Source organism: Coffea arabica, chromosome 4c, assembly GCF_036785885.1.
Source record: "Coffea arabica cultivar ET-39 chromosome 4c, Coffea Arabica ET-39 HiFi, whole genome shotgun sequence".
NCBI lineage: Eukaryota > Viridiplantae > Streptophyta > Magnoliopsida > Gentianales > Rubiaceae > Coffea > Coffea arabica.
Window position 1 is genome coordinate 41773371 of NC_092316.1, and position 72089 is coordinate 41845459.

The 72089-nt window shown below is 39.1% G+C and overlaps 2 protein-coding genes, 1 long non-coding RNA gene and 1 pseudogene across 4 annotated transcripts; 3 read left to right on the forward strand and 1 right to left on the reverse strand.

Moving 5' to 3' along the window:
- The first annotated feature begins 23846 nt into the window (after nt 1-23846).
- On the forward strand, nt 23847-24629 carry LOC140004805 (uncharacterized). Its single transcript, XM_072044951.1, has one exon. It carries the CDS (start codon nt 23847-23849, stop codon nt 24627-24629), a length of 783 nt encoding a protein of 260 aa, XP_071901052.1.
- An 11406-nt stretch (nt 24630-36035) lies between these two features.
- Nucleotides 36036-38226, reverse strand: LOC140005349 (uncharacterized). The gene is made up of 2 exons (XR_011813176.1): nt 37730-38226; nt 36036-36438 (listed from the first exon to the last, which is right to left on the reverse strand). It is a non-coding gene; the product is annotated as an uncharacterized lncRNA (long non-coding RNA).
- A 310-nt stretch (nt 38227-38536) lies between these two features.
- Nucleotides 38537-46085, forward strand: LOC113739168 (C2 and GRAM domain-containing protein At5g50170-like; annotated as a pseudogene).
- Nucleotides 46086-55159: 9074 nt separating this feature from the next.
- Nucleotides 55160-60588, forward strand: LOC113739491 (F-box/kelch-repeat protein At3g06240-like). 2 transcript variants are annotated; one of them, XM_027266712.2, is made up of 2 exons: nt 55160-56500; nt 58695-59298. In XM_027266712.2, the coding sequence occupies exon 1, from the start codon at nt 55320-55322 to the stop codon at nt 56487-56489; it is 1170 nt and encodes a 389-aa protein (XP_027122513.1). In that variant the 5' UTR covers nt 55160-55319; the 3' UTR covers nt 56490-56500; nt 58695-59298. The 2 variants fall into 2 exon arrangements, with proteins under 2 accessions (XP_027122513.1, XP_027122512.1); XM_027266711.2 differs by lacking the exon at nt 58695-59298 and adding an exon at nt 60265-60588 and having other exon boundaries at nt 55161-56500.
- The last annotated feature ends 11501 nt before the right edge of the window (nt 60589-72089 follow it).

The window sequence follows — 72089 nt, forward strand, 5'->3', positions numbered from 1 at the left end:
TTTTTGAAACGAGTCATTTTAAAACTATAATGAAGTCATAATTCCATGTATTTAAGTCTAATAAGGTTAGAAAATATTATTCGGGGCAAATATTCAAATAAATAATTAAATGAGCCAAAAATAGGGGTTTAAAAAATTGAAAAATTTGCGGGTCCTCACATCCTTCCCCCCTTAAAAGAATTTCGTCCTCGAAATTCATACCTTGATTTATAAATAGCCTTAAATACTTTCTCCTCCCGTGTCCAATTTTCATCACTCTTAATCTTCCCATTCAAAACTCATACTTGTTAAACTTAACTATTCTCGGGTGCCATTCATGATCTTATTACAGGTCTAGAGACGTGGAACAATAGAGTACATATACGTATAAACCGTAAAATCAATTAAAAGTAAGGTAAATTTTCATATGCCATAAAAGATCATAATAATTACACTAAGTTATAATAAGTTCATCAAATCATTTCAAAAGAAAGGGGAAACAACAAGATCAAAATGTGTTAAGTCGCAATATACAACAAAAGGATGTCATCCCCTATACCAAAAAAAAGAAAAAAAAATTACAATCTCTAAAAGTACTAGTCTATGCTAGGGTAAAACCACAATCCCTATTTGTTGAGTAGAGTCAGATTCACCCCTACTCGTAGAATTTAGATCCCTCTTACAATCATCGGCATTAATTATTCCTTTCGGCACTCGATTGATTTTCAGTGGATTTAGCAGGTTGTTGAGAATTTCCTTCTCCCTTAGAAGGTTTAGGGCAATTTGAAAACTTATGCTCGGTACTACCGCACCTCAGACATTTTCCTTGTTTTCTCCAACACTCGGCCTCCGTGTGGTTAATCTTGCCACAGTTTGCACAAGTTACATGAGGAGTCACGGCTTGACTAGTTTGGGATTTTCCCTTTTGTTGACCTCGCCTACTCTGATTTCCTTTTGGCGGGGCTTTGCTTGATGGAGTTTCTCCGGGTTTGTCATGCATCCTCACTCCTCCAGCCCCTTTTCCCATATCAAGGGATTGGGTAGACTTCTCAGACGATTTAGGGGTATCGCTCGGGTTACCCCTCTTTCTAGCATGAAAAGCTTTAGATTGAGACTTAGCATTCTCTACCCTCTGTGCCTTATCTAAGGCATCCGTAAAAGTGGCAATTTGGGCAGCTGCTAGGGATTCTTGGATTTCTACATTTAACCCCTGAATAAACCTCCTTATCCGTTTCCGTTCGGTGACTACAAGCTCAGGGGCAAATTTGGAAAGTTTGGTGAACCGCTCCTCATACTCGGCCACACTTAATAATCCTTACTTCAACTTAATAAAGTCGTCCTCCCTCTTTTCTTGTATAATTGGCGGGAGGAACTTGACATTAAATTCCCTCTCAAAGTTTACCCAAGTCCAAGGGGTTTGTTCTCTTTCCCACTTTGCACTAACAACATTCCACCATGAGCGTGCTGCTCCCTCAAATTGGAAAACGGCAAAATTCACTTGTCTTTCCTCAGTATAATCTAAAGCAGCAAAAATATCAACCATCCTTTCAAACCAATTTTCCGCTACCTCGGGATCAGATCCTCCATGAAACTTAGGTGGAGCGAACTTCAAGAATCGCTCTAGGGCTCTATCCTCACCCCTCTCTTGGTTTCCAGGTTGGTTGATTGGTTCAGGTCCTTGGCGCTCAGCTAAGCGCTCGAGGATATCGGTCATGCGGTTAATGGCCGTAGCCACTTGGTCACCCTCTTCATTTCTAGGGTTTTGGTTTGGTCCAATCGCAGATCTCTCATCTCTCTCGGGAGTGCGGGGTTGCCGAAACCTACGCCCACGCCCCCGTCCACGCCCTCGCCAATCCATTTGGCAAGGTTCTAAACGCATCATAAAAGTGAAAAGTATAAGCGCATGAATTGAAAAACATGTACACATTGCAAGAGCACTTTAAATCACGGCATAGATATTTGCATAAGCCAGAAGTCATGTCACATGTCAATGTGCATACAACTAGCTAACATTATTATCAAATACAGATTATGGGCAACTAAGGGCCGCAAATACAAGAGTACATGCAGGCAAAATACAAAAGATCTCACGGCATGCGTTACCCCTACTATCATAGGCGGAATCAAAAGGAGAAAAATCATAAGCCTAGTTAGGGCAAAACTAAAAGAATCCACGATACCAAATCACATCATTTGAGTAATTGAAAATTCTAAATTTCTTTCAAAAGCCTAAGTTATTTTCTAAATTCTTAGTCTCCTCACTAGATTCAAGTTGAAAGTTCTTATACAAGTTAGGGTAATAAGTCAAACTAAACGGAATGCAAAAGATGTCTCATTTTTAAGTCCAAAGTGGAGCCCAAAATTGTTCAAATGGTTCAACTTTTCCTTCGGGAAGTTTGGCAAGCAAAATAATAGAGGAATCAAGATTCCTAACCCTTAAACTCACCAAATGGTTATTTAATTTTCCTAATCTGGATTCACCTCCAACCTAACTTGAAGAGTAAAGTCTTATAGTATTTTGTGAGCAAAATGGTGCTACAACTTCAAACACCAAGATCACTCTACACGTAATACACAATCAAATCCCACAGTCCGACATCCTAAACTTTTAAGCCTAAGACACTCTACAAAAATCTAAAGCCTAAGCTCTGATACCAACTGTGACGCCCCCACTTCTCCCAAGGGCGAACCCAAGGGTATCCGCAGGACGTCTGCCCAGCTCTCGCCAGGACTCGGTACAATTTCCCTTCAAACTTAAGAACAACCGATCAATACTAAAAGTCGAAGGTATAAAGGAAAGTCAATTCCTTAATAATCGTTCAAGTCTTATATCATAAGTTACCAAAACATCTCACATTACTAAAATATACAGCTTCCAAAAGTTGTCTAAACGAATACATTCAAAAATCTAATCAAAAGGCCATCAAATCGACCTCTCCACAATTCCTTCCATTTCAGCTCCTGTTAAAGAAAACAAATCTAACGGGGTGAGCGAATGCTCGTGAGGCCAAGAAAACATGCAACACGCGTAGTCCAAATAACAATAACACTTACGCAAGAATGACAGCTATAATATTCAGGTGATTCACAATTTATACTAAGATACCCTTGAGTAGGATACAGGAGCTCTTATGAGCTAATTTCTATTTGTTTTGTCAAAGTTCAATCCAATACTTCCTTGTGATGACATTCCATCACCCGATTAGGTAATCAAGTCCGTAGAATTTCACGTTTTCAAGTATGGTTCTGAGTCGACATGAGAGGTACCTCCCACCCGAATCGGTGTGGTACATGCTATCGCTCAGGGAATCGATTACATGTTCATGGTTCTGAATCGACATGAGAGGTACCTCCCACCCGAATCGGTGTGGTACATGCTACCGCTCAGTGGTCGATGAGACATCGCTCCAATCGACTTATACTTTATTTATAGTTTTGAGTCGACCTGAGAGGTACCTCCCACCCGCATCGATGTGGTACATGCTATCGCTCCGAGAACCAATTATAGCACTGAGACGGTATGAGAGGTACCTCCCACCCAGATTGGTGTGGTACATGCTATCCGCTCAGAGGTCATGAGTTAAACATATTCATGTACAATTACCAATTATTGTTTATGGTTCTGAGTCGACATGAGAGGTACCTCCCACCCGAATCGGTGTGGTACACACTATCGCTCAGGGAACCGAGTATAGCACTGGGCCGGGATGAGAGGTACCTCCCACTCGAATCGGTGTGGTACATGTTTCCCCTCAGAGCTTACGAGTTAAACATGTCTATGAACAGTTACCGATCATGTGTATCCATGTAACAAGTATTGCATAATTAAAGGAAAGAGAGAGCGAGGGTGTCCTCATGTATATACACATAAGTCGAGGAGGCTCACTCCACTCGACATCACAACACAAATAGGGTTGGCAATAACAACACTTCACTTAATTCCTATAACAATTCATTTCACACAATTCGAATATTAATTCACATAGCACATTTTAACTGTAGCATTCCCCAAAGGAGAACGAGCGCGATAAAATACACACTCGTCTCAACAAGTTTATGTATCATGTATAACACTTGTACAATTCACATTTCAATTACATAAGTATTTAACATGCACTTGACACTCACCAAGTAAACAAGAAGAAATGGCACTCGAAATTCAAGCGTCTACCGTGGGATCCTCTTGAAGTTCCTCTTGTGTGCCTGAGCAATTAATAATGATTTATCACTCAAAAACCCTCCAATTATTACAAAGATTGTACTTAATGCACAATCTAAGAAAATCCCAAAGAAAACGAATCCCAACCACTCGTAAATCGGGGTTCAAAGATGGAATTTTAAAGTACAAAAGCAATTGAGGTTTCATCTTGGAAATCAAGTTTAATACGTTCAAGTAACATCAAAGGAATAAGGAGAATTCAAAAATCTCTATTTCCTTAAGATTTGGAAATTTCAGTTTTGGTACGAGATCTTTGAAAAATCGTATCTCATTCTTTACAAGTCCAAAATTGGAAAATTTAGTACCGTTGAAAACCCCTTCCAAAGTACTAAAAGTTCTTAGAATACACTTCTCTAAGATTTCAAATGAAAAATATTCAAAAATGAGCTCAAAGTCGCTGTTTTGGTTCATAAGGCAGATTTAAGTTGGTTTTTGGCCAAATTTGAAAATTCGGCAAAATTCACTTGATTGGAACTAGCCTTTGAAATTTGCAACTCTAGTAGTGTTGTAATCCAAGTTTACAAAAAAATAAGCGGAATGAGAAATGGAGTTTTGAGTACCAAGATATGGTAGCTCAAAGTTACCCAAATTTCCTTGTTAAACAAGGGTTTTCCAAAATCAAGTCTTGAACTTGGGAAATTTATTTGAGCCATGAAACGGTCTCGGAATAACACTAAAATTAGCAGTATAATACCACCATATAAGGGTTGTCCCTCTACCAAATTTCATGGAAAAATACCTTCGGGAAGGTAGTCAACCAAACATCCAAAGTTTCGAAAAAATCCCAAGGCAGAACTGCCTTGAGCTTTTTGTTTTCCTTTCCAAACATTTGACCAGGGAAAATCCTTCAAACATGGTTCATTTGTGTAAGAAAAGCCTAAGGAACATTCATGGTACATTTGGTAAGTGTTTTAACTCCAAGAAATTCAATTGGCAAGTCCACACCAAGTCTAGCATCAATTTTGCCCAAAATTTAGGGTTTTCAAGAACAGGACAGGTTCCGTATTTTGATCACAAATCACTCAAATTAACTCAGAATTGGTCATGGTTTATGGCGTTGGAAAATAAATTCATAGAGATATAATTTCACAAAAGAAATCATTTTAAAATTCAGCACACAACTAGCTCGAATTCGAGCCTCAAGTTGCAGCCTCAGCATTTCGTTCCAGGAAAACAGAGAAACAGAACATCCGACTTTAAATGGTTGGTACGGGCTGCTCGGATGGAATCTGGGGTTGTATTTTATACTTTTGAAAATATGGGAATGTCTAGTTTCAAATGCCACTGACGGCACTCGATTTTGACATCGGAGTACAGAATTATGGACGAAACAAGCGAGCTGTCTGAGCATTATGGGAACAGTTTTCCAGATTTGAGTTCCAAACTTTGGGACTTTAGTTTGGTTGCAAAATAGACTCGGAATGACACCAAATTTGGTATGAATATACTAATATATAAGGGCCACTCCCTTACAAAATTTCATAGAAAAATATAAATGGGAAGTCGTTTAACAAAACAGTTGAAATCGCAAGAAGTTCTAAGGCTAAGCTGCCTTTGAGCTTTCGGTTTGCCGTTTTCCAAACATTTGGCCAATAAACGACTCAAACATGATTCATTCTGGTAGGTAATGTCTAAAATTTGTCCAAGGTACATTTGATAGGTGATTTACACCAAGAAATTTCGGATAACAAGTCCCAAACCATTGCTAGTTCAAATCTGTCCAAATGTAAGGTATTCCTTCACCAGACCAGATTTGAGTTTTGATCATAAATCACTCAATTCAACTCAGAATTGAGAATGGTTGGTGGCATTGGAAAATAGACTTATAAGGCTACATTTTCTCAGAAGAAACCATTTTCAAAATCCATCCATAACCAGCTCGTTCGTGAGGATTAAGTTGCAGCTCATGAGCTGCCTTCCAGGAAGCGACGAAACAGGACAGTGGATTTCAAATGAATGGTTTGGCTAGCTCAAGTGGAACCAGGACATGCATTTTATACCAACGGAAATCTAGGAATTTCTAGTTTCCAATGCCGCAAACGGCACTCGATTCCGATATCAGAACAACAATTGATGGCCGAAACAAGAAGACTGCCTGGGCAATGACGGGATTCAAATTCCAGATTTTCAAGCTTTCGAATTTCCGACATTTGGGTGATCAAATCATGTTATTTTTCAATGAAACTTTTAACACAACCAATATAACATGTAAACAACATAAAAAATCCATTAGAACCTCAAAAGTTTGCACAAAAGTGGTCGGACAAGGTAGGGGTAAAATAGTCACTTTTGGCCATTGCACCATCTTGGAGTTTCTAACAATAACCCAACATTATACCACTAATTTAAGCACTAAACCAACATAATTATCATTATCAACCACCAAATCAGTCCATCAATCAAAGTGGGAGTTCATAGAGCCCACACAACCAAATTTTCATCATAGACGAGCTACCCATAAGCATGCAAGGGTTTATAAATGCTATATTACTTCCATAAGCCAAGAATTGAGAGGTTGATCATTGATTACCTTAGTTGATGACTTAGGCAGAAATTTTCGGTCCTTCTTAGCCCAAGAAAACCATGAAAAGCAGCCCCCTTTTTGTAACTTAAGATGATCTGCAAGTTATTTTGTGTGTGTGGTAGAAATTTGAGGTGATTTAGTGCAAATTTGAGAGAAATGAGATGAAGAAATGGGTCTTCTTCTTCCTTGTGTTGTTCGGCCAGCTTGAGGAAAAGAAAAGAGTGTTATGGCTGATGAGGAAGCTTCCGTGAGAAGCTTAGTAATTGTAGGCTCCAATTGTACAAAGTCAACTCTCCAATAGTGCGCGTATGCGCGCGTTTCCTCTCGGGTTTATTTCACTTGTGCACTAAACCTCTAATGCACTTATATTCATATAAATATTATTCATTCTTAATTGTCCCAAAATAATGGTCTAAAGTTTTTCAATTAATCGTGCGCGTGAAAACGCGTATTTCCAATTTAGGCGCGATAGAGTGAAACCTTCGAGAATTTCTTATAACGATCGTACCACTAACTATCACTTGAGTACTTAAACCTAAAATTACCTATTTTAGAACCATTGTACATGTCTCCAATTTTCCGAGCTTATTGTACTCCCAATTGGCTAAAATTTTCAAACATGTTTTCACTATTTTCATTAATCGAGCTTCCAAAATTTAATTTTTGAAACGAGTCATTTTAGAACTATAATGAAGTCATAATTCCATGTATTTAAGTCTAATAAGGTTAGAAAATATTATTCAGGGCAAATATTCAAATAAATAATTAAATGAGCCAAAAATAGGGGTTTAAAAAATTGAAAAATTTGCGGGTCCTCACAAATAGGTCCAAAATTGGAAAACTTTAACCCTTGGAATCTTGGTTCAAAGTACTAAAAGTTCCTAAAAGACACTTTCCCATGATTCCAAATGGAAGACATTCAAATTTCAGCTCAAAGTGGCTGATTTAAGCATACAAGGCAGTTTCAGTCTTGTTTTTCGGCAAACTTTGGAAATTCGGTAAAATTCACAAAAAATGAACTAGCTTTTGAAATTTGTAACACAATACAAATCCATAACAAAGTCTCAAACAAGCCGAATGGAACTAAATTCGGAGTTTTGAGCATTGAGATATAATAGTCTAAAGTCGGCTGGAATTTGAGCACAAATCAGAAATTTTCCAGATTTGGAAAGAAAATTTTTGGGACATCATTTGGGTATCGAAATGGTCTTAGAATAACACCAAATTTGGTACAATTCAACTTCCATATGAGAACTACTCCTCTATCAAATGTCACGTAAAAACTCATACGAGAAGGTAGTTAATAAAACTACCAAAATTTAGGAAATTCTTAAAGCAAATCTGTCTTCTTGCTTTCTTTTCCTTTTTCAAACATTTTGCGCAATGAAATCAACTCCAATTCTATCCATTTTTTAAACCAAGGTTCTAGAAACACTTAATAAGCATTTGAAAAGCGATGAACATCAAGATTTTTGAAACAAAACGTCCCAAATCAAACCTAACCAGTCAGCTAGCAAGAAGAAAGGGTTTTCCAGATTTCCAGCTTTAGCACAGTTTATAAATTGAACCATATCTCAATCAATACAGCTTGAAATTGAGAATGGTTGGTGGAGTTGGAAACTAGATTCAAAACTCTACATTTCATTAGAACAAGTCGTTCTCAAAATCAGTTCACAAGTGAGAGAAAATAGAGCCACAAAATGTAGCTTCTACCTTCTCTCGTATAGACCATCAGAACACATTTAAACTGCCAGAACACATTTTTCAGTTTTCTTCAAATTTCGAAATTTCAAGTTTTGCTCAACCAATTCAAATGATTTTTGGTAGAAACTTTCCACACACCATATACAACATATATCAACAAATTTCACAGCAAAACAACCCACAAAAATTTGAAAGACGGGTATGAAAAGCACTGGACAGATTTGTCCAGTTCTAGTTCCTCTCATTTTTCAACTTTCTCTCCATTTCTAACCATAATTCATCTCATTCAACACATAAACAATATTAAACAAGCATTTAATCCTTAAGGCAGCTACCTAGAGGTCACCACAAGACCACTAGCCTAACATATAATGTAAGAAATTAAACACTTCAAGTCCGCTAGCCTAATCCATGCTTAGGGTTCAAATACTTGCAAATCCAACCATAAATCTTGTATTAAATGAAGACATTAGATGAGTTGATGGTTACCTCCTTAGCTCTTGAAGAAACTAGAAATTTCACCACCAAAACTCCAAGAATCACCACAAGATGAAGCCTTTCACCAAGCTCAAACTAATCCCCAAGTGGTTTGTGAGTTGGGTGCAATTTGAGAGGTGAAATGGAAGCAAGATGAACAAGATGGAGTGGAGCTTCTCTTCCTTTCTTTCCCTTGCTGTTTGGCCGAGCTTATGGAGAGGAGAGAGAGTGTGGTTGGTGTTATGAAGCTTCTCTTCGAAGCTTAAGGGATTTGTGGCCAAAGGTGTTCAAAAGTCAACTAGGAATAATGTCGCGCGCGGGTGTCGTACCACCGTTTTCTCTCTTGGTTTGTTTTACTTGTGCACTAAACCTCCAATGTAATTCCTTTAATACTATAATTATTCACTCTTAGTAGTTTAGAATAAATTTCTTAAATCTCCATTTAACCGTTGCGGCTCGAAATATACGAACTTCCGATTCGCGCGTGATAAAGTGAAAATTTGAACTCACTCATCTCTAATCTCTCAATTAACTTTTCTTAGTCTACTATTGATCATTCTTAATTCTCCAAGATTATTACACTTTCGAATCGAATTTGTCTCGAAAAACACATACTTTCTATTTCTCGCTAAACGAGTCTCAAAAAAATAAATTTGCTAATGGGATGTTTTAAAAATATAAGTGAGGCATTATTCTATGCAAATGGATTTAAAATGGTTGAAATAAATTATTAGGAGAAAACGGGTGAATAAATATTTAAATAAACCAGTAAAATAAGATAAAAATAAGAAAATTTTTGGGTTCTCACATCCTTCCCTCCTTAAAAAGAATTTCGTACTCAAAATTCACACCTAGAATAATGGGCTTGTTTGGAAGTGAAGTTTTTGACCTAGTTTTTTAGCTACTAGTTTTTTAACAAATTTTGTTACAGGAACCCCAAAAAATTTATCAAAATTTTTTACCTACACGCTTCAAAATAATACACAAAAAATTTTCCCTTCAACTTTTCTTCTTCTTTTTCTTTCCCTGCCCAACCGGCCACCACCTCCACCACCGCTTCCAGAGCCGGTAACTATTCCGGCCAACTTTTGCCGGCCTTCCTCTTTTCTTTTTCTCTCCCTCCCCTCCCCTTTTGACCGATATGTTGGTTTCTAAAATCTCTTTTTTCTTTTTTTTTTTTCTCCCTCCCCCCTCCCTTCTTTCCCTCTGCCTTTCCCCGCCACCTTCCCCCTTTGTCCGCCGCCATCTCCTCCCCTCATCACCAGCGTACGCCACCATCTCGCCGCACGTCTCTCTCCTCTTATGCGTTTCTCGGTCTCCGCTGCCCACGGCCGCGCGACTCCAGCGACACCACAGCCCTCCTCTCTCCCTCGCAACGCCGACGAAGCCACCACCACCTCGCGCGACTCCAGCCCAACCGCCGCCTGTCGCTCACGCCACGTCCCCTGGCTCCACCGTGAACCGCCGTTCCTCTTTGGCCGCGACCCAAAGCCCTCGCGCGTTCTCTCTCCTCTTCGTAACTCCTATCTTGCCGCTGTTCCTCTTAGCTCCCTTCACCACAGTACAGGGGTGGGGGAGGGAGGTTGCGGGCAGAGGGAGAGGGGGGGAGCTTTTGCAGGGGTGGCGGGGCTGAGGGAGAAGGCGGGGGGAGGGGGATGGCGGGGAGAGAAGGAGAAGGGGAAAGGGAGGAGAGGAGTGGCGGAGGTAACTGGGAAGAAGAAGAAGAAGAAAGAAAGAAAAGAAAAAGGAAAGAAAGAAAAAGAAAAAGAAAAAGAAAGAGAAAGAGAAAAGGAAAGAAAAAAAGGAATGGAAAAAAAATTTCACCTTACAAAAACTTCTACAAAATTTTTTCAAAAACTTCTACAATGCACTACAGTAAAGTTTTAGACAAACTCCCAAAAAACTCAGGTTCCAAACAGGCCCAATATGATATTCCTTAATAGTTATACTTATTAGATCAATCAATAATTTACACTTTCCAAGTCATATCTCACAATTTCTATTCTCCCAACTAGTAACTAAACTTTGATTTTTCCCATTAAGCGTGTTAATCTCCAAGTCATAAGGTAACTGAATCGGCCTCACGTATACCCTCACTCATAAATCTAGGGTTCAAAAAAGAGTGTGTCGTATCAAGGTCATTTAGAACCTTAGCTAAACAATAAAAACAAGAATCATACCTCCAATGACCTTAGTGGAATTAGAAACTTGTTAATGGCCTAGTGCATAAACTCTAGCCGTCGCTTTAGATCGACTTCCTCCAGCACTAGTTTGTTTGGAAGCCGATTTTTCTGGCCTTTGAGTACTACCTCTTACCTTCGGTACTTTTGGACAACTTGCGAGTTGGTGTTTGGCACTACCACAATACAAGCACTTTCCCGATTTTCTCCAATAATTATTTTCCACATGATTGGACTTGCCATAGTAGCCACAACTAACTTGAGGAGTCACGACCTGACCATCAGAAGGTGTCTCTTTCGATTGACCTCGTCTATTGTCGCCTTCTCTATTTTGAGTTCCTTTTTGTGTACTAGGTATCCCCACTCCTCCCTTTTTTTTTTCCTTTTTAAAAGGTGGTGTACTTTTACTTGCTTGATCAGAGGAGTAATTAGGAGTGTTCCTTTTCTTAGCATGGAAATCCTTAACATGCAGCCTTGCACTTTTGACTCTCTGTGCTTTCTCTAAGGCTTCAGTTGTGATACCCCAACTTTTAGGATCATCTTTTGTTTAGTCTCAAAGAGGATATTACGGTTTCTTAGTTTATTTTTATTTTAAAACATTATTTTGTTTCAAAGAAGATACTAAAGTTATTTATTTGGGTTTGATTTAAAACCTTGTTTTGTTTTAAAAGACTAGAAACCCTAAAAGTCTAATCAAAACCCTAGTTTCACTTGTGACTGGCCGTTTTCTCAAATTTCTCATATTTTAACCGAAACCCTAAATTCAATTTATGGAATTGTAAAACCCCTCACGTTTTTCTTAAAAATTCCCTTTTATTTGGAACTTATGATTTTATAATAGCCCTACCACCCAATCACCCCACAATAAGTGCAAATGAACATGAATGTAAAGGTTTTTCCTTTCCATTTTTAAGTTAGAGTGAATTAGGGTTTTCACGTTTTTCCGTAGTATGACTATTCAGTACGGAGTGAGGATCAAATTTGATAGGTAACATTGACTTTTGGATGAGAAAATATTATATGATTAGAAGTGATAATAATAAGTTAGTGATTAGAAGGTAAAAACCCTAGTATACGCGATTTAAGAAAAAATTGGCTCAAACCGACGGGTATCGATCACTACCGATTGAACCCACCACTTGACCACCACCTCCCTACCACCACATACCCTTGATATTTTTGCAAAATATCTCCCTCATCCTCAGCCTTATAGCCGAAATTATTGACCTAAAATGCAAGGAAAAGAAAATAAAATTTTAGTTGGTTTTGGTGGTGACAAGTGTCGGCCACCTATGGTTCCTTGACCAAGCCAATTTTCTTTGCTTCTTATCTTCACATTGGCTCTATTTCTTCACCATTTTCCCCTGGTCTGGCCGAGCTTAAGAGAGAGAGAGAGAGCAAGAGAAACAACTTCAATCCATCTTGAGTTTGAACCATTTGAGTGAAAACAAGAAAAACTAAACCGATTAATCAATAGTTTGAGAGTTTGGGAAACTTAAGGAACCAAAAATTTCTAAGAGAGGTGGAGGATATCCTTTGAAAGCTTGTTCTTGAGGTATTTTGGTTGTCCCTTATCTTTGGTTCTTTTACTTTAGTTTAAGTTGTTATATAACTCATGATTTGGTCAAATTAGTTACTATGGAAGTAGTTGTGGTGATTTTGGGAGAATTGGTGAGTTAGGGTTTGTATTGATCAGCCATATTTATTCTTGTTTAGATGGATTATGATGGGAATAAGTGTAGATAAGGAGGTGAGGTAGTGTTTTAACCTAGAATTATGAAGATTAGCACTTGTAGGTAGAAATTCCAGATTTTCGATTTTGCACCTCCCCTGTTCTGCCCGGTTCTAGTTCATTATGTTAGAGGCCAAATTAGGCTTAGAACAAAACATGAAAGTTGTATAGAATGATATTTTCTGATTTCCTACAAAATTACAGCTCAATCGGACCAACGTAGCCTGTGAAAAGATGAAAATACCCTGACTGCCATAGGAGTAAAGTCAGTGGACAGTTTTGACAGTACACTAAGTTGGTTGCATTTGTTTAGTTTGATACATAGTGAACTATCTTATGGTCAAAACATGAAAGTTGTAGTACTATGTCTTATATTTCCAACGCCCCTGGAATCGCCTCGATTGGACTTCGGTATCCTGAGTTATTGTCATTTACGCATAATGCGGTTAACTAGCTTGAATGTGAGATTTTGGTTTTTTAATCCAGACTTTTGACCTAGATACACTACCAACTGGACTGAGTGATCTTCATCAAAGTTGTAGGCCTTTGTCTTAGCTTCGAAACGGTATCAATTTCATCCCAATCCGATAAGCGTAGCTTCGGTTGTGCTCTTTACGCTAAGTGATGGCAAATCTGTCTTTTAATTTATGCCTTACATTTCATTTCCGAACATGTACCTAGTTTAATTTTGTATTTGTATGAATTTGAGCCTATTGAACAGCTATTGAAATGAGGTTATTCTATGTGTGACTTTGGAATTGTTTAAGGAAAATATTGAAGTCATAAATAGCTGGAAAATGGGTAAACACAAGGGGCATGCCGCCAAATTTTCACGAGAAAGATAAACTAGCCTTTGGAGTTCTAATTCTGTATTTTGCAAATTTAACTTGGATACACTAAAAACTGGGTTGAGGTGTCTCATGGAATTTGTAACATTTTGTTTAAGTTTCGAACACTACCTAGTACATTTTGATCCGATAACCACAACTCCAGTTATGGGCAAAATCGTGTAACCTGTTTTGTACCATTTTTATTTCCACGCACGCACAAGTGCATTTCTCAACCGTTTTTTGCCATTTTGGACCATTTAGGTCTAGTTTTGTTATTTTGTTACCATTCCGGCCGTTTCGGCCAATTTCGACATTCTTTTGGCCTCAACGTCGTTTTTGACCGTTTTTTATTATTTTTGACCGTTTTCGATCGTTTTCGATCGTTTACGTTATAAACTGCTATTGTATGGCCATTTCACTTATGTGTAGATATAATCTGTCAATACAGATTGTGAGGCTTTTCACAGTGACAGACAAACTCAGTGAATTGTATCATTTTCGTACTAAGCTTTATCAAGTGAGTAATTGGGTTGTTATTGATGCGGAATTGTTAAAGTGTTTTGTATATGTTAAGTGGGTACTCAGGCGAGGGTGTGCTTTATCTCACTCGACTTAAACCCATCCTTTGTTTTGATTTCTTATGTGAGAATACATGCCTTATGTTGAGTATCACCCTTTTGCTGTGTGCTAATGAGGGTGATTACATGACTTGAGTATCATCCTTTTGTTGTGTGCTGATGAGGATGATTGCATGACTTGTGTATCACCCTTTTGCTGTGTGTTGATGGGGGTAATTGCATGAATTGAATTGAACTCCATTTGTTGTGTGCTGTTTGGGGTAAGTACTTTGTTGTGTACTTTGTTGAGAGATACCATCTTTTGAGAGATCGGATATCTCAGGGCTTGGTTCCAACCCGATTCCAAGGGTTAGATGAACTATTCGACCCAGTTGGGATTTGGTCGAAGATAGTTTCATGCTAACCTTGGGATTTAGTTCCTTGTTAAAGGTTTGACAAAAGCTAAGTTATTTTGTTTCATTCAAACTGCTGTGTGCTGTTGACTGGCCAGCGGGGGTTGATAAGGTGAACGGGAAAAGTTAAGTGGAGTCTACGGACCATGAGTACTTTGGTTGACGGAGTGTCAACAGGCGTTCAAGCTCGGGGAATTGAACTGGCTTTGGAGCCACCTGTATCCTACCATTGTGATGTTACTTTTCTGTTGTTGATGTGAAATATCCTGATTTACTTGTTTAATTATGTGAGTTTACATTTTTACCCATGATTATTCACTAAGCATATAGCTTACCCCATTCTATTTGTTTTCCTTAGCAGGGGGCCAATGCGGGGATCGATCGGGAAGGTGTTTAGTGTTTTGATTATAGATGAGTTGAATTTGTACTTGTTAGAAGTTGACTAGTAAGATGTATATAGTTGTTGTGATGGTTGTAGTTATCAGCTTTTTTAGGATTTACTTTCTGGTACTCGTGGTATGTATGACTTGATGAACTAGTCTATGCAACTTTTGAAGCTCTAATAGAGCTTTCTTTTAGCGTGGAATCTATTTTCTCATTTTAAGTATTCAGTCCTGGCACAAGTTAGGCAGGCGTCCCGCCGATACCCTAAGGTTCGCCCTTAGCAGAAGTGGGGGCGTCACATTAGTGAAAGTAAAGATTTGGACTGCCGCCAACCCCTCATGAATCTCTACATTAAGTCGTTGCACAAAACGTCTTATCCTTTTTCGCTCATTAGTCACTAATTCCGGGGTATACTTAGAAAATTTAGTAAATTTTTCTTCATATTCAGTCACGCTAGAAACTCCCTGCCTCAATTTTATAAATTCGTCCTCCCTTTTCTCTTGAATCCCTTTTCTATTGAATCAAGGGTGGAAGAAACTTCTTATTAAACTCTCTCGTGAAGTTTTCCCAAGTCCACGGGATTTGCGGTCTTTTCCATTTTTTTCTTATCAAATCCCACCAAGCACGTGCTACACCCTCAAATTGGAAAGTAGCAAAGTCCACTCGCCTATCTTCGGTATAGTCTAAGGCAGCGAATATGTTGTTCATCCTCTCCAACCAGTTCTTCGCTACCTCGGGATCAGGTTCCCCAGTGAATTTAGGTGGGTTAAATTTCAGAAACCTCTCCAAGACTCTATCTTCCCCTCTATCCTGGGCCCTGGGTTGGTTAATTGGCCCTGGACCCTATCTCTCAGCTAATCGTTCAAGGATATCAGTCATCCTATTAATGACAGTAGTCACTTGGTTACCCTTTAGATTCTCTTGTCCATGGGTAGATCCAGTTGCCGAACCCTGATCATCTCTTTGAGGTTGGGTTTGCCTAGTCTCTCGCCCACGACCTCTGCCACTTCTTCGTCCATTCATAATTCTAGTTATACCTAGTGCAAGAAATAAAATAATTACGCGAAAAAATACTTTAAAATAAAAGTCAATCATGAAAACATTGGAAATAACAATAATTTACATATATCAGCAATTTAAAATCCATACAATTAGCAAGTCATGGGATATTTTAAAAATATAGCACAAAAGTGCCACAAAAGTACTTTTAGTCATGTACGACTAAAATAGAGCCAAGTGCCTCAAAAGTAAGCCACACCGTCAAGCAAAATACAATGGCCATTGCACTAGCATCACCCCAACTATTTCTAACCACAAAAGTCAAAAGAGAGTCACCACTCTCGTCTAATCCACAGTAGGACTATCAGGCAAAACCTCCTTCTCAGGATCTTTCTCGAAAGGCTCCGCCCCAAAGCCCTCCTGAACTAGACTATGCACAACCTCCATCACCTCATCAATCAGCATAGTGGCATCGGCCAAGATCCCGAAAGCTCGATCCCGGATCTTCTCACCTATCCTAGTAAGTCAAGCCCTAACTCTCTGAAGCTCATCCCGGGCAACCTCGGCCCTAGCCACCTCGTCCACTAATGTTCCCTCTAACTCTGCAATCCTGTCACCCTGAGCGTTCACCATAAGGCTTACCTCCTCCACCTCCTGAAGTAGAGTTCTGTTGGTATTTACCAACTGGCGACACTCATCATCAATAGCAAATACGAGGACATTCAGGTAAGCATATGTCGCCCTACAGAGACATCGAGGAAACCTAGTAGAAGGTGAGTAACGCACACAAGCTCTTCCATCCTGTGCTCGATAGTAAATAGACTTAAGGGGCTCCACGTGGGCATTAGCCTGACCATTACCATTAGCAGCACGTTCCCATTTCCATTCTCCATCCCTGTAAAACAACCACAACTTCCAGGTTAGAAACTTAAAGTCGCTAACTCGCTCAAATATCACTTAAAGTATAACTAAGTCATTTAATCCCCATTCTTAAGAGTAAGGTCTCGAATACATCTCCCAAATAGATCTCTAAACCTAGTCTCTTTTCCACCAATGCCGTTTAAGAAACTCTCGAGTACCAATTTTCTTTAACCACTGGAATACAATAGGTTAGTGTTCAAGTAAATCCCACGGTCCGGTATCCAAAACTTTTAACCTAAGATACCCTACAAAGATCTGAAATCTAAACTCTGATACCAACTGTGATGCCCCCACTTCTCCCTAAGGTGAACCAAAGGGTATCGATGGGACGCCTGCCCCGCTCTTGCCAGGATTCAGTACAATTCCAATTCAAATTTAAAGGATAACAACTAATAACAAAAGTCGAAATAAATACAAGAAGTCATTTCCAAATATAAAAATTCAATCTTACATCACTAGTTTCAAAATACAACCATTTTCTCAAAATACACAACTTCCAAAAGATGTCTAGTCTAATACCTTTAAAACCCTAAACAAAAGTACCTTAAGTTGGTTTCTCCATAACTCTTTCCATCTCGGTCCCTGTTAAGGAAAACAAATCTAATGGGATGAGCTAACGCTCAGCAAGGCCAAGAAAACATGCAATACACATAGTTCAGGTAGTAATAACATTTAAACAAGAAATAAGGCTGTAACATTCAAGCAATTTACAATTTTCAATTAAACACATTCAATGAGGATACAGGAGCTCTTAGGAGCTTTGTTCCACTTGCTTTGCCAAGGCTCGATCGCATACCTCCTCGCGATGACACTCTGTCAACCGGGTCGGCATTTAAATCCGTAGAACTCCACTTACACTTCACAGTTCCGTCCACCATTTCACCACACCGGGCACGAACTTCTATAAAAAGGCACTACTACGCGAGTAGGCCAAGCAAAATCTCTCAATAGATCAAGCTTACAGTTATCTCATGGTTCACCAAGCTTCTTGACCAAGCCCTTGCTGACTCGAGCCGCAAGGTTGGCCAATTGAGATTTGGGCATCCCCACAGCTCAGTTATAAGTCGAGGAGATTCACTCCAACGACATGCAGACAGTTCAGTTATAAGTCGAGGAGATTCACTCCAACAACATCCAGTCAAACAAATACAATTCAATTATGAGCAGTTCTGTTGTGCAATCAGTTAAAAGAGAATGAGTGCGATCACGTACACACTCGACTCAACAGTTGTAAACCATTCAGTCCATAAGAAACAACTCACATAATTGCAACAAATCATGCATTTGACACTCACCAATCAAAATAAGGGAGTAAGTGTTCAAACAAGCTTTTAGGCGTCCACTTCGAAATCCTCTTGAAGGTCCCCTTGAGCACCTGAACAAATAATAATTGACTATCACACACTATTACTTACAACTCCCTTACTAACAAGGAATATTGTACACTTGTACAATACTAAAAAAATATCATGAAAGAGAGCCTTAATTACTCGAAAATCGAGACTCAAAAGTGGAATTTAATAACACAAGAAAAACTGATTTCCTCGATGAAATCAAGTTTAAAACGGTCAATCAATCACAAAGGATAGGGAAGAGTTTCCAAAAACTCATTTCCTAACAAGTCGGAAAAATTCAGTTCTGTGCATCAAACTTAGAAAAATTAGAACTTGCACTCAATAGGTCCAAAATTGAAAAACTTTTACCCTTGGAATCTTGGTTCAAAGTACTAAAAGTTCCTAGAATATACTTTCCCATGATTCCAAACGGAAGACATTCAAATTTCAGCTCAAAGTGGCTGATTTAAGCATACAAGGCAGTTTCATTCTTGTTTTTCGGCAAAATTTGGAAATTCGGTAAAATTCACAAAAAATGAACTAGCCTTTGAAATTTGTAACACAATACAAATCCATAACAAAGTTTCAAACAAGCCAAACGGAACTAAATTTAGAGTTTTGAGCATTGAGATATAATAGTCTAAAGTCGGCTGGAATTTGAGCACAAATCAGAAATTTTTCAGATTTGGAAATCAAATTTTGGGACATCATTTGGGTATCGAAATTGTCTTAGAATAACACCAAATTTGGTAAAATTCAACATCCATATGAGGACTACTCCTCTATCAAATTTCACGTAAAAACTTGTACGGGAAGGTAGTTAACAAAACTACCAAAGTTTAGGAAATTCTTAAAGCAAATCTGTCTTCTTGCTTTCTTTTCCTTTTTCAAACATTTTGCCCAATGAAATCAACTCCAATTCTATCCATTTTTTAAGCCAAGGTTCTAGGAACACTTAATAAGCATTTGAAAAGCAATGAACATCAAGATTTTCGAAACGAAATGTCCCATATCAAACCTAACCAGTCAGCTAGCAAGAAGAAAGGGTTTTCCAGATTTCCAGCTTTAGCACAGTTTATAAATTGAACCATATCTCACTCAATACAACTTGAAATTGAGAATGGTTGGTGGAGTTGGAAATTAGATTCAAAACTCTACATTTCATCAGAACAAGTCATTTTCAAAATCAGTTCACAAGTGAGAGAAAATAGAGCCACGAAATGCAGCTTCTACCTTCTCTCGGTTAGACCATCAGAACAGGACATCAAATTTTGCCGAATCACTACAGCTCACTCCATTTGAACTAGAAAATGAATTTTATACCGTTGGAAAGTTACAAATGTGTAGTTTCAAATGCCGCTAACGGCACTCGATTTTGACTTTTGTACAAAGAGTTATGTTCGATCAAAGTGGTACTGTTCAGACTGCCAGAACACATTTTCCAGTTTTCTTCAAATTTCGAAATTTCAAGTTTTGCTCAACCAATTCAAATGATTTTTGGTAGAAACTTTCTACACACCATATAAAACATATATCAACCAATTTCACGGCAAAACATCCCACAAAAATTTGAAAGGCAGGTACAAAAAGCACCGGACAGATTCGGCTAGTTCTAGTTCCTCTCATTTCTCAACTTTCTCTCTATTTCTAACCATAATTCCTCTCATTCAACACATAAACAACATTAAACAAGAATTTAATCCTCAAGGCAGCTACCTAGAGGTCACCACAAGACCGCTAGCCTAACATTTAAAGCAAGAAATTAAACACCTCAAGTCCGCTATTCTAATCCATGCTTAGGGTTCAAATCCTTGCAAATCCAACAGTAAATCTTGTATTAAATGGAGAGATTAGATGAGTTGATGGTTACCTGTGACGGCCCCACCTCCCCCTAAGGCATACCAAAGGGTTCTCGCACTCATTCTTTCGGGGCGTCACAAACTCCCCCCCTTAAAAGAATGTCGTCCTCGACATTCCATCTTGTACCAATCAAGTCGAGACATCCCGCAAGAATCACTAATATTTCAAACCAAACCCACAGTCCGGCATCCTAAACTTTATGCCTAGGATACACTACAGAGATCTGAAACCTAAGCTCTGATACCAACTGTGACGACCCCACCTCCCCCTAAGGCGTACCAAAGGGTTCTCGTACTCATTCTTTCGGGGCGTCACATTACCTCCTTAGGTCTTGAAGAAACTAGAAATTTCACCACCAAAACTCCAAGAATCATCGCAAGATAAAGCCTTTAACCGAGCTCAAGCTAATCTCCAAGTGGTTTGTGAGTTGGGTGCAATTTGAGAGGTGAAATGGAAGCAAGATGAACAAGATGGAATGGAGCTTATCTTCCTTTCTTTCCCTTGCTGTTCGGCCTAGCTTATGGAGAGGAGAGAGAGTGTGGTTGGTGTTGTGAAGCTTCTCTTGGAAGCTTAAGGGATTTGTGGCCAAAAGATGTTCAAAAGTCAACTAGAAATAGTGTCGCGTGCGGGTGTCGTACCACCGTTTTCTCTCTTGATTGTTTAACTTATGCACTAAACCTCCAATGTAATTTCTTTAACACTAAAATTATTCACTAGAAACTTCCGATTCGCGTGCGATAAAGCGAAAATTTGAACTCACTCACCTCTAATCTCTCAATTAACTTTTCTTAGTCTACTATTGATCATTCTTAATTCTCCAAGATTATTACACTCTCGAATTGAATATTGCCTCGAAAAATGCGTACTCGCTATTTCTCGCTAAACGAGTCTCAAAAAAATAAATTTGCTAATGGGATGTTTTAAAAATATAAGTGAGGCATTATTCTATGCAAATGGATTTAAAATGGTTGAAATAAATTATTCAGAGAAAACGGGTGAATAAATATTTAAATAAGCCAGTAAAATAAGATAAAAATAAGAAAATTTTTTGGTCCTCACAGATTTTTGCACTGATTCATTGTGATAACAATTCTACAAAGGCAAAAAAGCAAATACCACAATAAATGGACTGCTTACAATGATGAATTTTAAATAAATCATATAATAGAGCAAAATCATTAATAAACATCAAATTTGGCCAATCGGATGAGAGGCATATTCATTAAATGACTCACAATTTCTAGAAGAAAGTCCAAAAACGAAGCAAAGATCGAGCTAGATCGATGATGGGGAGCAAAACTAATCAATCTTTCATTGATCAAGAACTTGATTGCTATTTTGTATGTAGACTAGCGGTCTAATCCTTTTAAATAAATCTAAACTAGATGCAGAGGCCCCGTCCTGGGTCTAGACACGTGGCAGCCCAGGTATGGCCAAGTTGGGCCTCAACCCCAGGCCCCTGACAACCGTCCTGGGTCGCGCCGCTGCTAGGGCTCCAGAAGGGCCAGGGGACCATCCCGCAGAGGTCAGAGGAGATTCTCCTCGGCGCGGGATAAGGGCAATACCGGGCAAGTCCCGAAACGTACAGAGGTCGGATTCTCAGGAAGGTATAAATGGTAATGCTCACCACTTACACAAGATACGCTCACTATTGGCACATTACTCTCGACTGCTTAATTCCCGTAAACCTCACCCACCGGAGAACTAACTTGACCATCGGAGTGCCCTCGGGAACGACCTCGGGGCCCCTGTTAGATCACCCTGTTGTCTGTCTTGCAGGCTTGGGACCAGCTCTACCCATCAGCACACCGAGCTCATCAGTTCAGCTCGGTCCGGGGAAGCTCAGCGCTTCTTCAGTTGGCGCCGTCTGTGGAAACTCGTAAGGTAATCAAGACTGTGTTGATGGCGAGAACGCGATCCAAGCGAACGATAGAGAGCACCGACCCTGGAGCCGGCGAAGGATCCCAGCGAATGGAGGCCAAGGCGGCTCGGGGTGCCGGGGGCTCAGCCCTCTCAGGGGAGCGGAGGCAGCAGATCTTCCAATTCGTGACAGAGAACCTCCCCATGCTGAAAGACATTATCCGGCAGGCGAAGGAGGGGGGCGAAACCGGTGGTGCACAGACCTCCAAGGCGAAGGGGAAAGAGAAAGAACCACTTCCCGACCCCTCGGAGGATGAGTCAAGCGACCAGCCCCCCAGAAGAAAACGGTCACGGACTTCCCCTCGCCCCCGAGTCTCGGTAGTCGGGGACAGCGAGAGATACTCCCGCGACCGGTTCGAGGGGAGCCGTCCAAGAAATCCCTCCCCACGGAAACCCACGCGGAATGAGCTCGAGCGTTCCCCTGCTCGGTCTGTCAAGAACCGGCCGCGCGACCTCTCTCCGTAGAAACCTGTCCGAGACGAACTCGAACAGATCTTGGGGCCGCTGTTGTACGAGGACAACTACACCACCTCGCCCTTTCCCCGGGTGATACAGGATTACCCACTATCCCGGAGGTTCAAGATCCCGAGCATTGAGATGTATGATGCTTCAACCGACCTGAAAGACCACCTCTCGGTTTTCCTGACGCACATGCGTCTGTAAACAGCCGCGGATGAAATCCGCTGCAAGACCTTCCCCATGTTCTTAAAGGGGAAGGCTCAGCTCTGGTTCCAAGGTCTGGCACTAGGGTCTATCCGGAGTTTCCCTGAACTGGCCAGACAGTTCGTAACCCAGTTCGTTTCCTCGAAAACTTATTCGAAGAATGCGACTCACCTAATGGCTATCAGGCAAAGGCCCGACGAGTCCCTGAGGAATTTCATGACCCGTTTCAACGCGGAGAGTTTATAGGTCAGGGACAAAGATGAAAAGGTGGTCATGGCCGCCTTCATGAATGGGTTCAGGGTAGAGGAGCTCTTCTACAAGCTGGCCGAGAAGCCTCCTGGAAATCTGGAGAATCTCCTGACCAGGGCGCACGCGACCGCTAATGCGGAGGAGGCAGGCCGTCTGAAAAAAGAGTCAGATCGAGAGTTCGGAGATCGGAGGGGACGGGAAAACCCCCCCGAGAGCAAGGATGGTCCGGCCAAGAAAAACGTCTTTGACCGGCTCTCAAGGGAGAAAGCCCCTGCTCCGCTACCACTCCCGGAGAAAGGCTACACCCCCTTGACTCGGCCTAGGACCCAGATCCTGGCTGTTATGGAGGCGGAAGGCCTGGGAGGTTAGCCGCCCAAGATGGGAACACCTCGGAACAAGAGGAATCAGGACCGGTACTGTGCCTTCCACCGCGACGTCGGACAGATACGGAGGGGTGCTGGGCCCTGCGGAAGGAGATCAAAAATCTGATCCAGTGCGGCTTCTTGGGGCGATTCGTGCTGCAAGGTTGCCCCGACCAAGAGTCCAGGCACACCTACCGTGGAGATCGGGACGAATACCGGAGTCGCGACCGTCCTGAGCGGCGTGACGTGCGTCGGGGCTGCTCCCCCGACCAGAACACCCAAAACCTGGCGGGAGTGATAAACACCATCGCCGGGGGCCCCACCGGGAGAGACAGTCACACAATTCGGAAGAACAGGCGACCTCCCCCTGAGGGAGATGACTCCCTGAAACGGCTGCGCATGGACGAGGAGATCACTTTTGGGCCAAACGATGCGGTCCCCTAGCATTTGGGAACCATGAGACCATCGTGATAGATATTGTTACCAACAACTACTGAGTGAAGAAGGTATATGTCGACCAGGGAAGTGCGGTCGACATCATGTTCTATCAGGTGTTCAAGGAGCTCGGCTTGGAGGACGGGCAGCTGACCCCAGTTCGGACACCATTGATGGGCTTCACCGGACCCCCTATCAACCCGGAGGGAATGATCACCCTGATGGTCACGGTAGGGCAGACCCCCAAATGCCGGACCATCCCTGTTAATTTCGTGGTGGTCAAACAACAATCCCCGTACAACCTGTTCTTGGGTCGGCCTGCCTTGAACGCTCTCCGAGCTATCCCCTCAACGCTCCACCTCAGCGTTAAATTCCCCACTCCAGGAGGAATAGTCGAGGTACGCGGTGATCCAGAGGTGGCCCGAGCTTGCTACTTGGCCATGCTTCAAGGACGGGAGAAGGTGGTCACCCAAACGACCTGCCTGGAGCCCTACATTTCAGGGGAGCAAACCCGACAGCTGGGCACCCAGGACGAGATTGAGGAGTTCCCCTTGAGGGAGGACCGGCCCGACCAGGTGATCCGCATCGGCTCGCTGCTACCCCTTGAGGAGGAGGGTTTGAAGGCCCTGTTAAGGGAATACTCCCAGGTCTTCGCGTGGACGGTTGAGGACATGCCTGGAATTCTGACCGACCTGGCCGTCCACCACCTCAACGTGGATCCTCGCTTCAAGCCGGTGAAGCAAAAGAAAAGGAGTTTCGCCCCAGAAAGAAATGAGGTAATCAAGAAAGAGGTCAGAAAACTGCTGGAGTCTAAGATCATCCTGGCGGTCTACTACCCGACCTGGTTGACCAACCCGGTATTGGTTAAGAAGGAGGACCAGATTTGAAGGATGTGCGTGGATTTCACGGATCTCAACAAAGCCTGCCCAAAGGACTGTTTTCCTCTGCCGAGAATCGACAGGTTAGTAGATTCTACTATGGGATTTGATGTCTTGTATTTTCTGGATGCCTTCAAGGGGTACCACCAGATAGAGATGGTTGAGAAGGACCGGGAAAAGACCTCCTTCATCACCGAGGAAGGAACCTACTGCTATCGGACTATGCCGTTTGGCCTGAAGAACGTGGGAGCCACCTACCAGCGTCTGGTCAACAAACTATTCCAGAATCAGATCGGTAGGAGCATGGAAGTCTACGTAGATGACATGATCGTCAAGAGCCAAACTAATCAGCAACTCATCCCCGACCTAAGGGAGATCCTGGGCATCCTGCGGAAGAGCCGAATGCGACTGAATCCGAAGAAGTGTACCTTCAGGGTTAGGTCGGGGAGGTTCCTGGGATTCTTAATGTCTCGAGACGGGATCCGGGCCAACCCAGATAAGATCCAGGCTATCATAGACATGGCCCCCTCGAGGAGCGTAAAGGAGGTCCAGCGGCTCATAGGAAGGATGACCGCCCTGAATAGATTCCTCTCGCGTTCCGCGGTCTTGGGGCTGCCCTTCTTCCGGATCTTGAAAGCTTCCAAGGACTTTCAATGGACTGCAAAGTGCCAGAAAGCCTTCGCCGACCTGAAGGCCTATCTGGCTGAGTTGCCCACTCTAACCGTCTCGGAGCAGGGGGAGACCTTGTTCCTATACCTGTCCGCTTGCAACGAGACCGTCAGCACGATCTTGGTATGTGAGGACGGGGGGGCTCAGAGGCCGGTATACTACGTCAGCCGTGCTTTGCAGGGGCCGGAAACGCGGTACACGCCGGCAGAGAAACTGGTCCTCGCCTTGGTGTACGCGGCCCGTAAGCTCCGACCTTACTTCCAGACCCACAGCATCGTCATCATGACGGATCAGCCCCTACGGCAGATACTTACAAAGCCCGAGGTCTCGGACAGAATGATCAAGTGGGCCATTGAACTAGCCGAGCACGACATCGGCTATTAGCCTCACACCGCTATCAAGGCTCAAGCCTTGGCGGACTTCCTCGCTGAGGGGGCTAACTTGGCCATCACCGGGTAGAGCTTTCCGCCCAGTGAGTCGCGGTCGGGAGAGCCTTGGATCCTGTTCGTAGATAGGGCTTCGAGTAAGGAAGGGAGCGGAGCTGGCCTGCTGCTTATCTCGCCTACCGGGGAAGAGTTCACCTACGCCCTCCGATTTGACTTCCCCGCATCCAACAATGAATCCGAGTACAAGGCCTTACTTACAAGATTGCGGATAGCCCACTAGATGGGTATAACCGCGATCAAAGTCCGGAGCGACTCCCAACTCGTCGTCCTCCAAGTTCGCGGGGAATACGAAACCAAGGAGGATGTCATAAAGAAATACCTGGCCAAGGTACGGGAGGCAATAGCCCTGTTCGATACTTTTGAAATCGAGCGGGTGCCGAGATCCCAGAACAAGCGCGCGGATGCCCTGTCAAAGCTGGCATCCTACTTATTTGCCCACCTGAGCAAGGAAGTCTTGGTAGAGGTGGTCAAGCAAAAGAGCATTGATCAGGTCCAAATCTTGACCATAGACGGCTCGGCCACCTGAATGACCCCGCTGATGAACTTCCTCAGCTAGGGTGTCCTGCCCGAAGACAAAGCGGAAGCTCGCCGACTCCAACTCAAGGCCCAAGTACGCCTACGCTGGAGGGCCCCTCTATCGGAGGTCGTATCTGTCCCCCTGGCTAAAGTGCGTGACTCCAGAGGAGGGCGATTACGTCCTTCGTGAAGTTCACGAGGGCTTATGTGCGGCCCATGCGGGGTCTCGAGTATTGGCCAAAAAGTGCCTTCTCCTGGGCTACTATTGGCCCTCGGTGTTCCAAGATACCGCGGCCCTGGTTCAGAAGTGCCGAGCTTGCCAGGTGCACGCTCCACTGCGCCATCAGCCAGCCCGGCAAATGGTCCTCATCCATAGTCCCTGGCCCTTCGCCCAGTGGGGGATAGATCTCCTGGGTCCTTTCCCTCGAGCCTCGGGGAGATACGAGCACCTCGTGGTGGCCGTCGACTATTTCACGAAGTGGATGGAAGCAGAGCCTCTGGCCACTATCTCTGGGAGGGCAATTCAAAAATTCTTCTGGAAAAATATAGTCTGCCGCTTCGGGATTCCGCATGTCTTGATATCCGACAACGGGCGCCAGTTCGCTGAGAACCCCTTCAAGAGCTGGTGTGCCGAGCTCGGGATCAACCAGCATTTCACATCGGTCGGCCACCCCCAGGCCAACGATCAGGTGAAAAATGCTAACCGAACCATTTTGCAGGGACTGAAAACTAGGTTGGAACTAGCCCAGTCTAATTGGCTCAAGGAACTTCCTAGTGTCCTCTGGGCTTACCGCACTACGCCCAAGACAGCTACCCACGAGACCCCATTCTCCTTAACTTATGGGACAGAGGCGGTGGTGCCTGCAGAGGTCGGACTTCCCTCGCCTCGAACACAGAATTTCGTCGCGTCGGCCAATGAAGAGGAGCTACGGTGCAATTTGGACATGTCGGAGGTTAAGCGTGAGGGGGCGGCGATACGGATGGCTAAGTACAAAATCCAACTCGCTCACTATCACAACGCAAAAGTAAGAAACGTGCAGTATCGGCCGGGAGACCTTGTCTTAAGGAAGAACTCGGTCAGCAGGGCTCACAGCTCCAACAAGCTCGACCCAAATTGGGAAGGACCATACCAGGTCCTCGAAGCGAGCCGAGCTGGTTACTGTAAGCTCGCAAAAATGGATGGATCAGTGGTACCCTGCACTTGACACTTCTCCAATCTGTGACTGTTCGTAGTGTAGTTCGAATCCTACACTAGCACACTCAGCGCTCCCTCACTCAGTGTCCTAATGGGGGTTAGGGGGATGAAAGGTAATGATGTGATGCCTCGCAAGAGGTTGGCAAAACTTCAAAGTAGATGCTCGACCCCAGGAGGTCGGCACGAATGAAAACTTTGAGGTCTGAAAGTTCAACGCTCAACCCAAGAGGTTGGCGGGAGTACCTTTAAAGTGTGATGCTCGACCCCAAGAGGTCGGCACTGGTTAAAACTTCAAAGTGGAGGATTGACCCCAAGAGGTCGCTACGGCTCCAAAAGTTAGAGTCTGTGGGTTCCACGTTCGACCCAGGAGGTCGGCATGAATACTTACGATGTTCGGCCCGGGAGGTCGGCATGACGATTAGGCAGTTTGGTGAAGTTTGTGGATACCTGAGCCTGGGGATCCTTGACGACTTAGTGATTTGTTTATGAACATAACAAACGCTCGGCCCCAAGAGGTCGGCACGAATGGATGCTCGACCCGAGGAGGCCGGCATGGCTTAAGACTCTGAAATCTGAAAGCCCGACGCTCGGCCCCAAGAGGTTGGCGCGGCGTGAACTATTTTGGGTTTGTTGGAATTCGGGGTTCGACGCTCGACCTAGGAGATCGGCATGAACGCCTTCAAAAGTTAGGCGCTTGACCCAGGAGGTCGGCAGGAATGCCCTTAAATTTCGGTGCTCAGCCCCAAGAGGCTGGCACGTTACCTTGATGGGCCTAATCGGTGCACGACCCGGGAGGTCAGCACATGGTCCTGGTAGCCTGATTGCCTTTGGCAATTTGGTTGTTAGATTAAGAAGGAGATATATTTGGTGCTCGACCCAGGAGGTCGGCACACGACTTTGGTCGCTAGAGTTTTGCGCGGGCGAGAATTGCAAGGTAGTTTCCTGCGAATTTTATATATGCATTCAAAACCTATCTATTACAAAACTTCCAAGTTGGTAGTTTTCTGCGAGTTTTACATATGCATTCGAAGTCTATCTATTACAAAGCCTGCTGAACCACAAAACGAAGACAGCTCGGTCCCCATTCTTCTTGCTGGCAGCCTGCTTAGAGTAGGGGCTGAAGGTATACCTTAAACATGTTGGGAGGCGTATGGTGAAGGCTATTCAAGGTAGCCATAGAGGCCCCGGACAGGGGACCTATCCATCCCGGATGGACCTTCAAGATCATTCTCAACTGGAGCATGGTCACATCCTTATAAGAAGATGGAAAGGGTTTCTGGAGTGGTCGCCGCCCTAGGTTAATGGCTCCTTGCCGGGAGCTCTGCCGAGAGCCTCGTCCTTCTCCAGGGGAACCTCTGCCAGATCGGCTCCCACATCACTCCTGCCTGCTAGCTCCTTCAGGGCATGCCTCTTGCAATACCCGTCAAAGAGCCAGTCTATTTTCTCCTCGACTTTAGGGTTGTACTCCTTGAAAGCGGTCAAGTCGAAGCCAGGCAAGCCGAGCTCCTTGACCTTATCCAGAGCTTGCGTGAAGCCAATCTGGAGGATGGGCTCGTTGAGGAGGGCGACGTCATTGGCAAACTATTCGGAGGAGATGAACTCCCGAATAGCCCTCTTCCGCTCCCGGTTGACGGTGCCGGAGAGCTCGATGGCGTGCTCCTCCCTCAGCTTGGCCACGTCGACCTTCTCCTAGTCGAGTTCCGACCTAGTGGAAGCGAGCTGGACCTGGGCCGCCTCCAGCCCTTTCTCGGCCTGGCCCAGCTTGGCCTTAAGGGAGTCTGCCTCCTTAAGAGCCTGGGTCAGCTTCTGTTCTGTCTCCTGATTTTTTCTTTCGCAATTTCTCCAAGTCGGGAGACAGTTTGGAGAAACGGGCCGCCAGGACAGCACCAGCAGCGTTGGCTTGAAGTGGAGGGAAAACAGGTCAGCATGCTACGCTATCTAGCCAAAACACAAAGGCACAATTGGCCCAACGGCTAGGGAACTTACATGAGCCTGAGCGGTGTAGTACGCGTCCTGGAGCTCGGAGGGGCTGGCCAGCTCCAGCCACCTCCTGTCGCGCGGGAGGACCGAACCCGCCATCAGCTCGCGAGTCACCTCGGGAAACTGGACTCGGTCGTTGATGGAAAGCCCCCAGGATGGGTAGAAGTGGCGGGGGTCGTGCATAGTGGGGACCTGGCCCGGCTTCAGGGGGCTATGTGGCGGAGGTACCACAAGCTCGGGGGAGGCGACTCCCGGGCATGCTCCTCAGCGGAGCCAATACCTAGGTGGACTGGCCCTCCCAATGTCAGTGTGAGGGGAGGGGGCTGTGTTGAGACCAGCGCGAGCTTCTTCCCGGGTTGGGAGGACTCGTCTCCTCAACCCCTCTTCTGTCCGATCGCCTTCTTCTTGTTAGCGGCTTTCTTGGAAGGGGAGGAGGTGTCCGGCGCTTCCTTCTAGGGGGTTTGGCCGTCTCCCAGGGTCGGAGCCGTCCCAGGGGCCTCTTTGGCCGCCTCTGACTGAGGGGTGGGGGTAGCCTCCTCCGTAGGTGCGCCCAGTAGTTTGGAAAGCCTCCTCACTGCGACAAACATCGTCGGGTCAATAAAGACAGGTCAGTACAAAAATCATAATATGCACATACGTAAAGGCAACGAGCTGCAGGGACAGAGTCGGCGTTACAAGCATCGAGGTCGGTTTTGGAGGCCACCACCTCTCCGGAGGACCCGGACAACGTCCCCATCAACCCGGCTGCAGAAATCTGCTCGATGGAGAATTTGGTGGCATGGAACTTCACCTTGGAGCTCACCAGCTGGATGAGGGTCTCTGAGTCCAGGTCCTCCGGGTAGGGATCGGATTTGACCTCCCCGACCTTCCACACGGTGGCGTCAAGGCCGATGAATTTGACAAAAAAGAAGTCCACTTTCCAGTTCTTGATGGAAGAGGGGAACCCGTAGAACAGGTCTTGGGTGCTCTTGTCCCCCCGACCTTGGTTCCCGGTCCGGTGGGAGAAGTAATACCACCCAAGAAGGGAGAACTTGAGGATGTAGGCAGCTCGAAAGAGGGAGAGAGAGTAGGGGATGGAGCAGACATGGCAGTAGATCAGGAATCCTATGATGATCCTGATCGAGTTAGGATGAACCTGGGTGATCCTGAGCCCCCAATAGCTCAAGATCTCAGCCAGGGCTGAAGGGATTGGTAGTCGGAGCCCCCCAAGCAGCTGCTCCTTGTAGATGGCTACAAAGCCAGAGGGAGGTCGGCTGGCGAGGTCGTTGGGCCCGACAGCCCTTGGCTCGAAGGCCGGAGGGATGGAGAAGGACCCGACCAGCTCGGCCACCGTCTCGGGTGAGATGGTGACCTCTTCGTGGTCGGGACGACCGAAGTCGAGCTCAGCATCGTCCTCCTGCTCGGGGGAATGAGTCCCCTCGGAGGAGTCCCTATCCTCCCCGGCTCCCCCTGAGTTCCGCCGAGAGAGTCATGTGGGGACTTGAGGGAGGGAACGGATGTGGCCTACTGCTCGATGAGGGCATCAAGCTCGGCCGCCTCTTCCAGGGCTCGAGTAGAAGGGGAGTGAGTGGAAGGAGAGTTCATGATGGCTATGGGCTCGAGGAGGTCGAGATTGGAAGCGGAAGAAGAAGAAAGAGGAGGGGGTGAAGACAAAGATGAAGATGCAGATAGGGAGGAAGACGAAGAAATGACAATCTGGGGGGCTCTAAGCCGGGAAGGGATTTGAGATGCGGTGGAAATGACGCCGGAATGATCCGACATAAAAAGCAGAGAGTGCCTAAGGAGGAGGAAAAAGTGAAGGGGGAAGGGAAAAGACTTACTAGTGACTGGAGCGGGAAAAGGATGAAGGAGTCGCCGGAATCTGGGCACAGAGAGCCGGAAGCCTCTTTACTGGGAAATGGAAATGCGCGAAGGAAGGAGAAAATGGCAAATAGAGTCGAGTGAAGTCTGATGACTCCCATTTATAGGGGGTGAAATGGGGGAAAACGGTTGCTTGAATTCGAACGGTCCCATGTGAACGCATTTAATGAAGGTACGGAGACCGAAGGGACGCAACAACTGAAAGGACCTGGGCACGGCTTCCCTATGACAGCACTATACCGGAGGTGACCTTGACAGAGCAGTGCGCGGCGCTAGCCTCCCACGTGGCAAGGGTAGATTAGGTCTACCTGACAGCCCTACCTAATCTAGGGGGCTAGTGCAGAAGCCCCGTCCTGGGTCTAGACACGTGGCAGTCCAGGTATGGCCGAGTTGGACCTCGACCACAAGCCCCTGGCAACCATCTTGGGCCGCGCCGCTACTAGGGCTCCAGAAGAGCCAGGGGACCATCCCGCAGAGGTCGGAGGAGATTCCCCTCGGCGCGGGATAAAGGCTATACCGGGCAAGTCCCGAAACGTACGGAGGTCGGACTCTTAGGAAGGTATAAATGGTAATGCTCACTACTTACACAAGGTACGCTCACTATTGGCACATTACTCTCGGCTGCTTAATTCCCGTAAACCTCACCCACCGGAGAACTAACTTGACCGTCGGAGTGCACTCGGGGACGACCTCGGGGTCCCCTGTTAGATCACCCTGTTGTCTGTCTTGCAGGTTTGGGACCAACTCTACCCATCAGCACACCGAACTCATCAGTTCAATTCGGTCCGGGGAAGCTCAGCGCTTCTCCACTAGACAAATCCAGAGTCCAAATGCCATCCTGATTTTACTACTAAAGCTGCGGATTGGAATCCTATGGCAACTAAACATTCTAATGTCCAGCATAACATATGAAATATAATGTATATCTAGGGAATAAGACCCCTTTGAGGACTTGATATCAACTGTAGTTACAGGAATTGATGTCAACTTGACTAATATTAAAAGTCCATCAAATTTGGACTGCATGGAATAAAATTGTTAAAGATTCAAGTTGCCAAATACATAAGAGGCATATAGTGCTATTTTATGTTATTTCAAAATTTCAAATCAACCCAACAGATTTAACCCCAAATTTGGCCAATGAACAGCTGCAATTTTTTAAATTATTCCTACATTTTTATCCAAACAATTTCTAGATAAGCAGATTAGTTGACCAATATGTATAAAACTTATACTTTTGCAACCAAGACTATGAACACATGGTTCATCTTCCCCCATTAATTCAAGAATTAAGTGAGAAAAACTTACAGATTTAGGATCCCAAATGAATGTAGTGTTTACCCGTTTGAGAGAAGCAGAGCTGCTGCCCCCGCCCCATTTCTATCCCACCGGCATAATTATTTTGTGATGTTGTCATTTGCTTTTGTATTCAAATTATAGATTTATTAATATCCAAAAAAGTTAAAATTCATAATTAAGCAAAGAGTAGTTTTTACTGATTATGATTATTCTCTTTAATCACTTTTCATAACTATTGGCACATCATAAAATGCAATAAAGTATGTTGGAGAAGAATACTAACTTGGTTAATATAAATAGCATCGCAACTAAAGGGCCAATCTAGTACGAGTCCAAAACATTTAGAAGCCTCTTGGTCATGCTTGTGCTTGACTTTCTTACCTCAAATATATTACAAGACTAAGTTAATTACTTAAGTAAAAAAGTATTTTGTTGCATTTCATGTTCATCTTATCTTCTTTCTTTTAGTTGTTGTAACGATTAGCATCTTTTGGTAGATATAATTATCGGTAAACCACAAAATATGGTAAAGTACACTACCATGCTAGAGAAGAACATCAACTTCATTGATGTGAATTGCACCCTATCTAAGGAAGGCAATTTAGCATGACTTCAAAATATTTAAAGGCTATTTGTTTATGCATGCGGTGACCTTCTTACATTAAACGTATTAAGAGGTTAAATCAATTATTCATGTAAAAGGGTACCATGTTGCATTTCACACTTATTTTTTTTATTTATCATTTGTTGTACCACTTAATATCTTGGCTAATTTCTTCGTTTATTGTCCAAAAAAGAATCGTGCAAGTATTGATCTGACAGGCTACAAAATTTTATTTTTAAAAAATTGCTGTGTCCTACCCGACAGCCGTCATCAAAAGACCCCCCCCCAAAAAAAAAAAAAAAAGGCTGCATGGCCCCAGCATTGTCCCCCAAATAACAAAGTCAGGTTTCATGGGCATGCTCCATATAAGATGATAAGCTTCTTGCAAGTCTCCTGCACGACCTAAAAGATCAACCATACATCCGTAATGTTCCAGTCTAGGAGTGAGAGAAAATTTTTGCTCCATTGCCTTGAAGAGCTCTCGTCCTTTATGCCGCCATGTGTGCATGCCAAGATTGCCCCAACAAATTTGAAATGCCTTCCCCCTGCAGCAGCAATTACAAATTTACAATTAGGCAGGAAAGATGTGAATATCCGCCTAAAAGATTCGGAAGTAGCAGTTGGTCCTATAACGGAGTATAGCTATGATCATTTGGCTGAGCCTCAATCCTTTCTCTTTCTCCATTTCCAGATACAACGCCAATGCATCTGCGTACTCACCGTTCTGCAAGTAGCCCGATATCATTGTCGTCCAAGAAATCACATTCCTGGAAAGCATATGAGAAAACAAGCGAGAAGCTTCCCTCATATCCCACTCTTTGCGTGACCTACGATCAAGGCATTCCAGGTGGGCACATCTCTTGTGGACATCCCATCGAACCTTTTTTTTTTTTCCTTTTGACGATGGCTACGGGCTGATATAGCTATCAGCTTTTTTTGTTTTTGTTTTTTTTTTTTTTTTAAATCTAGGTGGCTACCGGGCTTAGTAAGCCGGCAGGAATAGTTCAATATTTCCTCTTTGTCAGATCAATACTTGCACGATTTGTTTTTTTGAACAATAAACAGAGGAATTAGCCTAATAGCTTTTGGTAGATATAATAGTAATATACACCACTTTGATAGAAGAAAATACCAACTTGTTTGATATGAAATGCATCCCAACTAAGAGAAAAAGTTAGGACCAATTAAAAGTATTTAGGGACCGCTTGGTTATGCGTGTGGTTGATCTTCTCACATCAAATATATTATAAAGTTGAATTAATTACTCATCAAAAAAGTACCTTATTGGAATCACACACATATTTTTCTCTTAATTTTCTACCGTTTAGTATTTTTGGTAGATATGAATATTATAGGTGGCAAATCAACCCATTTAATTAAATTTATCCATATCCACCCACGAATAGATGGATATGAGTATTTTAAATTTTTTCATATGGATATAAATGAGTTATCCAATAATACCCATTTATTAAATGGGTATTATTGGGTAACCCATGAAACCCAATTAACCCATTTAGAATTGTCTTTCTCCAAGTCTCTTCTCTTCCCCCACCTATTTTTTTTTCAAATTTTTCATTTTGTCATGATGTTAACTACTTTAGTTTCATTATTATCATTATTTGTTGGTTTTATTTTATTATTTTATTTTCTCTTAGTTTGTTAACTTGTTCATTTTTTCAATATTACCAATTTATGATGATTTTTAACCTCTTTTCCTATCTTTCCAAAATGAAATTTTAAATTTATATATGAAAAAAATGTTAGGGGTTCAAAATTTTTGGATTAAGTTTTTATGTTAGCTTTTATAGTACTTAGTTCAAATTTTTTATATTCTTATTATTCAATTATTAAATAACATGTAATTTTGCGACATAAAGTACGGATAAGAAAAAAATGATAATTAGGCTTATTGAACATTATAAGTAAATATTTAAAACTAATGATGGGTGCAAAAGGAGATATAAATTGATAACTTAGTTTGCAAAAATGAATTTAAATGAGTTTACAAAAGTTAAAATAAATGGGTTATAAATGGGTAATTGGATTACCCAATTCATTTTTTGACTTACTCATTTATACCCATCTAATTAAATGGATATAAATTGGTTGACTCACTTATACTTATTATCCATTTTACCCAACAAAAACCCGCCCAAGTTACCCACTTTGCCACCTCTAATGAATATCAATACACCGTATAATGCAGTAAAGTACACTATTATGATAAAGATGAACACCAACTTAGTAGAAATTCAACGAAGTACTCTATTTGACTTAATCTCACAATATGTACGATGTGAGAAGATTAATCAGACGAATAACCAAGATCCTTCTTAATATTTTGAACATGTGTTCTTATGAAATTGTAAATCATGCTTGCCAAAAATTAAATATTATGTATCACTAGTAGTGTATAATGGTAGTTTTGATTATTACTCTATAATGGTCTTAATTACGCATTAGAATCTTTGTTGTAAGGGATCGATGGATAAAGTAATAATCCAGTAACATTAGTGTAATTTTCTATCTGTGTACAAATATTTAGAGGATGATGCCAAAATAGCATGGATTAGAATGAAAAGACAACAAACAAAGCATGACATAAATTAAAATGCCATCATCGGTGAAGGTATTTCAAAGTCCCAAAAGTTGGAAATACATAATCGACAAAATATTCTTTTAATCATAGAAAACAAAAAAAAAAGACTAAAAAGTACAAAATTATATCTTCAAAACAAAAATAAGTTGTTAAGCATCAAAATTTATTTGACATGAGCTAAATCCAATTTATCCTAACCTCATATTAGGGGCAAGTACAGTTGGTATTTGTGTACAATTGTCGGTTATTGCACCTTTTACATAATATAGTGCACATTTATATCACTTTGTTGTATCCATAAATTTTATTTGTTTACACCAAATCAATGTATAAATACAACTACTTTTGTAAGTGTATATCAAATTGTAAACGAAAACATCATCATTATCTAACCGAACCTAAGCTTACCGTACCTACCCCGACCCCCCTAACTTCTAGTTTCTCATTGCTTGTGCCACTGGAGTTTGGCTATGAAGTCAACATGATAATAGGATCTTGAGCACATATGAAGTGCATTGCAATTGCAGGTCTGGAAACTTTACTTGACCATAAAAAGTAACTTGATAATGATATTTTGACAAAGCATACATGAAAGGAAAAATGCCCATTGCTTTGCTATTGTTTAACTATAAAGTCAGGTACTTTATCTGCAAAACGAACACAACATCATCAAAGTATTACTAGAAGAATTTTCAAGTAAATTCCACAATATTGCACATGAATCATTACCATGTAAGATGAAACATGTGAAACTAGATGAAACCAATAACTAGAGACAGAGAGATTTTTGGCAAGAAAAAACAACCACTTATTTGAAATTTAGTCTACACTGAATTGAAGGGGAACGAACTACTCATAAACTTTCCAAAGACTTTTTCATTCGCACAATAATATTTTATGTGATTGAATTTTAAGTTCATTCACTACATCATCTTGAACTTTGAACAAGTTGATTTGTAGAACCGAGTCATTTATTAATCATCCTTAAATGCAACCAGAGAGAATTTGCTAAATAGAGTGCTAGTTATAACATGTTTTCCAAGGGAAAACAATGCAAATGGGCTTAGCTAAAACTCATAAACCAGCCAAATTAAATAGATAAAGATCAAAAACATCAAAACGGTTTAGTAAGACAACAATTTTTACTTCAGCATGGTCACTAGGTCGACGAGGAAGGCAATCAACCCTGAGAGATACTCCTATGGCGTTCTTGCAAGGATCCACAAACTTCTTTATAGATTGCCTTGAACTCAGAATTGGAAAATGACCGCGGCAAATACGGTCAATGAAATTACTAGGTGATAACAAGATACGCCCTATTTCTCCCTGTTCCAACATTTTATATCTAAACTTATGTCCATTGTCCAAACTCTGCCTTCTCAAAGGCTTTGACATGAGCATTAAGAACCCCACAATATCTCAAGAAATCACATAGCAAGAGTCAAATTTTGGAACTGAGCAATGTAGAATAAAGTTGAAATTAACATAAATAAATTCTAGTTGAACTTTAGAAAACATGAAAAGTTTATTTCAAAGTAAATTAGCGGGAATAACTTGCAAACCTTCCTCATGGGTATTAAATCAAACACACACCCTACCTCAAAAAATTAACCTTTGAATCCAATAATCAATGTAAATGGACATAAAAACAACAACGAATATTAAATATAGGCTCATTATAAAGGAGCAAAAATTGTTCCTGATTAAAATTTACAACTTGAAAGTTTAAGAGTAGAACAAAAAATCTACCTGACATTTAATCAAACACTAGGGGAGCATCCACAAATATAATAATTAAATGATCATCACATGTTATACTCCGTACTCTCGAGTTATGATAAACAAAAGGTTCCAAATATCCCAAACACAACCTTCAGAAAACAATCCGCATATAAAAATGAAAAAAATAGTACATAACTAAAAGATCAAGGGGCTTACATCAATCAGATGATAACCAACCAATCTGTAATGGAATTGCGACTGTCATCCTGCTTTAAGATTGCCTCTCTTTTTTTTTTTTCAAACGATAAGAGATTAAGATTGCCTAATTGATTCATGACTTTCTTTTTTTTTATTGCCCTATCTATTCATTGTTGGTGTTCGGAGTAACACAGAGAGGCTAACAATACATCATTCTTTTGTTAGAGTTTCTTCAATGTGTGAGGAAGATAAAAGGAAAAAATTGGAAGTAAGACAATTGAAAATTTTGAGATTTCAAAACTTCATTGGATGGAAGCCAACGGTGTCAATGAATTTATTTTTGCAGAGGAGTTTAGAATTTATCATCCAATACTTTTCTATGATATTTTAGGAAGGAAAAAAAAAAACCCAGTGGCCCTGAAACTTTCAGCCGTGTAAAGTTTTAGCTCTTCAATTAGGGTTGCAATCGTGTCAAGTCAAATTAAATTTTGATCTACTTGAGTCAAGTCTTGACAAAATTTTAATGAACTCGAACACGAATTCGAGTTCGACGAATCGACAATTTTAAGAGCTCGAACTCGAAAAAAATAAAAAAGAATTATTTCTATTTTGTAAAAAATAAATAAAATAATATTTTTTTAATAAATATTAAAAATATATACATAATTTTATTATTAAAATAAAAAAATAAAAAATATATATATTTAAAATATATATATATATATTTATATATATATACATATATATACATATTCCGGCTCGCGAGCTAACGACTTTAATATCTTGAATTCGAGTTCGACTCAAGCCAACTAGATATTACTTGACTGAAGCCGCTCGCGAGCCGGTTTATTTGCACATCTACCACCAATAATTATGAGAAAATTTTTAACCCCCAATCTATTAAAAGTACAAATTTTTGGCCCTTCTGTCAATTTTACCAATTATGAGTAACAGAGAATAGCATCACGTGCGATGCACCAAAAGCTGCTGCTTCTCCCGTTCATCTTCAATTCCTAGCTGCAGTAGAGGAAATAGCATTTCCCAAAAACTCAATTTACACGCTCATAGTTCAATTCTTAATGAGGGAAAGGGAAGAAAAGTAAACTAGAAAGCAGAAATCAAGAACCAAGAATTGGACTTTTCACCTACACAAATAGCAGGCGGCTGTTTCATCTTGATTGGTCTTGGAAATCATTTGTATCTTCCTATAAATGTATCCAAAATACGCCACCATCTCTTCTCCTTAGGCTATGAACAACAACAGCACTCAAATGAAAAAGTTTCTGCCTGCTTATCATCGGTAACATGCTTATCAATCTTTATCTTTTCTTTCCTCTTTCATTCTAAACTCTCTCATCTCCATCTCCCACGCCCTCAACTCCAAAGACCACATCGGTTTTGTCTTCTCTTTAGATTGTAATAGTAATCGCTCTCCTTTTTTTCCTCAACTCAACGCTGGATTTGTTCATGCATATCAAGAGTTTGTTTCAATTTCCTTCAGCGATCCTCAATTTGCTGTTTCTTTTTGCTTTCAACGAAGAATTTTTGTTCTTTTATGTTAGAACAAGATACTTTAGTGGGATAGAAAACCATTGCTATGATCTCTTTCTCATGCCAATAGGAATTTGTCTGTTTTGTACTATTCTTGAACTGAAAAGTCCCAAATCGAATTATGCAAGGATGGCATTTCCCAACTCCCTAGGGATTGAAGATGGATAGGAGAAGAAGCAAGTAAATTTTACTCGATTAATACAGTCGCATGAACAAGAATGCCCTTGTTATTATCTCGTGCGTTGCACATGATGATCGTCTCTGTCACTTATAACTATTGAAATTCATAAAAGGGTCAAGAATTTTTGCTTTTACTAGATCGATGACCAAAAATTTTCTCGTAATTGTTAAAAAATTAAAACTTTACGCAACTTTTCTCATAATTGTTAAAAAATTAAAACTTTATGAAACTAAAAGTTCGAATCCATTGAAACTTTTTTCCCTCTTAGGAAATAAAACGTTGCTCTATCTTAGATTTCCTTTTCAAATGCAGCAATGTGTATAAATCTAAACTGCAACCGTTTATAAAAGTGCATAGATCCTCAACCGAACTGGCCTCAGCCCCTCAAGAGTAAGAATAGCAAGACCAATAAGACCATTTGTTTGCTTGACACTTCTTTTTCTTTTTTTTTTTCCTCTAGTTTTCATCAATTCCATTAACCATTTAGCTATTAGCAACCAACTTTTAGTTTTGCTCAATGTTTTTAAATTCGGATTAGAGAGTGAATCGAAAAATCTTTCGATTTACAATTCGACCGATTCAACCCCGTTCAAGGTTTAATAATTTTTTATTTATTTTAGTATTAAAATTTTTGAGTAAAACTAAAATATTTATTTTAGAAAATAAAAATTTAATAAACCCAATTTTTATCAGCTTTTGTCGGTTTAATCGGGTTTGATTGATTCAATTGATTGCTTGGGCTATTCATTGAACCGGACCTGAGGTATAACCAGACGAACCGGTCAGTCCGGTCCGGTTTTCAAAACGCGATTGCTAGCCAACCGTTTGTTAGTACATTTGAATTAGTATAAAACAAGAAGTAAATGATGAGGTGAGGCCCTTTGTGTATTTGTTGGAGGTGAGGGACTTGGTAGTGAAGGATTCATATGTGTAATTAAAAGTTGGTAAGTCTTAAGTCCAAGACAAGGGTGTTGAAGAACACGAAATCCTGTTTGGATTGAAGAGTTTGCGTTCAGATTGCATTACTTGGAGGATGAATTTATTTTGTCTGTGTATCAGTTTAATGAAAGACTCTGGATTCTTTAATGTTGCTGGAGATTTGGTGGGCAAGGTTATGATTCCAGTTTGGTCTATTGTTGTAGAGGAAAACCACAACTTCAGATGAAAACCACAACTTGCCTCCCACTTGGTTCTCTTTTCAAAAGCGCGATCTTGAAATCAACCACCAACAGAGACTATGGTATAGCTTTGTATGTTTTGTTAGTTTTATTTGATAATTTGTACTAATGTTTTTGTCATTGTTGTTTTTATGTATTTGTTTATGTTTAAATTACGTGAAGTAGACATACTGCCTAATCCGTGGTCATTTAATGGTTATGGCTTCTTGATCTGGACCTCAAGAGCCAAGAACTTGAATTTTTGGATAATAGCTATAGTTAACTGCATGATGACAAATAATGATTGAAATAATGAGAGGATTTCTAAGTGGCATTTCTTTCCTATAGAAGAATTTTGGTGCTTCCTGTGTTGAATTTTTTAGGTCAGTTTGCATAAATGAAACTTGAAAATGGCCTTTAGGAATGTTAGGACCAGTTCGAGGAGTCCACTTTCATGCGTGGTTCTATATTTACAAGAATTAGGAGGCCTTAGATGGCTTGCTCACATTTTTACCCCTTTTGAGGTGTCAATTTGGTTTTGACGAATTGGTTAATTAGAATATCGATTAGAAAAGTTAAAATAAGTAAAATGGCCTCGTCCTCAATTCTGCATGGTTTGTTTCCAGCTGTACTCAGATTTATGAAATTCGATAATAGGGTATTCAAGTTTATTTGTGATGAATTTGACGAGAGTCAGAATACCCAATGACAGATTGGGTATATCTTAAATATTAAAGTGAGATTTTCTGCAATACTCAGGCAAGGTGGCTTTTTTTTTTTTCCTTCTGTTTTGGTTGAGCTACCTTGTTGACTAGTAACATGTTTGGCTGCAGTATAAAAGAGATTAAAGGAGGTACTTTTTCTTGATATAGTTCTCTTTTTCTTGATTTGTAAGAGGGAACAAGTGAGTTTGGGAAAGTTTAGATTACAGAGTTAAGAATTACAATTGCCCTTGTGATACTAAAGGTTGAGTGGTTATTAAAAGAGCTCAATGCAGATAGCTGAGAAAAAGTGTTAGTCAATATTATCAGTCTGCGCAAATAACTACAGCGTGGGGGCTTATTTTTTCTAGGCTCCCCAGCTTTTCAGAATGTTTAAAAAAGAGGTCCAAACGTGATATGCTTTCTAGCTGTAGTTAGTTGATTCTTTGGAGAATATGATGGTGCAAAATGCCCTTCTTTGTGCTTAATACAGAATCTAAGTTTTCCTCTACTCCTGTCCCATTCAGTCCATTCCTTGAAGTTCAGTGTTGCCATCTTATGACCTGGTAGGTTCATTGAGACCTCCTGATATGAGCAGGCTGCAGCAGGCATTGAACTGGCTCTCTGCCTTCATCTAGCTTGTAGCTGTACTAGACCATGTGCAAAGTTCCTTTTAGCAGAAGTAGCATTATTCAAGCTCTGAACCAACTCTCACCAAGTTCTTTCAGATTGGATAGGAATCATCTCCATAAACAGAACTGATGTTGATGACTCTTGGCCTTCTTAGCCTTTCATATCAGGAAATGTTTCGGCAATTCAGCAAATGTGTGCAGTTTGAGTAGCAAAATCCCTAAAGCAGTTGTTGTGATACAAGTATATGGATACTGTTGCACATTATAGGCCTTGTTGTAGGTTCAACTCCGTGATATTTTCTCTCTCTGCCTGGGGCTGGAAGTAATGATCTTTTATGATCAATGGTCATTTTGAAGTGGATGGACTGCATGGTGATCAGATAAGAGGAGCTCGTAATCCTTATATTAGCTGAGTATCATGGTCCCATAGACATTCTGCAAAACCATTTAAAATGCATATGTCCCTTTTGTTTGCTTTTCCATTTTCTAGCTGTTTCTGCATTCTGCTTAATAGTCTGTTTTTTTGAAATGTTTCCATTACACATATTTGTTTTCTTAATATTACAGATAAATGTCCTGCAATAGCAACTTCATTGCAGTTCTCCTAGTGTCTCCTGTCATATCTGTTTAAATGATTTTCAAAGATTTGATGCTTCTAAGCAGTACAGATAAATAAGGGGAAGTAATTTTTTCATAGAATTATTTGGCAATGTCTTGCTTAGGAATGCTTAATGGGCAGCAAAAAGGAGATTGAGTGGATTTAATTGCCTCTCCCATTGAACATAATAACATTTTATACACCAATTATACAGTTGTATTTGACTTTACCTTATGAATGCAGGTAAATTTCTTCTGATACTGTCACTGTATTGGAGAGGTGTGCAAGTATGCGGTGACCATCTCTTGTATGTCATCAAAGTTGCAGAGCTGAAAACACCAATGAGTATGGAGATAAATGTGTTTCATCTGAAGATATTTTTAGGTGTACTCCGACAAGGAAGATATTAGAAGGGAAACATCTAGTGAAGGTTATTGCTGGTCGCTTACAGAGGCTTTTCAATAAAAATGAAGAAGCATCAGGGACTGACAATTCTTCTGAGCTGTCAACTACCATTTCTGTTAATGAAGATAACTTGGCTGAGCCAAACAGTAACAGTAGCTTTGAAGAGCTGATTAAAATGCTAAAGTTAAGCAATGATGAAAAAGACATACCAAAGAACCTAGAGGGTGGCAACCTTTTGGATCAGCCATATGCAATGCCACCTAAAGATCTCAACATGCTTCTGTTTACTCCTAAGTCACAATTAATGAGAGATCTTGCAGAATTGCAGGGAACAACAGATGTTCAAGAGGGCCCTTGGACACGGAAATCAGCAGACAAATCATGTTTAGTGCGAGTTATTACGTACACCAAAGCAGTAACAAAATTAGTAAAGGCTGTGAAAGCTACTGAAGAGCAAACTTATATAAAGGCCAATGGGAAAGAATTCATTGTCTTTGTAGATGTTAATACTCCTGAAGTTCCATATGGAAATACATATAAGGTTGATCTACTTTACAAGATAACTCCAGGGCCGAAGCTATCTTGTACAGAAAAATCTGCTCATCTTGTCGTATCCTGGGCCATAAACTTCCATCAAAACACTATGATGAAAGGCATGATTGAAGGAGGAGCCAGGCAAGGATTGAAGGAGAGTTTTGAACAGTTATCTGACTTGCTAGCTAAAATTCTCAAAGTGATTAATCCTATAAACGTATCAGATTGCATACGGTAGCAACTTTGCAGGAGCACCAGTCAAATTGGGAACTGGCAGCTGAATATTTTTGGAATTGTACTATGGTTTAGGCATATTCATGGTTCTATATATTGGTTTTCACATCTGGTTTTGTGGAGAGCTCTAGCTCCAAGGCTTAGAATTTGATGGTCTTGATTTACCTGATAGTGTGGGGCAAATTATTAACTTTGCAATTTTAGTCATCCAACTTGAGAATGTTTATAACATGGTATCACATTTTTGTGCAAGCAAGGCTAAAATGAGGTAACAGTTCACAAAGCATATCACTTTATATCAAATGTATATCATGTTTAGTAGTTTAACTGAAAATCACATGATTAACAGGAAGTAATCGTGGAGTCAAAATGCAAGGGGATGGTTAGGTGCTTATAATAGCTTTGATTGAGGGTGTGGATCTAGCTTCTTTAGATTCAACTGAATTACCAGATCCTTATGTGTTATTTACCTGTAATGGCAAAATAAGGACAGACTCTGTGCAGCTGCAAACTGTCGATCCTCAGTGGAATGGTTTGATCCTCTACTAAATCTCGTTATTGTGTACTCTAACTAGTAATCAAGTCATGGTACTGTGACAACCTTTGATCTGATACAATGTGCAGAAATACATGAGTTTGATGTTTCAGAAGAACCACCTTCAGTGCTGGATGTGGAAGTTTTTTATTTTGATGGTCCATTTGATCAAGCTTCCTCTCTTGGCCATGCTGAAATTAATTTTTTGAAGCATATGTCTACAGAATTAGCAGACATATGGATTCTCCTAGATGCAAAATTTGCTCAATCTTCTCAGTCGAAGTTGCACCTGAGAATTTTTTGGACAATACTAATGGAGCTAAAACAATAAGAGACTATTTAAACAAGATCGAAAAGGAAGTAGGAAAGAAGGTAATAAGGTTTCATAGTGTCACAGATTTCATCTTCTAGACCTTTTGAAATTATAGGTTGTCTACATGATCTGTCTGTGGCAGTTAAACCTCCAATCACCACACAGAAATTCAGCATTCCAAAAGATTTCTGGATTGCCACCTAAAGAGTTTCTCATTAGTGATTTTTCACGCTCCCTTAAGAGAAAGATGCCATTGCAGGTAAGGTTGCAAGGATCTTGTTTATATTGCTTTCATCAAAAAAAAAATTTTCTTTCATTACCATTAGTAGGACGGAGAACTAATAAATATTTATACAGGAGACAGAGTTTTATTGGTGGACGTCTGGTTGATTTCTGAAATATTTTTCTTAATCTCCTCGTCATTTTTAGTTTGACAAGACACAAAAGGAAATGCAAATGCATCTAATATTATACTTTATGGACTAGTGGATGTAAATTTTCTAATTGATAAAAGTGATGTCTATAATGATGTCTTGCAGTTTTAGAATTAGCTTTTATTTTTACTTTATTGGACTGCTCCCAATAAAATGTAGAAGTTTTGGCTTTGATGGTTCTGTGGTTTCTGATCCATGTTAGCCATAATGGAGATCGTAAATGTTCATTGTTGAGGAAATGGTGGTTAAAAATCCTGATGGAGATCCTAAATGTTAAATAGCTGTATTTTTTCTTCTTCTCTTATTTCCACTGCAGCAGGCCATCTCACTCTACATTTTCTCAGTTTTTTGCCTGTGTCTACCTCTATTCTGAGCAAGACCAATACTTGGTCCAGGGACAGCTCTTTCTATCAGCAAGAATTGTTGGATTCTATGCCAACTTGTTTGGGCATAAACCCAAGTTTTTCATTCCATGGGAGAACATTGAACATATTCATGAGCTTTTCCCATCACTAGGAACAGTAGAAAGTCCTTCACTTGTCATAATCTTGTCTATGGGTCGTGGTAATGATACTAGAATGCAGGCTGCATTTCTATTTTCATTCATTCATTTCCTTCAACGTTGCCAGCAGGTATAGGCAGTGCATGTGCTCTTGTGAATTTTCATAGTGTATTGTTTTGATCTTTCTTTGTTACGAACCAGATCCAGTGGTCAAAATTGAGTGAACGCTAACAGGACAGTAATGGTTGTGTGGACGAAGAGAAAATTAGGTCCTGATCAGAGAGCACAGATTGCAGAGGAACAGCAGGACAGAGATTAGAAGCCTAGTTTGCTTGAAGACTTCGATCCTATTTGATTGTCCAAGATGCTAGATTGGCCAAGGTTTTAAGTGTGGAACTTCCTGTGAATGTATGTATCTCATTCTTTGTGCTTAAAACCATATAATCCATCGCAGGTGCTTATATTAAAATTTTGTTCTTTTTGCTTAATAAGATTTATTAGATAAAAGTTCATAGAGAGTGTCATGAGATTCTGTTGAATTTGTGTATGTATATCAGCCCTGTGGCAAGATTATATATGTTAATCATTGTTAAACTTTGTAAGTTGTTCCAATAGTACTTGAAGCTGGAAAGTAATAAAAAAATGTTTGCAACAAGAAACAAGTTCCTCAATATGTGGCAACAAAACTGCTCCCCCAATGCCATAACTGGTCCTTGAAAGTGTCTAAGTTACAATATTATTTCGCAACCTCTCTCTTGGCAGATCCAACTGATAACCTTCTTCAGAAACCAGCTCAACAAAGAAGCCTTAGGAAAATGTTCTGAACATAATCTTCAAGCTGAGGTAGCTGCATGGAGTAGTGAACTTGAAATGGGGCTGCTGCGGAAGATAGATAAGCGAGTCACCCAAGGAACAGACACAGAATCTATCAAAGTGGATCAACCTCACTCACTGATTTCTGAACCTCTTGCTTAACAATAGGAGGGCAAACTGAGAGGCCAGGCTCCCGAGTACCTGACACGTAAACAGTAAAGTCATGATCAGTGCCTGTAGAGATGCAGATTGATATCATGATCAGTGGCAATGTAGGAGACCCTATCAAGAAACCAGAGGGGGAAAATAGGAGAGGAGGGAAATGCAATCTAGAGGGAGGCAGCTATTGAAGGACATTACTGGGAAAATTAGTGACCAGAATGCCAAGATAAAGAGGAAACTCATGCTCAGAGATGAGAAGATGGCGGATGTTGAACCTAGCACTCAAAGTGTTTAAGAAGTGCAAAACTTTAGAGCCTCTAAGTTGGGAACACAATGCAGAGACGGTGTTTTGGGAAGGGGGGGGGGGGGGGGGTGGAGAGGATCAGCCTTAGCTGTGAATCCCGTTGTAACTGTGAATTTCGTTATAACATACTAGTTGTTCTTGGAGGATGTCTTGGAATGGTTTGCCATGCATTTTGGGGTAACTATCATCACACTGACATTTGGGTGCTGAAAGAGTATGGAATGCCGGAATCTTGGACTAACTTTCGTGTTGCCATACCTCAAGATACATATTCATTTGTACCTGAAAACTAAGACAAAGGGAGAGAAAATACTCTTCTTCGTATCTTTGGACTACACAATATACATATATATACACAAGTGTAACTTAATTTAGATTCTAAAATCATGCTAATCTAAATCAATCTACTACCTAATTAATATATGATACTATAATCATATGATACCTAATTAATACATGATACTATAATCATATCTTTCCTAATATTTACAATATCAAATCTTTCCATAATATCAGATCGCATATCTTTAACACTCCCCCTCAAGCTGGAGCATAGATGTTGCTCATGCCCAACTTGTTACAAAGATAATCAACTCGAACCCCATGTAGAGCCTTCGTAAAGAGATCTCTCAATTGTTCTCTAGTCCTTACAAATCCTGTAGAAATCAAACCCTGCTGTATTTTCTCACGAACAAAATGACAATCTATTTCGATGTGTTTTGTTCGCTCATGAAATACGGGATTGGATGCAATATGAAGAGTCGATTGGTTATCACACCACAATTTTGCAGGCATTGAGGTTTTGAGACCTACTTCAGTTAGAAGTTGATTTATCCACATGATTTCACATACCGATTGTGTCATAGCTCTATATTCTGACTCTGCACTCGATCACGAGACAACATTCTGTTTCTTACTCTTCCATGAGACCAGGTTTCCTCCAACAAAGACACAAAATCCAGTTGTAGATCTTCGATCTGCCTTGGATCCTGCCCAATCAGCATCTGAAAAACACTCAATTCTAGTATGACCATGATTTTTATACAGAATACCACGTCCAGGAACTCCTTTTAAATAACACAAAATTTGTTCTACAGCTGCCCAATGATTAACAGTAGGATTAGATATATATTGACTAACAACACTAACTGAATACGCAATATCTGAACGAGTCACTGTAAGATAATTCAACTTTCCAACCAATCTTCTATACCTCCCAGGATCTTCTAACAATTCACCTTCTTTTGTGAGCTGCAAGTTAGGAATCATTGGGATACTAGCTGGTTTAGCCCCCAATTTTCCCGTTTCAGATAGTAAGTCAAGAATATATTTCCTTTAGGACAGGAATATCCCCTTCCTACTCTTTGCTACCTCAATACCCAAAAAATACTTTAACGGCCCCAAATTTTTTGTCTGAAATTGACTATGGAAAAAAGTTTTAAGAGATGAATACCTGCAGCATCATTCCCAGTGATAACAATATCATCCACATATACTACCAACAAAATAATACCAGCTTCAGACTGTTTGTAGAAAACAGAATGATCAGATTTGCTTTTCTGCATCCCAAACCTTTCAACTGCTAGACTGAATTTTCCAAACCAAGCACGAGGACTTTGTTTCAGTCCATACAAGGACTTCCGAAGATGACAAACCTTCCCAGACTCCCCCTGAGCAACAAACCCTGGTGGTTGTTCCATATAAACTTCCTCTTGGAGGTCTCCATGAAGAAATGCATTCTTGATATCTAGTTGATGCAAAGTCCAATTATGAGTGGCTGCCATAGAAATGAATAATCTGACAGATATTAACTTAACAACAGGGGAAAAAGTATCAGAATAATTCTCTCCATAGATTTGGGCATAGCCTTTGGCAACAAGGCGAGCTTTTAACCGAGCAACCGACCCATCAGGATTGAATTTAATTGCAAAAACCCACTTACTACCAATGGCCTTCTTTCCTGCAGGTAAATTTACTAAGTTCCAAGTATCATTACCATCTAGAGCATTCATCTCCTCTATCATAGCATTGCGCCATCCGGGATGAGATAGGGTTTCATGAACAGTTTTAGGAAGGGAGATAGAATCAATATATGTAATAAAGGAACAAGAAGAGGTGGGTAAATGATTATAAGATACACACGAAGACACAGGATGAGTGCATTGATGCTTACCTTTGCGAAGAGCAATAGGAAGATCATCACTTGAGACAGGATCTAGTAACGAAGGAACTGGTTCAGGGCATGCATCAGGAGACTTTTGTCGTCGAGAATATACCTGAGTAATTGGAGGTTTAGCAGGGGAAGAACTTGAGGATGTGACAGTATAGATTAACAAATCATCATCTTCCTCCCGACATGAATGAGATGAGGATGGAGAAAAAGGTGTATTTTCAAGAAAAGTAACATCAACTGACACAATGTACCTGCCGAGACTAGGACAATAACATCTATATCCTTTTTGGACACGGGAATAACCAAGAAAAATACATGTCAATGATTTGGGGTCTAATTTAGTGACTTGGGAACGAGAGTCGTGGACAAAACATGTACACCCAAAAATTTTAGGTTCGATGGGAAACAAAGGTTTATTTGGAAAAAGAGTGTTATAAGGAGTCCCACCATTCAGAACAGATGAAGGCAGACGATTAATTAGAAAGCAAGCTGTGGATACTGCATCAGCCCAAAAATGTTTAGGAACATACATTTGAAATGATAAGGCTCTTGCAGTTTCGAGCAAATGTCTATTCTTTCGTTCTGCGACTCCATTTTGGGATGGTGTATCCACACAAGAGATTTGATGAATAATGTCATTTTGCACCATATAAGATTGAAAAGGTGCGTATAAATATTCTTTGGCATTGTCACTTCGTAATATTTGTACAGAACGCTTAAATTGAGTCTTAATCTCAACACAAAAAGCGCAAAAATGAGAAAACGACTCTGACCGATTTTTCATCAAATATAACCAAGTCATACGAGAATGGTCATCGACAAAAGTAACAAAATACTTGAATCCAGTTTTAGAAATGACTGGACTAGGTCCCCAGACATCTGAATGAACTAATGCAAAAGGAGCATCCGCTCGTTTATTGACTTTAGAACTCAGATTAACACGATGATGTTTGGCAAACTGACAAGACTCACAATCCAATAAAGACAAACTCTAAAATTGTGGACAAAGTATCTTTAACAACGGGAGAGAAGGATGACCCAGCCTACAATGTACCTCAAATGGAGTTACAATTCCAGAACAAGCTATGGACTTTGGTATCTGTGTGTCAAGAATGTAAAGACCTCCAGATTCATGCCCTTTACCAATAATCTGCTTCGTCGTAAGATCCTAAAACAAGCAATAGTCAGGAAAGAATTGGGCAGAACAATTGAGGGTACGAGTAAGTTTACTCACAGAAATTAGATTAAAAGACAACTCAGGCAAACTTAAGACAGATGACAATGAAATTAATGGAGTGGGGTTAACTGAGTCTGATTCAAGAACACGAGATTTTGACCCATCAGCTAAGGTAACTGTAGGTGCAGATGTGTGTGACTGAAAGGTAGAAAATAGACTAAAATTACCTGTCATATGATCTGTGGCACTAGAATCAATTACCCATTTGGAGGACGAAGACACAAGGCATGTGTTTGGTTTACCTGATTCAGCGATGGCAGTTACGGACGTAGATGAAGACTTTAATGATTCTTGATACTGAGAAAATTTAGCAAATTCATCTGCAGAGATCATAACAGACTTTTCATGGTTAATAGCATCATTGGTAGAAGCAATATGTGCGGATTAAGTTCTCTGGTTCCTGTACTGCAATTTCTTACAATCATGCTTCATATGATCCGGCTTATGACAATAGTGACACACAACCACTTCTGCATTCTGTCCCCGAGTGTCAATTCCTTTACCACCACCTTTGTATTGCTGTTTTCCAGGACCAACAAGAGCACTGCTGGACTGAACAGACTGGGTATTCTCTGTGCGAAGCACCCTACTAAACACATCTTGCAAGGATGAGATCTCAGGACGGGAAAGAATCTGAGATTTAGCAGCTTCAAATTCAGGTGAAAGACCAGTAAAAAAACTCATAATTGCCATCTGTTCCCGTTGAGTTTGCTGAACTTTTACATCAGAACTAAACGGTAATAACAGATTAACCTCCTCATAAGTTTTCTTAAAATCCATAAAATAAGTCATGATGGACTTATCTTGTTTCTCTACACGATAAAAGACTTGACACACCTCATATATGCGAGAAATATTCCTTTTACCAGAGTACAAAAATTCTAAATACTCCATTAACTCCTTAACAAATTCACAGTGATTAATTAAGCTAATTACCTCACTGTCAATAGAATTCCGTATTTGCAGGAACAATCTAGCATCTTCCCTTAGCCATGTCTGTCTTGAACCACCTTTTGGAGGATCATCAGTCAAATGATTGTCTTTATCAATGCTTCGCAGATAAAGACGAACCGTTTTGCTCCAATCAAGATAGTTAGAAATGTTGAGTTTGTGGTCCGTGATCTTAGACATTACAGGAACCACATCAGACGTAACTATAGATTTCGTTTCGGCCATGGGTTTAGAATTAACAGAAAAAAACAAAAGAGGACAGATCTGAACTCTTTAAAACGAGAGTGAAGAATAGAATACAGATATGTCCTATACAGAACCAGATGACCCGAATGATGACTAATGAATTTTCTGGCAGCGGACAGAGACCCTAACCTTGATGGTAGGGCTCTGATACCATGAAAACTAAGACAAAGGGAGAGAAAATACTCTTTTTCATATCTTTGGACTACACAATATACATATATATATACACAAGTGTAACTTAATTTAGATCCTAAAATCATGCTAATCTAAATCAATCTACTACCTAATTAATACATGATACTATAATCATATGATACCTAATTAATACATAATACTATAATCATATCTTTCCTAATATTTACAATATCAAATCTTTCCATAATATCAGATCACATATCTTCAACAGTACCTAATTGTCAATTCGGGAATCAGGGGGTTGTTTTGCTAAAGGATAGCCTGAAATTGATTTTGCATAATTTGAAAAAGGAAACTTCGAGGGATATGGTGGTTGCTGGCATGCTGGATGCACTTCCAAATAAAATAATGAACTTTTCTGAGAACCTTGTTTCACCCAGTTGCTGCTGGGATGGAAAGCATAACCAGGAGGATAAAAGTTAAATTTTGATGCTCGATGAGGTAAAACTTTCAAGTCTATTGATTCATGTGACCTTGCTTTTATTTGGAGTAGTCATCAAGGCATTATATGTATAGATGACTACATAGTTATCTCATACACTTCTTCAGAAAAGCTTGGATATCGTATTGATTTAAGTTATGGTAGATCCAAACACATAGACAAATTAAAGTAGATCTACTGCATTTCAGCTAAATTCATTGAACCAAAAGTATTTTAACAGCGAAATGCCTACTTAGCATTTTGGCTCTCAGTCAGGTGAATATTTTAATTGCTGTTTCATTGGAGGACAATTAGATTCTTTTTGTAGCCACTTCAAGTTATCAAGGTGATTGCTATCTCTCAATGCTTTGCCCCAAAAGACGAAAAGAAAGCTAAAAGTTGTTTTTCTATCTTGGATCGATGGGACCATGTCCATTTGCAGATTCATCTTCGTGTAGAAGTCATTCTACCAGATGTTTTCGCATTTTTTTTTTTTATATTTCAGGTTAAATTATAGAAGCATCTGTTTTACTTAATTTCTCCTGTTTTTGGATATCCAATCAGCTCAAAAGTAGTATCAAGGTGCATCCTTGAACCAAGTTTGAGCTGCTCTAGATTAGGTGAATATCTTGCCTGACTTCCTGAATGTCCAGATATGCCTGACTAAAAAGTGCAAATAACCGCGAGAATTTGTCTTGCAGAATACAGAGGTTCAGTTTCTGAATGGGGGTTTCCATTTCATTTTAATCTTCCTGATAACATTAACTTCGTAAGCATCTCTGAAGCATTTCTTGGTGTTTTAATTGGTTGACTCAGTCGAAATAAAGACTTTCAATTCAGCATGCAAAAGAATATTTTGCTGATTTTTTATTGAGATAGTATTGAAGAGTTTAGGAGATGAAGGTCACATAAAGGGGTTCTAGAAATTGAATGACTTGGTGTTGAGAATGCATTTGGCCTATAAAGAAATTGAATGACTTACTAATGTCAAAGTTAATGTTCTTTTATCTCTTTCTTTTCTGTTGATGTCCAAGTTATTATCTCTCCTTCAGATTTCCTTTATTTGGTGATGCAGCATATGCAAGTTTTAACGGGATGTCATTGAAAGAAAATGACTTCAAGGCAAACTCTGAATACTAGATATGACCTCAAAATAATAGAGGTCAATGTCGGCCAGTGAGACGATGGTGGATAAGCTTTGTCGTTGAGAGGGAAATAGCTCGGATCACCAGCTAAGGCCCCTAAATGACTGCTTAGTGATAAAGGAGGCACGGGTGCAGAGTCAGATAGCCAGGAGGTTTGCCTAGAAGCAGCCACCCTTGAAAGAGTGCATAATAGCTCAAATAAGATGGCTTCTACTGTATGCTGGTCAAGTTGAAGGCAAGTCAGTAGCCTAGGTTGTGTCTTGCATTAGAATGCGTTCACTAATCAAACACGCTGAACAACTTTCTCATGCCAGCAAATTGAGCATTTTACTCCTTGATGTATCTTTTAAATCCAGTGTCCTATATTTTTTCCTTTTGCATTCAGATTTTCTCATTATTTTCATATGCTTGAGTTTTCTTATGTATCTAAGAGATTCATGATTTCAATCAGCACAGCTCCGCACTAAAACTAATTGGTTTACCCGTCCATGGATATGAATCTTTTACTACGGCAAGTTGGTGAAATATTGCCCTCATTCAGTGTAATGTATGATGGTCGTAACCTTTATGGCAGGTACTTGCAAGAAATTTATACATAGAATTGCTTTTCCTTCTTTCCTCAGTTATCAGGTTCCTTTATGAGATTTCACCGACTTATAAAGCTCTGCAGCATTTGCTTGCTTCCATTTTGCATTGTATGTATGACCAGATGAGAAAGCACCGTACATGTTTGCTTTGATGCAGCTGCATTGGTCAGCACATCCTACAGAGAAACATTATGAAGCAGGGACAGAACTACAAATTGCTTCAATGTCCTGATTATGAAGTATATGGAGATTCACCATGCGTGCTGCAGATGTGGATTTACATTGACCGAAACTTAAAAGAATGAACAATGCTACTTTGTAGTAACACTTGTGCGGGAACTTGATAATCGAGTCACAACGTCCGTCAACTTCTTCCACAATACTTTTTCTGTTTGCACTTGAATTTGATGTTTTCGTCACTCTCATCTCTTTTGTAGAAAGCACATGAACGGCAAATTTATGCTGCATTAACCCTCCAGTAGGAAACTTGGGACCTAGTACTGTGCTCAACAGACTAACATGCCCACATATTCTAGTAGTAAACTTGGTAAATTGATGCTGCAGTAGCATTCAAACATAGCTAGCATACAGCCACCAGATAAAAACTTGATAATATTACACGGCTAATGCTCACCAATTGACCACTCTTTATACGTGGGGGCGTTTGTACTCCTGAATTCGAAGGTGATGCGGACGAGACCCATGGTGTTCAAGTAGACCATAGGTTGTTGGGCTAATATTCGGCCAAGTGAAGGATTTGCGCTGGCCGAATTTCTTTTGTAGTTTCCAAGCTTTATTAGGGTTTAGTCAAGGCTATAAATAGCCTTAAGTCATGTTTTACATGTAGTTTTTGCGATATTATTAATAAACCTTCAGAATTTCGTCTTGCATTAAGGCAAATTCCTTTAACTTGTGAAAGCTAAGTTGAACATCCTAGCGTGGTTCCTAGGTTGTTTATTGACTTATCAATCAAGCGATCACACTTGATTGTGGCATCCTCCACCGTTGAATTCGTTCTTGAGTGGTCCAAATTGGATTCAACTCCATCAATTCGCAACGTGTACTCTAAGATCCAATCTTTGCTTCCGCGTCTCACATCAGAAGGATTCATCTAGCCCATCTCGTCTGTGCCCCCCAAGTGGAAAATGTGGCATAATCCTATATGTTGCTACACTAAAATAAATAAAAATTACCAAATCAGATGCACCTTAAACAAATAAAAAACAGAGTCCACAGTTCTATCGCTCATTATCTCTAACTTGCTATCTTTGACTGAACTACAAAAATGTGCTCATAATAGCCATATCTTACACGTCGTCCCAACTTTGCGCCTTAATCTGAATTTCAAGAGTATGCTATTTAAGCTGCACTTTTAAGAAAGGTCACAAGCAATTTTGTCCCCTTTGAAGCTTTGGACATCTGGCTTTCAAGGACCACCCTTTATCAGTAAATTAAATTACATCTGACATTGATGTGTAGGCGTGATACATGAGTATCTACAATCTGATTATAAAGCACTTTAGAAAGGAATTACTGCATCTCTATCTCACCAGAAATTCTGTCAAGATCTCAAAGAAAAAGGAAAAACACAGCAGCTATGTCGGATTATACTCCAATTTTGCCCCAAGAGCTCATCACCGACATACTCTTGCGCCTCCCTGGAAAATCCATAGGCCAGTTCAGGTGTGTTTCTAGGCCATGGCTCTCTTTACTCTCCGACTCACATTTCATCAAATCCCATTCAACACTCCTGAGCAGCCATGACCCGGGAAAGTTCATCCTCGTTTCTGACTCTGATCACACCCTTCACACAATAACTTTAACTCCCAGCACCAGCACCAGCAGCAACACCAGCAGCACCAGCCGCCAAGATGCCGTTGCAAGAAAGATCAGTTTTCCACAGTGCCCAGACAAGTGGGAAACAGTGGTGGGTTCATGCCATGGTTTGGTCTTAGTACGAACTGATGAACGTAGCTTGTATTTGATCAACCCCACAACTTTGGAGAGAGTAAAAATCCCAAGTTTTCCTTTGGCTTTGGACCCTTCTGCTAGTTTTAGCATGCACGGATTTGGCTATGATGATTGGACCGATGATTATAAGATTGTTACGCTTTCATACTATGACACGGACAATGAACACGAGCCTGATTGTGCTGATACTTTTGTTGACGTTTATAGTGTAAAGACAAGAACTTGGAAGAGATTTGATCCATCTCCTTATGATCATGCTGTTCCTGATCTTGCCTCAGGGGTATTCCTCAATGGGGGTCTTCATTGGTTGGCTTCTGATAGATCTGAAGGCTATCCATCTGTTATTGCTGTTTTCCTTTTGGATGGCGAGGATTTTGAGGAAGTGCCACCTCCTAGTAGTCTTGATAGAGGTAAATTTGTGTTTAACAAGCTCGTGGTTCTTGAAGGATGTCTTGGAATTGTTGTCGATAATTATAATGATCAGGTAGATGTTTGGGTAATGAAACAGTATCGAGTCCAAGAATCCTGGACAAAGTTTACTATTAATGTACATGAAGATACTGATATGCTTAAACCTATATGTAAATTGCGGGACGAGGAGATTGTTTTGGAGAAGGATGATGAGAAGTTGGTTTTGCATAGTTTGAGAGACGGGATTTCAAGGGAAATGGTGGTTGCTGGTCTTCCAGATACGTTTGAACATGGAGTGATGACCTTTTCGGAGACCCTTCTGTCGCCAAATTTCTATAGTCTGAATGCAGAAATGCATAATTCTGAGGGCCAAATTGAAGCTTGATGCTGTACAAGGTAAAACTTTCAACTTCTATGACTTGCTTTTATCCTAGATTTGTCATGAAGGATTAGCAGTACGTTAATGACTTGATAGTTGTCCAATGCCCTACTGAGGAGAGCTTGGATATGTATTGGTTAAACTTTTACTAATAGTTGCAATCAAATTAACTCCACTTTAGATCATTCATGTATAGCACTCTGAAAAGGAGAAAGGAAATTAATATAGAAGTACCTGATAGAAGTGCTGCTTGTACATGTGAATATCCTATTTGGCTTTGAGGTTATACAGTTTGGTGATACTATAATGAATTAATCATTTTATGGAGGACCAATTGATTAGCATACAGATTTGGAAGACTATTGGTTTCTTTGTGACGCTGGTGCATGTTAAGCAAGGCCATTTGCTAATCGCTGATGCTTTAATGCTAAACTTGAAAAAGAAAGCTTGAGAACAAATGGGTACTGAGAAGATGATCAAATTTGTTTGGAGAAACCAAAAAGCATGAAGCCGCAAATTAGGATTTCGTAGGTAATCTTCACTGTATGTCACTTATGCTGCATAAGCAAAATCCAATTAGTCAGAGACACTCGTAATCGAGTTTCCACATCTCAGTATATTCTTTGTCTGATTTCAACCATAACCTTCATATGTCTTTCGATATGGTACAAATGTACTGCTATACCTGGACAACAGATGGTAGATCTCTAAGAATGAAAGTAGAATCTGAGTTATTCACCTAACAATCGTTTTCTTATGGACAACAGATGGTAGATCTCTAAGAATGAAAGTAGAATCTGAGTTATTCACCTAACAATCGTTTGCTTATGGTAATGGATACAGCCTGTCATTCCTATTTGTGCTGGTGGCCTTATTTCAGCCCCACACCAACCTTAACCCTCTGAACTCTAAACATCACCGCTGGCACAGCATCTCCATGCCACCCATTGTGATACAGAAGTTTTTTATTTGGAGTCTCAAGTAAAGAATTAAGAAGTTTGGAGTGGAGTTGAGAAGGTTAGGGAAGTGGGATTGGAGTGTAGTTAAATAAAGTATTGGAAGACGTAAGTTGGTAGTGGGATTCTACCATTCAAGAAACTTTTTACCATTTCCTTATTTCTTTCCTTCTTCTTCCTCTGATTCACTCTCATATTCTTCTTCTTTCTTCCAATCAAAGAGGGTTTTTGGAGGATAACAGTCAAGTGACTGGTGAGGAAATTGGGAACTCTTCTTTGTTTACTATTTAAGGTAATCCCTTTCATGTTTGAGTTGTTATAGCTTTATTTGACGAAAGTTTGATGGATAAAAAGTGAGTTTTGTGTTTAGATCATTATTTGGGTTTCAAGTATATGGCTTAGTTGCATATGGTTTTGATGTATTTGGGAATGAATATTTCTCTACATTATTAAATTTGTAAGATTAAGGTGTGATTGTGGAGTTGGTTATAATTAAAGCATTGGTTGGTACCCTGAATGTGCGGCTATGAGATATAGTCGGAAAATTTGAATTGGTTTATGTAATTGGCTTTGTTACATGTTGGTCTTAAGTTATTGTTGTCATTTGAAAACTTGGTTGGAAATGGAAATTAAGGTTGCGTGGTTTGCGGCTGGAATAATCGCTGTGTATCTTGGTAATGAACTTGTAATTAAGGATTAGACATGGCAGATAGAATGGATTCTAGATAATTCACATTTAAGAAAAACTTGGATTTCAATAATTTCGCGATCACAGTAAGCCTTGTACAATTTTAAAGAACTGGTTATAACTTGGTGTGGAAATATCAAAACTGAGTGATTTTGGTTGCATTTGAAACTAGATTCATAGATCTTTCTAACAATATAAAATTCAGATTTTGATTCTTTCCCTATTGATACCAGAAAATTGGGAAATTGACTAAAATTCTGGTTCTGCTCAGTACCGTACTAGAAATGTCCCGACTCTTGAGCAAAAATAGGTCAGTTTACATTTCGAGTCACATAATATTGTCTTTTTAGGGATTAGTATTAGGAATCTAATTTTAAAGCTACTAATTTTGTAACTTTCGATGAACATAGCTTAAGTCATATTTGTTTAACTAAGGACCGGTAAAGTTGAAAATTACATGTAACAATGTTGCTTTGAACTAGTTTCTCACCCTACAGGTGTGGAAAGTATGTTTCTATGTTTCTCGTTTCATGGGTCTCGAATTAACTAATTTGAGATTGTTTACAGGTAGGGAGGACATACTACGAAGATTACTTGAGTTAAGCTGGCTATTGGTTTATTTGGCTAAAATAAGTGGTTTTGATACTTGCTACATTTCCAACTCAAAATTTTTGAATAAAAATGATTTCAACTGCTTATGTTAATATGAAATATGATATGGGTAAGAATACATTTATTTCTTTTGATATATAAAAAGTTATGATAAAGATGAATATGATTTGCTTTTGAATTATGAATGCAATGTATATTTTGCACTGTGAACTCGTCGTTTCTTGGTTAGTGTTTTTGAATCTAGTTCCACCACTTTTATCTGTTCAGCCTACCTAGCAGGACAAATAGTTAGAAACCTTCCGCCTTCCGCCTTCCGCTTGGCTGCCATAGCCGGACAATTACTTAGGAACTTTCTGTCGGCCTGGCATACCTAGTGGGATAAATAGTTAGAAGCCTTTTGTCTGACCTACCTGATCGGATAAATAGTCCGGATTGGATATCTGGTTATTGATAGGGTTAATCACATTTAATCCCCTTAAAATATATCTCTTTTTTCAGTTTACCCTCTAACCTTTAATTTTGCTCACTTAACCCGCTATAGGACAAAATTGTCCTTGCATTATTTTGACTTTTCATTTATCTTGTTTTTCTTTCTTTTATTTCTTTTTCTCTTTCTTCTTTATTTAATTTTTCCTCTTTTCCACAAAAATCTTCACCTTAATGACTAAAATTAAAAAAGAAGAATTGCAGAGATTTATCTTCTCTTTAAATGATTAAAAAATTTATTCAAATCACTTTCTTAAAATACAATTTTTTTAGCCTTTCAATTCTTTTAATTTTGGATTTTCCTCTTTCCTTTCTAGTTTCTTATTTTATTCTTAAGAAAATATCATAAGATAAAATTGTTTTCCTTTCTTTTATTTCTTTTTCTCTTTCTTCTCTCTTTCATCCTTCCCAATAGAAAATTTCATTTCAACGAAAATTTTTGCTTTGAGTTTGTAATTACATATTTCTGGGTGAAGGTTTAAAAGGCATCAAAAACTAATTTTGATTTTTTGTATGATGCCACGTGTCACAAATTTTAATTGATGATTATTAATCAGGTCACAATTTCATTTTAAGATATTTTCTTGGGAGTAAAATGAAAAACTAGAAAGGAAAGAGGAAAACCCAAAATTAAAAGAATTGAAAGGCTAAAAAATTGTATTTTAGGAAAGTAATTTGAATATTTTTTTAATCATTTAAGGAGAAAATAGATCTCTGCAATTCCTCTTTCTTAATTGCAATCATTAAGGTGAAGATTTTTGTGGGAAAGAGGAAGAATTAAATAAAGAAGAAATAAAAGAAAGGAAAACAAGGTAAATAAAAAGTCAAAATAATGCAATGGCAATATTATCCTATAGGGGGTTAAGTGAGTAAAATTAAAGGTCAGAAGGTAAACTGAAAAATGGGGTATACCTTAAAGGGATTAAATGTGATTAACCCTAAAATTTATTGTGATATTAGCTTACTCATGCCAGCAGACAAGTACCTGAGCTACTTATTGGACAACTGATTTGCTTCCTGCATTTGTTAATATTTTCAGAGGAGGATGCATTTTATGAAGAGGCATATGATCAAGTTTGAGGGCTTCTAAAATAGACTAAAGACTTGTTTAGATCAACCTTACTTCACTCGTTTTTTAGGTAACTTTCGTATGTAGAATTAGATTATGACAATGAATGACTGAATTTTGTATAAGAGGTTAAATTTGGAAATGATCATGGTTATTACCAATCACTTACAAATATAAATGATGGGAAGATATAGAAATTAATATATACAAAATTGTAGTTATTTTGATTTTAATTCTATATAGGACGCGGTTATGCCCCGATTTTGGAGCGTGACATCCATCACCGCCCATATGCAATTCTGGTTGTAAGTCGTAGTTTTCACTAGCATTTCAAGTATTAAAGAATTAGTTAATTGTGCTGGACAACAATACATCGTGTGATTCTGTGTCCATCAGGAAAAACTGTCGAGTCAAAAAATTTCGTGGGCATGGCTCCATGTCTTCACTAACAACTTATAACCAACGCACTATTACGGTTCAGTGCAAAATCCAGCCGCCAATGTAGTGTGTTTTCGAGGCATGGTGCTCTCTGCTGTCAGACCCCTACTTCATCAAGAGAAGAAAAAACAAAAAAGAAAAAGAAAGATCACGGCATACATGATCCCTCTTCGTTACTCAGATTACTCTTCTAACCGTAACTTTCACTGTCTACACCAAGAGCGACAATGTGTCCCTTCCCCGAAAGAGATGATTTTTTCTGCCGAACCGAGACAAGTTGTGCCAATATGGTCAATTCCTGTAATGGTTGGTTTTAGCTGTAAATCATAGGACATAATAAGTTTTTTCATAAACTCTGTAACTTAGAGCTTGTTAAAGTACCAAATTTCTCTCCATCTCTAAATCAAAGAAATAGTTTTAGTTAGTATGATTTTCGTTGTTGACAAGGTTTTTACTTCACCAAATTTGTAAAAAAAAAGAAGCTAAACACTCTGTTTTCTATAAGTATACAAATCTTTTATCGAGCATTTGGAGATATTAGGTGTTGATTCCATAGAAATGATTGTTAACTATTAGTGGCATTTGAACTTCTTTATTATTTAGACTATCACAAGTAAAGCAAGTAAATGTATACCACTAACTTGTAACAAAAGTAATAAAAATGATAAAATTCTGGTTCTTGGCATTACGAAATTCTGAACCACACTTGCAAGTGAAAATTATTGGGCAATTAAGTTTATTATCTAGCAATTGCCTGGATGGTGAAGTTCTGTAGGTCCCCCCTTAGGTTGAGTGAGACTCTCTTTGGTGTGCGCTGAGTGTAGTTTAACTTTTCCCCTGTAAATGTCTATTGTTGAAAAAAATTAAGTTTATTATCTTGACTAGTTATATCATAATTTTCAAATACATGTGATACACGTTTTTGTCAATATTCAACCATATCTATAACTACTTAACACCTATTAATATGATATGAAATTAGTTATAGATTCATTAAATTCCATAAAATTACATGCAACAAACTATTAAAGCCGCAAAGGTATAACCCTACATTAGTGAGTTAATTTTCTGGGTTGAACACTTCCATGAACTAGTATTCAATCACAATGATTATTGATGAAACAACACCTCTAGATAATCACAACTAACAGCCAATTAATCATAATTGTAATAACAAAAGTGCTAAATAACGTGCTCAAGAAATAAATACAATCAAGAAAATAAACTCAAATAACCATGAAAACTTCACTTAACAATCATTGAAGTTGATCCACTCCCTTGGCTTACAAACAACCAAAATATAGAAGTTAAGAAAACAAAAACCAAACATGTATTATAACTAATGTTTTGAAACTCTGACTATTAATTAAATTGGTGAAGTGACCAAATCGAGGTTCAACTGATCAAACTGGTTCAACCTCAATTCTATATATATAGACACACACACAGAGACTAGTGGATATAATAAGATATCCCATGGACCCATTTAAGACATCACCTAAAAAAAGTTAAATATTTTTTAAACACTAATTAATTTTTAAAATTGTAAATTCAAACCATATTCTGAAATTAAACAAAATGCATTGGAACTTCTGAAATTAAACAAAATCTAATAGAACTACAAAAGAATATGGTGATCTTTGAGTTTGAAGATGAGAAATAGAGAGAGTTTGGCTACTCTTTTAGAAATTAGGGTTGGGAACAAAAGATTTGACAGATAAGTTTTATGTTTAAAACTTTGGGTTCATTAAAAAAAGATGGGAAAAATGGCAAATTGCGGCTCACGAGTCAATCCGGGTTGAACGGTCCAATCAATTTTTTTTAGTTTTGACCGATTTTTATGATAAGTCAACACTAGTAGTGAATCGGACCGCAGACTTGGCCAGTTCAGTTTGATTTTCAAAACATTCATTATAACTAAGCATGAAAATCAATACAAGAAATAAAGTAATAGAAAGATGTCACCTATGTCATTGAATTCCAAACTCTCCATTTTTATTCTCAACTTCATCTATGTCTAACTACATACAAGGATTGGATAAAACTAACTCTACTAAATTGTACTATACTAATGAACTACGAAATTTTAGTAAAACACCACATTTTGTATAGTTTATCTAGACTCCAAAGTTAAGCAAAAACGTGTCTTGAATGACCTATTTATAGAAGAATCAAGGTCCAAAACAACTTGCTAAAGTTGATGCAAATTACTTCTTGAAATGACCAAAAGTTGATTCTACAAGTCTCAATGTTTTCTTAGGCAGTTTCCACCAAAATTTGATTAGAAAAATGGTCCAAAAAGATTGTGTGAACAAGATTTTGACATAATGTATCAATTCATGTGCAACTTTGCTCGCTTTTTTTGGAACCGATCAATATCATTAAAATCAGACAAAACTATAGGCAAATTGTCAATAATTGGTCCAATATCATAGAAAACATCATCTTCAGACTTAATAGGTTGAATGACTGATAATACATCTCCTTCGAGGACAAAACTTGGAATGAGCAGGTTATTTGCAAAGATTAAATTTTCCTTTGCTGCAATAGCTTCTGTCACGTTAGATTCTACAATTCCATGGAATTGTTTTGACAACTCAGCTATAAAACAGCCTGTATGATCACGAATTACTATCCCAATATCATAAACTTGCTTCGCTCTGGAGATTGCACCGTCGAAGTTGACCTTATACTGGTTTGAAGGTGGTGCTGACCAGCGTATTGTTGATGATTGCTCGAACATTTGTGAACCATGAGTATTGGCATCTTTAAATGCAGCAAGATAGTTGGACGAGAAATAAACTATTGATAGTGTATCATGTCTTTTCCGAAATCAAACAGGGTGGAATTTCTATTGCTCCAAATCTCATGACACAGAACAGCAAAAAAAATCAGAGTCCGCAGCAGGCAAAATTCTAATAATTTCCTTGATCCAAAGAGTGACACTACTATGATGACATTATTGATCTTCCTCTAGCAAGTGCCCAGATTTGTGTGCATATTGAACGAAGGAAAAATGTGTGGAGGAGATTGCCACCTGTGTCATTGCACAACGGATAGGTCAGATCAACAAGCAACCCGAATCTTTGAAGATTATCTGTTGTTGGCGGAGAATCACGGCAAGCTTTCCATAAAAAATGCTTAATTTTATTTGGCAAACAAAGTGACCAAAGCTTCTTCCAAATCTTATCATGACCCGTACTCGTAGTTGCCTTGATCCAGATTCTGTATTTGAACCACATCTAATTCCCTGATGATATCATATCCGCTCTTGACTATGAATTTAACACTGTTTGAATGGTGCAAATCCAGTGGTCTCTTGAAATAGTTTGACTAAGAGGAATGTTCTTTATGAGCTGTACGTGCCTCCTCTTCCCGAAAACTTTTGTCAATTAAGGGAGTATTCCAACGTTAGAATGAACAATCAATCAGATTAGCCACCTTTCCATTAGATGGTAAAGTATTTGTTGGAGAACAAACACGAAAAGATCTAGGCCTAGGTAGCCACTGATCTATCCAAATTTGTATGTTATCACCCGAGCCTACTCATAGTCGACAACCTATATTTCAGCCTTTCGACCCTCGAGAATACTTCGCTATGTAAGAGATGGACAAGTTCCTAACTGAGCCTGCAAAAATCAACATCATGAAAACATTTGGCCTTGAGAATTTTGTACAGAAGTGAACCAGGATTAATTAAAAGCCTCCATGCTTGTTTAGCAAGCATAGCACAGTTGAAAGCTTTTAAGTTCCTAAAACCCAGCCCTCCAAAATTCTTAGGAATCAAAATGGCAACGGGCGTGTTTGGGGCGGGGGAACATTATAAAAATTTCCCCACTGCCCCCGCCCTGCTACCTCCTTGCCCCCCGCTCCCACCACACTTCCTTGCAAATAGTGGGATTTTTTTTTAGGCGAGTCAAAATTTTTCTAACAAAATTTTCTTAATATGCTAAGTTCAAAATAATTTCCATCCATTTAAATATATGACATCTAAAAATATCAAATATTAACTTTAATTATAAAGCCAATTAAAAAAATTATATATATGTATAAACTCTCACAATATAAATTAAAATTATAAAAAATGGCAGCTAACTTTGTTTTACACATATATTTACACACTATAAACTAAAATTTTCAAAACTTAGAGGGGGCCATGGCCCCTATCAGCCCCTTGGCTCCGTCATTGCTTGCAAATGCCCACGGGAGAAGGAAATACAACCACCAAGATGAGTGAAAACAACCAGAATTTTTCAACAACTTGTTACAGCACTTCAAATCACCTTCAAGAACTTCTCAAAAAGAGAAGATTGTCCTTTTTCAATAACTTCATAATCTGGTTACGTGAACCCACAAGTAAAAAAAAAAATTCAAGTAACCATTTCAACAAATAGTACTACTACTTCAAGTGAATCAAGTCCTCAAATATTACTGCTACCTATTACAATACTAAAATACATTAACACGACATCAAAATATTAAAAATGCAACTACAATGTTGACTAGTTACTTTCTCACATTCATGATTCAACAAGCTCAAAAGTCAGAACATCCAACAAAGCCAACAAACATTTCTGATAGCAAATATTTAGATACTCCCTTGAACAACAAAAAAAGGAACCAGTCACCCTTTCTTCAAAGAGAATAGGTCTTAGTTAGGCTGGCATGTCCATTAATGGGCTTTGACAACACTATCTAGCAGTTACCACAGACCATTACTATTTGGGAATGGCTGAACATAGTTATTCTACATATGCATAAAGATGGAACATACCAAATTCAAAAAAATCAAGTAGAGGAATTAAGCTATAAAAAGACCAGCCAAAGAAATAAATAAGACTAGTATTAACCCAAGGATGTGGTAACTCACATGTTAAAACAGCCCCCACATTTGACATCTCGTAAATATGACGCCAAAATAAAGACATCAATAATATCAAACAGTAAGAACCATAGACAAAGGAAAAAGAAAAGAGAGAGTAAGTTACCATTTACTTATTCTGCGACACAATCAACATCTTCTTCTTCATCAAGCAATGTAGCACATGATCCCCCTTCCGAAGTAGAACAAGTAGCTAGACCAAAATAAAGAAATAGTCACATATTTAAGAAACACTAAGAAAGTTGTACTATTTCAAATTAGAAATCAAAACTTTGATTTACCATTTATTTCATTCCATAACCAAGTGCAAGTACACATCAATGTTTCCAAGGTAAGGAATCATAGAGACATGCACAGCGAAAAATTTTAAAAATCTTAATTCCTTTAGTAGACCGACCTTTGATTAAATCCATGTGACATATAGTCATTCAAGAAGATTATCTCAATCTATGGACATCTTCTTGAACCAATGGAGATCTGATGCAGAGGGATAAAGTGATTTACGCATGACTTTCACAAGAAATGACCACTAAACTTGATCAAATGCCTTAATCATATCTAAGTTAAGAGATTTAAGACCCTCCTTGCCCTAAATCTTATTTTTAAGATAGTGGTGAAGTTCATAAGAAACAATAATATTCTCAGTAATGAGTCTATCGGGAATAAAACCTGACCAATACTCTAAAATAGATGTGGTAATGTAGATAAATGGTTCATAATTGGTTTAGATTTAATGGATGGTGGATGAAATTTATCCAATCTATTTAGATCCTTTTAATAAATGAATCTAAATGGATTAAATGATAACCAATTATTCATTTATAACCCATTTAAATATTTTAGTTTTTTTGTTTTACTATTTCTTGTAATATGGAAGATACTTTTTTACGCGCATGTGAATTTTAGGTGTATTTGGGTGAGAAAGAGAACAAAGTACTTAGGTTTTATATATAAAAAAATTAGAATAGTTGTAAAATAATTTTTCATTTGTTAGCTCACATTTTTCCCAAAAAAAATTCATTCTTAGTTTAGTACAAATATGAGTAGCCAAAAGCTACAGTTTCATAGTTGTAAGAACTCATATGATTAATATACCATCATACCAAAAAAATAGTGTTAAATACCTGCTGTTTCTATATAATTTCAAAGAAAAATTTCACATGAAAAATAATAAGTATAAACTAGTGAAGCACTCTATTATTTACAACAAATTATAGCGTTGCCATGATTTAGTGGAATGGATGGATAAGCAATAATAGAAACCCAAACTCATTTCTACTCAAATAATCAATTACACAAAGATAATAACAGATGGCAAACTAAATTCCTAATGCATACATTGAAATACCATCTATCTAATCGTATCAGGGGCACCATGTGAAAGAATGAGGGAAATAGACTCTGTGAAGGGTCAAAAAGGAAAAGGCCACAATGCCTATTCAATACCCTCTGCATTTCTGTAACTCACACAATCAGTATGACACTACAAAAGCATATTCTGAATCCTCCATTTGTTTCAATATGATATCTTCATCTCAACTCCAAGAATATCATTTACAACTTCATACATTATAGATGCAAAGGCATTATTTGGCCAACAATTTCAGCAGCACCACCACATACAAGTTTCATTGTTACACTCGAACTCAGAGTGTTGAATCAATCCAAATGGTCTACTTTATAAGTTGATAAAGAATTAGTTGACAAAGAAATTCATAGAGACATGTAGTTAAAAATATATTAGTTGATAAAAAATTACAATGTAAAGATCAGTATGTGTTATAGTTAATGACCATTTTGAAGTAAAAACTATTGAACTGCATCATTTTAGCAATTTACATTATGAATTATGGTCCTAGCAAGAAAGAAAAGGTTGCACCAATAGTTCAAAGACACAGGTACAAGATAGGTGTAAAAACATATGAAACATTCTAAATCTATTGGGTAATTATTTATTCTATAATATCCATTTCACTTTGGTGCATTCATATACTTTTTGCAGCCCAATGAAGCATGAAGAACATTTCAGATCAAGACCAAGAAAGTCTCCTATTGTTGTTAATAGAGCTGAAATAAATGATAGTGATCAATCAAGTGTATCCAACAGGAATTAACGCAATCTATCCTATAGAAGTAAATTACCCCGATAAAGCAGCCTCCACAAGTGGTAAGAACATCACTGACACCATTTTTCATTTGTTTAAGTGTTGCAGTTTCAGTCTTACTCCTAAATATTTAACAGAAATAATAGTAAACACCCTGTACCATGGACATTGCAATTGCATAAGAAATTAGAGTCCAATTATCAGGGTTTGAAGCACAACTATATATAAATGCAATCTTGCAATACAGAAACTAGAAAAAGGTAAAGGTAGACTGAAAGAATTAGATATTTTCCACAAATGAAATATATATTTAACTATATATATTTGTGAATTTCCTTACACACATACATGACTACCAACTATATCTTAACTACAAAGACCACCAAGTATGAAAGTGTAGAACATGCTCCATAAATCAATAACTATATCACCTTTGACCAATCCAATCATCAACTAAAAGCTATGTCAACTCTAAGCAATCCAATAAGTCACATGACTAGGCTTCCTCTTTGTGAACTTCTCTATTGGAGCCAAGAAGTTTTGTAACTAATGGAGCAAAATCTATAATTAATGCAGCTTCTTGCTCGGCATTTTCTTGTGAAACTATATTAATATCACAGAATAGCAAATATCTCATTTCTAAGTAAAGAAAAATAATAATTTAACTGCCCTAAATATTATGTACAGTGAAAGTAATTTTTAAAAAAATTACTAATATACAAATTACTTACATTTTTTTATCATATAACCAATCTTCAGTGCATATCAAAGCCTCTACATTCTCTAACAAGATAGTACTATGATATTTATTGACAATCCGATCACCAATACTGAAAGTGGACTCTAAAACCACTGTAGTAATAGGAATACTCAAAATGTCACGTGCCATCAATGAAATCACTAAATACTGACTTTTATTTTCTTTCCAAAACTGAAGTATATCCAAATCTTCTTTTGTTTGAAGTTTGTTCTCATTTAAATACAAATGCAACTGTGATGTATTCCTATTTGAGTTATAGTGTTGACTCTTATACATAGTAAACTCATCTATCTCATCAGTAAAATTAGAAGAAACTTCCTCACCAGAAGATGCTACTTATAATGAATCTGTCATAATTGAGGGATATAATTGCATATAATCATCAAACATCAAATGTAGTTTCTCACAAATCTCCCTCACATATGTAGAAAAAGTCCTTGGGTATATTTTTGTTAAACAAAATTCTACCCATTGCAATTTAAAAACATGGATCCAATATCACAGTAGAACTCGATACAAAACTATACCAATCCCAATATTTGTTAAACTTATCATGCATTTTTATAGCCATTTGCACAAAATAATCATCGATCTAGACTATGCATTTCTTCACAAATTAGCTGCTGAATTGTCTAAACCCCATGAAAAACATAAATTAGCAATAGGATAATGAGATCCAGAAAATAATACTCCCTCCGTCCCGTTTTGTTAGTTTTGGTTCTTTTTCACACAAATTAAGAAAGTGTAATTAATTTGGTTGGAAACATAAATTTAGATTAATAATTTCCTAAAATACCCTTATGCTAATCACGAAGAGTGCCAATTAATATCAGTTACAGCTAATGGGTTAGTATTGGAGAAGCTCAATGTATTCAATGTAGTGGGTTAGTATTTAATAACAATGTATTAATAACAAGATATTTAATAAGGGTATTTTAGACAATTTTAAAGATTACTACATTTCTTAATGGGAAAGTGGACTACAATTTGGGACAGACGAAAAAGGAAAACAAGACTATCAAAGTGGGACGGAGGGAGTATAATGATATCAAAAGATGATTTCAAAAATAGATATATGACTTCATCTGATAGAAACCATTTATAATTTGAATCAACTAATTGCAACTCTTGAAATGTTGCTCGATGCTTCAAAGCAGATTCAGACATAAGATATGTTGAATTTCATCTTGTTGCAATATCCTGTCGAACTTTGCTTTTGCAATTCATAGACTCTCTAGCAATGCATTCAGCAAATTTGACTTTCCTTGCTTCACTTGATCGAGCATACTTGACAGATTCTCGAATTTTTCAAAGAGGTTCCTCAACTGTTTCTAAACCTACTTTTACTATCAAATTTAAAATGTGTGTTCCATAATGCACATGAAAAAAATTCTCCATCACACACCAATGGACTAGCAATCTTCAAATGATGTTTTAAAATATTCACCAAAATATTGTTGTAGACTGCATTATCCATAGTTGATAAGCAAATTTTCTTTTCAATTCCCCATTCTCTGAGTAAATTTACCCAATTGTCAAAGAGATATCATATGGTGGAATTTCAATATCCATTTTTGGAGCACCCAATCTTTATCAACATAATGAGTTATAAGTACTAGATAGCCATCTGTAGTGTGGGAACTCCATAGATCAAATGTCAAACATATTCTACTCTTTATATTCTCTAAGGCATGTTTAAGATTTTTTTTTTCACTTGCATACATTCTCACCACATCAGCTTTGATTGTGTTTCTTGATACAGATTTTGCCTCTTCAATTAAAAAGTTGTGTAGATCTTGGATGCCCTTATATTCCATAAATTCAAAATGGTAATTTGTGTTTTATAATAGCAACTACAATCTTTTCACAATACACAGGTTGATCTAAAGGAGCCCCCAAATTTGTTTTTTTTAGCTCTTTCCACTTGCAAGATTAAAAATGCTTGAACATATCTGATGTTCCAAAATTACCTTTCAAAAAATATGTTCATACACACCATTTACACTTAACTCTTTTTGTTTTCCATCAGTAGTCATTGCTAAAGTATCAAAACCATTCCAAACAATTGATGCTTACCTCCTAATTTGCTCGATTGAATTTTCTTACATAACCTATCCACTTTTAGGTATAGAGTCTATCGATGAGACTTGCTTCATATCATGCTCTTCTTCTCCTTCCATTAGAATAAATACCTAATATTTATGGGTATCAAGAGTTTTTATGAGACTATAAAGTGGATTGATTGTGGTTTGACTTGTACACTTTACTTTTGGATCATGTGAATCAAACCACCGTACATTTTATCGTACCATGATATTCATGTCAATGAACTATTAGTATCTGTAATTGTAGAAGTTCTATAATATTAGATAATGTAAAGATTTAGTGCGTCAGTTGCAAGGCTTGCCAAGAAGGTTTTATTTCAATCTTGGTTGTTTGGTTACGGCCATTGGATGGGTATGTTAAGCTAAATACAGATGGCTCCTCGCACGGGAATCCAAGGCTAAAAGGTGGCGGAGGGATTCTCAGAGATTCAAGTGGTGATGTGTGTTGACCTTGGTCCCTAACTTTTGATGATTACAAAACAAATGGATGTTGCTAACATCTCCTCAAAGGCTTTTTCAGAAATGAAACAAATCAAGTTCAAAGATTAAACACATTTGAAAAAGACAGAGTATGCTGAACTTATCGGACGCTCAAGAAGACAGTACCGGACGTCCGATAATCATTGCACAACTTCGGACGTCCGATAGGATTCTTCGAAGTCGACAAAACTATCGGATGCTGAATATGTCTCTACCGGACGTCCGATAGAAACAAGATAATTTCTCAAATCTCTTTGTTTGCTGTTGGACGCATAAAAAACTTGCACCGGACGTCTGAAAGAATTGAAGAAAATCTCTTAAACTCACTGCCTGCTGTCAGACGCATAAAACAGGGCTATCGGACGTCCGACACTCCAACGGCTAGTTGACTCTTCAGCTACTTTCTATCCGTTAGAAGTATTAATGAGGCACTTTCTTGATCCTATATGAATGGTGGTTGATCAGATACTTCAAACAACTTTTACACACTGAAGATACAAAAGATTTAGAGTGATTTTAGTGAGAAAATACTCTTCAAAAAAGATTTGTAGTCTTAGTGGTGTGAGGTTCATTGTAAGCTTTTCATTTGTGAGTGAATACTTCATGAGTATAGCTCTGTAAGGGTTGTCCTGAGGGATAGTAAAACGTCCTGACTTAATCGAATGGAGTTCGGGGCAAGGAGGAAGTGAACCTTCCTTTGTACATAAGAGTGATTGTAATTCATCAACTTGAAGTAGCTTGTTTGAATTGACCTACAAGTTCAAGAGGAGTTGGGTAGTTAATTGGTTTGCTATTTTTTCCTTTTTATTTACTTATTGTTACGTTTGAAATCTGTACTTTGTTTATCTCTTCTACTCACAAACACTTGTGCTTTCTCATCAACTGCTCCATTGTGTGGTCGTCTAGAAAAGAGGGTTGTTTTCGAGCCTAACAATTGGTATCAGAGCTTGGTCTCCTAGAGATTAACCTCAATCGGCTTTGGAGTAAAGATGACAACCAACAATGCTATGTTTTTTGAAGGACAT

Bases quoted from the DNA above. Each gene is read 5' to 3' on its own strand.
- LOC140004805 (XM_072044951.1), top strand. From the start codon at position 23,847: ATGTTCTATCAGGTGTTCAAGGAGCTCGGCTTGGAGGACGGGCAGCTG.
- LOC113739491 (XM_027266712.2), top strand. From the start codon at position 55,320: ATGTCGGATTATACTCCAATTTTGCCCCAAGAGCTCATCACCGACATA.